The sequence below is a fragment of the Microtus pennsylvanicus genome, chromosome X (assembly GCF_037038515.1).
Source record: "Microtus pennsylvanicus isolate mMicPen1 chromosome X, mMicPen1.hap1, whole genome shotgun sequence".
Taxonomy (NCBI): Eukaryota; Metazoa; Chordata; class Mammalia; order Rodentia; family Cricetidae; genus Microtus; species Microtus pennsylvanicus.
This window is the reverse complement of record NC_134601.1, coordinates 44,905,507-44,977,595: the sequence shown is the minus strand read 5'-3', so window position 1 is coordinate 44,977,595 and position 72,089 is coordinate 44,905,507. Positions and strand designations below refer to the sequence as shown.

At 40.9% G+C, this 72,089-nt stretch overlaps 1 protein-coding gene across 2 annotated transcripts; it reads left to right on the top strand.

Moving 5' to 3' along the window:
* Positions 1 to 12,347: 12,347 nt before the first annotated feature.
* Positions 12,348 to 67,363, top strand: Ocrl (OCRL inositol polyphosphate-5-phosphatase). 2 transcript variants are annotated; one of them, XM_075957273.1, is made up of 23 exons: positions 12,348 to 12,496; positions 15,866 to 15,945; positions 19,128 to 19,166; positions 30,747 to 30,857; positions 31,250 to 31,336; positions 31,956 to 32,076; positions 32,163 to 32,324; positions 33,488 to 33,589; positions 34,973 to 35,087; positions 36,557 to 36,673; positions 36,772 to 36,959; positions 38,785 to 38,896; positions 41,740 to 41,849; positions 43,295 to 43,430; positions 47,162 to 47,272; positions 47,853 to 48,018; positions 48,222 to 48,457; positions 58,125 to 58,148; positions 61,462 to 61,578; positions 62,448 to 62,532; positions 63,136 to 63,263; positions 64,420 to 64,531; positions 64,916 to 67,363. In XM_075957273.1, exons 1-23 carry the CDS (start codon positions 12,417 to 12,419, stop codon positions 65,038 to 65,040), a joined length of 2,664 nt encoding a protein of 887 aa, XP_075813388.1. In that variant the 5' UTR covers positions 12,348 to 12,416; the 3' UTR covers positions 65,041 to 67,363. The 2 variants fall into 2 exon arrangements, with proteins under 2 accessions (XP_075813388.1, XP_075813389.1); XM_075957274.1 differs by lacking the exon at positions 58,125 to 58,148.
* Positions 67,364 to 72,089: the final 4,726 nt, after the last annotated feature.

The window sequence follows — 72,089 nt, the reverse complement described above, 5'->3', positions numbered from 1 at the left end:
TCCAAAGATTGGTTCAAGTTTCATTCTTATATTGCATTTCACCTTGCCTTCCCAAACCTTCTTCTGCTTTTCTTTCACAGGTATTGATCTCTAAAGAAAATTTTGCACACAATACACCATTTATGAATCTTTGCTTCTTATCACTGACAACTAAACCTACCAGGATAATATACCCTCCAGAATGTCATTCATCATTCCTATGGGCATCAGAAAAAAATTAACTATGCAAGAATATTCTTAACAGCATTGGCTTGAAAAAGACAGCTACAAGGCACATTTAATGTCTTTCATCAGGGGGAATGAATTGTAATATAGTCACTATACAATACAATATCCTGTGTTGTAATAAGAGCGTAGGGCTATGTTCCTGGCACCCGGTCGCCCGCACGGCTAGCTTTATACCTGAAATAATTACACGGAAACTGTATTCTTTTAAACACTGCTTGGCCCATTAGTTCCAGCCTCTTGTTGGCTAGCTCTTACGTTTTGATCTAACCCATTTCTAATATTCTGTGTAGCACCATGAGCTGGCTTACCAGGAAAGATCTTAACCTGCGTCTGTCTGGAGTGGGAGAATCATGGCGACTGTCTGACTCGGCTTTCTTTCTCCCAGCATTCTGTTCTGTCTACTCCGCCTACCTAATTTTCTGTTCTATCAGGCCAAGCAGTTTTTTTATTAGTTAACCAATGAAAGCAACAGATAAGATACAAGACCCACCTCCATCAATCCTGTACATCAATGAAAATGTACAACATCTACATACATTCACCACCATGACATGATATTAGACGACATTAACAAAACATGAGTATATACTGCATAAACAAACAGGCAAATATATATAAATAATGTATCACATATTCATGTTATAAAGTAAAAATAAAAAACAAGGAACTAATTATCACAAATGTCAAGATAGTGGCTTGTAGGGCTGGAGAGATGACTCAGAGGTTAAGAGCACTGACTGCTCTTCCAGAGGTCCTGAGTTCAATTCCCAGCAACCACATGGTGGCTCACAACCATTTATAATGAAATCTGGTGCCCTCTTCTGGCATGCAAGCATATATAGAAGGAATGTTGTATACATAATAAATAAATCTTTTATTTAAAAAAAGATAGTGGCTTATATACAGAGGAGATACTAAAATTTTTGTGGTGCTGATCATTAAATCTGCAGCCCTGAATATGCTAAAGAAGCCTGTTACCACTAAGCTCAATCTTCAGATTTTTTGAACAGCCAGTATGATACAAACCTTGATAAACGAAAATAAACAGAAATTTCTATACTTCAGAGAATTATGGCTCAGCAGCTGTTCCAGATTTAATCCTGGGTTGGGGGAGGAATGATGAGAAAGAGATGCTTGCTCTAGAGGTATTGTCCCAAGTGCTAACTGTTTGATTTCCTGTTTCTACCAGGCAGAGTTTACATGTGCATTTGCTTTATAATTATTGTTAAGTGTGTTTATCTATTTTATACACGTTAAAGGAAGGACAAAACAGAAACAGCATAGGAAAATATAAGCAGGTATCTTCCAAGCATTTACTCTAAAACATGTGACCATAAAGTGCTGAGAAATGGTGAGTAGAGATAAGAAGGAACAGAGGCCAGCATGTGCTCCTTCGTTCTGCAACAATATGATACAAAGCAGACCTTGAAGAGTTCCAAGAAGTTCTATAAAAGGTACAAAGAGGCACACTGTTGCTCAGAAGAGGGAGCATTCCTTTACAGCTGAACAGTAATGGGAGAAGAGCTTCAAAGAACAAGGCCCTAAGGTGAGCACTGAAGAATTGAGGGTTCCATTGGGTAATAGCAGAGGAGATGGACGATAGATAGAGCTAAATTAATACTGATATTGAAGTAGGGAATGCGTGCTCAAGAAATGAGACAGCATTTCTGCAATTTGTTTTGATGTTTAACACCCTTAGGAAAATTCCAAGTCATTCATCTTTTTCTGTAAGGATTGTTTAACAGATTCCCATGAAAATACTGTGTGTTTTACAGATGCCAATGGAAATGCTACTGTGTGGGGTACTTAGTGCTGAGTATACTTCCATAAGAAAGAGAGACTAAATTCTGGACTTTCCACTGCGTGTATCTGGACATCATTTCTTTCCGGAGGCACCATCCTTCCTGAGAGCAATGATTAGGTTATCCACATAAAACCCAGTCAATTCATTATTTGGGGACTCTTTCAGTCATTTTCTATTTAGGCTCAATCAAGTTTAGGATTTATCTTCTCCCTCCTTCAGGACTGTCATATTGATTTTGAACTCAAGAGTTTATAAAAATAAGACTGAAATATCATTTGGAGGGGGAGGGGATGAGCCCATTTCTTGAATCTGGCTGTAGCTTTCACAGGTCTTCCTGGAGATGTACAGTTATCCACTAATGCTGCCATCCATTAAGGGATCCATCTTTCTATTATGCCTCTAAGGGCAGGGTCTCTACTGCTGCCCAACACAGTTTCATCTCATCCTTCCCACAAGACCTCCACTCCTAATTTCTCTCCTCTTCCTGCTCATGTTCTTACCACTTTTGGCTTTTGTTTGTTGGAGCTAGAGAGATAGAAGTGAGGATTATAACGTGTATCTTCCAGCAGGAACTCTTCCCAAATCTGTTTATTAACCCCTGGACTGAGATTTAAGATGAAAACCAAGAATACATTCTTCTCTCCCTCTGTGACACCTACATTGGACGTGAGGCCAATGTGCCACACTGTGCCACACTGCCTGCATCAATAAGGGTCATGAGGGTGAGAGTAGGTGCACTCAGGCAATCTTCATAGATCATCTTACTATATCCATCGCAGTGTTGGTTAAATATTACTTGACCTTGAAGCATTCACAAACAGAAAGTGCTTTCAAATTCTGATGTTTAGTGATAACAAAACAGAAGAGAGGGCTGAGCTGGAAAAAGAAGGGAATCAGCTAGTGAGGACACAAGGGAGGGAGGAGAGGGAAGAGGATGAATAAGAACAAAGTATAACAACACATATGCATGAAAATGTCATGTGAAACCTATTATTTTGTATACTAACATAAAAAACTAATAATAAAACATCTGATGTTTATAACTCATAACTAATGTCCCTCAGTGGTGACCTTGGATCGTATATGACCTTATACACTTCACTTTTGTGGGTACTTATCTAGTCACTGGGTTAAATTACTGGCTCAAGTATCTAATGCACCATTACTAAAGAATAAAAATGTAGTAATAATAATGATAATGATGACAAAAGTCTGTCTCTTCCCCTAAACAAATTTGTCTGGAATTATTTAATTCCATGGTTTTAAGAAAACTTGCTCACTTTGATAATTTTTATTTTGTTTGTACATGAAATTAGAGATCTTAACTTTGCAGAAGTGGATGATTTTATTACCAATAAATGAGATACTAATTTGTAATTTAGCCATAACTCTGTTTTTTTTCCTTAGGCTTTCCAAAGCACTCAGGAAAATTTTATATGTAATCTAAGAATGTTGATCAGCTTATGAGTTTGATGAGTATCATCTTGACAAATTGTAGAAGCTTTTATCGATTTTGCGCTCTGTATTTCAACATTGCCATCTCTCATATTCTTTGGAAAGATACTGAGTATTTTATAACCATTTTTGTAACTTAACCTGCTATAAAGGTCAAAATCAAGATGGCAAGCTAGCAGCATTCAAGTGATCCCACCTATCTTGTTGAGTTAAACTCTTGTACATGTTTGATTTCAAAGGCATGATGGCTAGAACATAAAGTCTGTAAAAAGTAGTCCTAAGCAATAACCCTGAAAAGACATATCCAGGGGCTGTAGATGAAGCTCAGTGGTAAAACACTGAATTAGCATGTGCAAGTCCCAAGGTTCTTCCTTATATAACCGAAGGAAAAAAAAACATTCAAAGCCAGGTGAGATGATAAACATCTGTAATCCCAGCAGGTGTTGTTGCTGTGAGGTTGAGGCAGGAGGGTTAAGATTTTGAGAGCTGCCTGCTCTTTATAGTGAGTTCCAAGGCAGCGTGACCTGTAAAATGAAGGATCCTGTCTCCAAAACAAAAGGCAGCTACTGTCAAGTTTGACAGCCTAAATTCAGTCCCTGAGACATACATGCTGGAAGAAAAGATCTGACTCCTTCAAATTGTCCTCAGTTCACCATACATAACACACACACACACACACACACACACAAATAGAATGTTAAAAGTTAAAAGAAAAAAATTAGCCAACCAATGAACAAAAATGTAACATCAACAGATCCTTGGATCCTAGAAAGACAGGTTAATTGCATATTGTGTCAGCTGGATCTCTCTAGCTTCTGAGAGGAGGAGGCAAGTAGGTCCGAGTAATGCCTGACTGTGGCATTCAATATATGGGAAAGAAAAGCCAAAGACAAGCCATAGTCCAAAGACAAGAACAGTGTATGCAGAAAGTGGAGAACTTAGCCAGGAAAGGAGGAAATACCAAATGTGAGTTGAGGCTTAGTGGGAAAGGAGAGTCTGGAGGGCATTCTGTGCTAAAGGAGGCTGGTTGTTTCTGCTTGCTGTGCCTCTTACCATCTCTCTAGAGTGTATGTGACCCCAGGTAATAAATCTTTCTCGGTGCAAATTCTACCCAGAAGGAAAATATATGTAAACAAAGTAAAAATGCCTAACTAGAAATACATCACAGGAATGTAAAACAGAAATATGGAAATAAGAATGAGCTCTTCATGCGGCACTGTAGGGAAAGCAATAGCAGTAGTTGGACCTCTGTGTGTGAAAAGCAAGGCTTTTCAACTAGTGGTAATTTAAAAATTAATGAATCATTTATGCCTCAGTTCTGCCTGCCTTCCAGCCTCTGGCTGCTGACTCACCTACGTGCAATCTTTCCTCCTGGCCGCATCTGTGCCAGGCAGGCCTGTTTTTCCCTTCACAGACCCTAAGTGCTCTTGCTTGTGGAAGCTCCAGCCAGCATCAAATTAAACATATTAAAATGCATCCCCTCTTACATTAAACATTTATATTTTATTATAAATTTTTGAAAGGGCTTTTGCAATTTTGCTTTTGAAATTGTCTGTGCATAACTAATTTAATTTATGATGGCTGTGATCTCTGCAGAATAATTAAGCAGACTTGGGAAGTAGGGAGATCTGACCTGAAAACAAGTTCCAGATATCATGGGCGTCAGGGCGAGGAGCAAACCAAGCACAGATTGAATATGCTGTGGTAGACCATTAAACCAGCACCAGGAAGCCCCAAACAGAACAAGAACAAAATATAATGAGTTTGGGAAAATAATAACAATTGATATACTTGATAGAACATACTATATTGTAGCTACTTGATTATAAATTATTTTCTCTTGTTTACTGGTTTCATTTAGTATTGTATAGCCTTAAGATGTCAATTTTCTTTTCTCAGTACTTAGGAATTGAATCCTGGGTGTCTCATATGCTAGCCAAGAGCTCGGCCCGGGATCTCAAGTTTTCGTTTTGTCTCTGAAAATCCTATGACTCCTAACGGACATTGTGAAATAGATCAAAGATACACATTGAGAATTCAGGCACACTGGGATGCCGGTAAGATTTGGAGATTTGTGTTTCCTTAAAGCTAAAAATACATTGCCTTGCACTTTGTTCCATGACCACTTAACTCTTTATGGGACTCTCTCACCTTCCTAGGCAAACACTCCTCCACTAAGCTATATTTCCAGCCCTTTAATGTCTTTTCTATACAGCCATTATTACCTTATGGAAGACTTAGCTTTTAGAGTCCTTACATTAATATACTTTCGTATCTATGAAAATCTCTTAATTTTTTTTATCCAACAAAGAGTTCCCTCAAAAACCACTATCTGGTAGGCACTATTTTAAGGTTCAAAGACTATAAAGTAGGAAGAAAGAATCTTGTCTTTTCACCAAAGTTGATTCCTCTATCTCCAGGCTGGATCCTTGTCCTTTCCAATTCCTGAGGGTATTTGCATGGGATCTTTGGGTTGGGGAAGAAAGGTTTTATTTGGCTTACACTTCCTTATTACTGTATGTCATTGAAGGAAGTCAGAACAGGGACTCAAGCAAGTCAGGAACCCGGAGGCAGGAGCTGATGCAGAGGCTATGGAGGACTGCTGCTTACTGGCTTGCTCCTCATGATTTTTTTGCATGGGATCTTGCAGCCTACTTAATCTAAGATGTGCTGGCTCCTATCCCTTGGCTTTAATGGGCCTTCGGGCTCCATCGAAAGCCTGTGTTACACTTCTAGCTAAGTTCATTACTTTCTTCCTCTTTGTTTTCAAAGCTCTTCAATATGTGGTGTCTTGTCTCCACTCTCTTAAGTCAGAGCTCCCTCCTTGAATTCTCTGTAATCTTGTTTCTATTCTCACCTCTAATTGAAACCACACATCTGCTGTGCACTAGTGGACTCCTAGCAACAGACAAAGAAAGTCTCTTGGCCTTCATTTTTCCTTGGCCTAATTTTAGCACCTGACGTTGCTCACCCTCTTCTACAGATTGCTCCCTTTTCAGTTTCATTGATTACCAATGATTGCCAATGCAGGAAAAAGTGAACAATAGAAAAATAGACGCACCCAACACCCAGTTCTAACTAATCTTGCAACAGCAACTTTCATTGTGTTTGAAGAAATAAATATTAAAAACTCAGTCTGAGGGCATACACCTGTGATCCTAGTACTTGAAAGGAGGCCAAAAGATCATCACAAGCTAAAGGACAGCCTGGTTTACATAGCATGTTCCAAACCAGCCAAAGCTACATAGACCCTGTCTTTAAAAAAGAAAAAAAAAAAGAGAAAAGATAATAACATTCACATTTGCCCCAGGATCCTTCTCAGACCTTTCCTCCCTTATAATTTTGTGATCATGCCCCTTTGTGACAGTTATGTACTGCATCTATGTAATCAACACACAGCAACTTTCAGAATTTGGATAAATATTATATGATACATTTTTGTTTAACTCCATAGTTCTGAGATTTAATTCTGTTACTACTTAAAGCTCAAATTCATTCATTTTATTCCGAAATCATGAAAACCGAAATTTAACCATTCGCCTTCCAGCAAGCATTTGATATGCTTCCATCTTTGTTACAAATAATGCAAAATAATTTATTTCTTTGTTTAGAAAAATTAGTTTTGCCAGGGTTTCTACCTAGGAATGTATTTCTGGGTTTCTAGGGTTTCCTTCTAGTGCTGTGAAGAGACACCATGACCATGGCACCTCTTCGAAGGAAAACATTTAACTGAGGGTGCTGGCTTCCAGTTTCAGAGGTTCAATCCATTATAATCATGACGGGAAACATAGTGGCAGGCATGCAGGCAGATGTGGTACTGGAGAAATAGCTGAGAGACCTACATCTTGCAGGCAACAGTGTAGTGGTATATTATTTGTATTTTAATAAATAAATCTTGCCTGAAGACCAGAGGCAAAGCTAAAGCCACTAGAGGCCAGGTAATGGTGGCACACACCTTTAACCCCAGAATTTGGGAGGCAGAAGCAGATGGATCTCTGTGAATTCAAGGCCACCCTGGGCTACACAAAATCAATGCAGAAACAAATCCAGGTGGTGGTGCCTCACCTCTGATCCCAGTACTAGGGAGTCCTGACTTTAATCCCAGCACTAGAGGAAATATAAAATGGGAGGAGAGAGAGGCTTAGTTAGTTTGCAGTTGCCCAGCCTCTGCAGAGGCTTCTCTGGTGGCTTGGCTGCCTTGCTTTTCTGGTTTTCAGGTAGAGCCCCAATTTCTGTCTCTGGGTTTTTATTAGTCGTGCCACACAACAGGAAATCAACTGAGACACTGGGTGGTATCCTGAGCATAGGAAACCTCACAGCTGCCCCCACACTGTCACACTTCCTCCAACAAGGCACACCCACTCCAACAAAGCCACACCTCCTAATAGTGCTACTCCCTATGAGATTATGTGGGTCAGTTACATTCAAACTACTACAGGGTGTGTTCTCATTTTTATTGGACATTGTCAATTGTTCTTTACTAACTTAGAATGATAGTACAAATTCTCCCCAAGTTATCTGTGTTCTACACCCTCAAAAACATTTGATGCTGCATCCAAGGGAATGCAGTAAAGGAACTGCCAACAGGACAGCTGCACGGGGGGGGGGGGGGGGGGGGAGGGGGGGTTCTTATTGTTAACAAAACAGAGGCAATATCCAGAGGCATCTGGAAGAGTCCAGAGCAGAGAGAAAAGAAAGCAGACTGGACGTGGCCAGAGCTAGGGAAGTGGGAAAGCAGGAGACAATGGTGGAGATAGTAGGAGATAGGACGCAGTTCGAGAGTGGGGGAGAGCAGCAAATAGAGTCCCAAAACAGTGGGGGGCGGACAAACCAGGCAGATTATAATAAGGTAGCTGGAGGGAGGTATTCATGGAGGGGGGCGGATGGAAAAACCTGTTACACAAGTTCCTGAGGAATGCTGGCTTTTATCTAACCATCAGAAATCCTTTTATTGTCCAGTTTGAAATCATTTCTAGACATATAGAGGGCCAGAGACCTAACAGATGCTACCTAACTTTTCAATGTTTTGCCAAAAAAAAAAGATTGTGAAGCAATATTTCATGATTTTATGTTTTAATTTTCCTGAGTAGTAATAAAGCTGTGCATCCTTTTGTTTTAGCAGTCACCAAGGTATACTTGACAATTAATTATTTATTCATACATTTTATTGTTTTCTACTAGATGGTGTGTGTGTGTGTGTGTGTGTGTGTGTTGTATTGTTAGGTATTAACCCCAAAGCCTGGAACGTGGTAAATAAGCATTTTACCACTAAGATGAGTTTCATCTCCTTGTTTTCCTTGGAATAAGCTCTCATTATATAACTAGTCAGGCTAGCCTCAAACTCCTGAATATCAGGCATGTGTTATCATGCCTTACTCTATTGTCTTAAAAGTATATGCATTTGAAAAGTAGTGTAACAAAAAGTATCATTCTCACTGTATTTTCTTTTTTTTAAAATTTTCATTGTTGATATTTTGTTGGTTTTTTTGTTTCCATTTCTTTGTAATTTTTTTTAGTAAAAATTTCTGCCTCCTCTCCACCTCCCTTTTCCCTCCCCCTCCCCCCACTCCCCATGCCCCACTCCCCTCCCCCTTCCTCTCCAGTCCAAAGAGCAGTCCGGATTCCCTGCCCTGTGGGAAGTCCAAGTTCCTCCCCCCTCCATCCAGGTCCAGGAAGGTGAGCATCCAAACCGGCTAGGCTCCCACAAAGCTAGTTCATGCAGTAGGATCAAAACCCTGTGCCATTGTCCTTGCCTTCTCAGCAGCCCTCATTGTCCACCATATTCAGAGAGTCCGGTTTTATCCCATGCTTTTTCAGTCCCAGTCCAGCTGGCCTTGGTGAGCTCCCAATAGATCTCAGTGGGTGAGTGCCCCCCTCATGGTCTTGACTTCCTTGCTCATGTTCTCCCACCTTCTGTTCCTCACTTGGACCTTGGAAGCTCAGTCTGGTGCTCCAATGTGGGTCTCTGTCTCTATCTCCATCCATCGCCAGATGAAGGTTCTATGGTGATATGGAAGATATTAATTAGTATGGCTATAGGATCGGGCCATTTCAGGTTCTCTCTCCTCAGCTGCCCAAAGACCTAGCTGGGGACATCTCCCTGGACACCTGCGAACCCCTTTAGAGTCAAGTCTCTTGCCAACCCTAAAATGGCTCCCTTAATTAAGATATATACTTCCCTGCTCCCATATCCATCCTTCCATTATTCCAACCATCCCATTCCCCCAAGCTCTCCCAATCCTCCCCTTCTCACTTGTCTTTCCCCATCTCCCCTTTCCCCTATCCCACCCCACCCCCCTGTTCCCAATTTTTGCCCAGCAATCTTGACTAGTTCCATTATCCAGGAGGATAACTATTCGGTGCTGGGGGTTGCAGGGACTTGTGCATACTAAATGTCCGTATTATCACTGGCCCATAGGCCCCACCCCTGCTCTCCCACTTTCTTCTGAAAGTCGCAAAGTTTTGCTTTTCACCACTTGATTTTTAACCTACCTGTCCTAGTTTTCTGTTGCAGTGATAAAACACTGACCAGAACCAACATGAGGAGGAAAGGGGCTAATTTCACCTTCCAGGTTAGAATTTATCATCAACATAAGCCAGAGCAGGAGCTGAAGCAAGGAATCCTAGAGGAATAGTGCCTACTGGCTCGTTTCCCTTGGCCTGCTTAGCTATCTTTCCTATACAGCATGTACAAAAGACCTATCTGCTCAGTGGACTGAACTCTGCCACATCAGTAATCAGAAGAATGCCTTCACAGGCCAATCTGATACTGGCAATTCCCCAGTTGGGATTCCTTCCTCCTGGGTGTGTCTGTGTTTGTGTTGAGCTTACAAACCCTTTGACATTTCACCCTTTGTCAATTCTGACACACAAACACACAATTTTAAACCAAACCTTTTTTATTTCTTTTCTCTGGGATCTCACGTTAATCTCAATATGTTTTAAAGTTTCAGTCTTAGCCGAGCAGTGCTGGTGCATGTCTTTAATCCCAGCACTTGGAAGGCAGAGGCAGATGGATCTCTGTGAGTTCAAAGTCAACCTGGCCTACAGAGTGAGTTCCAGGACAGCCAGGACTTTTAAACAGAGAAAATGAGTCTTGAAAAACAAACAAACAAAAAAATAGTTTTAGTCTTTTACAAATACCAATTACTTTAAAAGCCCATTCTCTTTAAAGATCTAAAGTCTCTTAACTATAGGCTGTTATAAAATCCAAAATAAGTTTCATACCTTCTTATTCCAGAGGGAAGAGCCTGGGCACAGTTAAGATCAGATCAGGTCAAGGCCAAGCAACAATCTAACAGTGTAAAAAGCTTAATGTCCGATATCTGGGACTCATTTGTGATCTTCTGGGCTCTAAAGTGCTTGGTTAACCTCACCTCCCCAGCCCTGACATATAGAGCACGCACAGCTTGTTTCGTGGGCTCAGGCTGACTACTAACTATAATACCTCCAGAAATTGATTTTTCCATCCATGGTGTGAGGTAAGGATCTAACTATATAATTTTCCATGTGGAAAAAAAATCAGTATCCCCAGCGGTATTTAATGAAGAATCTATTCTTTCTTCACTGATATGAAATGGCACATATACTGAGTAATCCATCTTCTATATGTGGATGGCTCTATTTAAGGGCTGTGTATTCTGTTCCATTGGTCTGTGCTCATACTATAGAGTCTTAACTAGCATAGCTTTAAAGTAAGTCTTGATATCTAGTCAAATATAGATTCCGGAGCAAATGAATAACACAACTGAAGTGGTAGTACTTTGGGGCGACTATTAACAGCCTGGAAAAGTTACAGGAATTCTTCAGGTGGGGGAAAGATTCAGTAACCCAGCTCAGATATCACAAAAGCTTGTTTACGTGGCCATTTGAAAGGCGAGAAAACAAGAAATTGGAAAAGTCATTCCAAAGAAAATATGAATAAGGTTTATTTGGATCAAAATGATCATGAGAGACGAAGAAAGCATGTAGCTTTTAAGTTTTCAGGGCAGATGGCTGAGTGGAACGGACTAGGCATGTGTGCTTGAACTTCACAAATTCGGAAGTCACCTGAGGAGGATGAAATGCAGGGGTGGGGGTGGGCCAGAGGGCTAAGCTCTGAGTAATTTCCAAATTTAGGGGATGGAAGAAAAACATGGAAAGAGAAAACACCTTAGAAGATGACTAACAGAGAGCTTCATAAGTTTAAAGGTTTTTTTGTTTTGTTTTGTTTTGCATCATGCTATGGTTCCTATAGGCCCAGCTCATCCGATGTGGCTGTTTCTTTTCTCTGACTGTCTTCAAAGTCCTCAGAACCTTTCTGCTGCTTTGCCTTGTGCTGGACCAGTGGCTACAGAGTCCTCAAGTCCTTCGGGTGTCTGGCTGCAGTTCCCCAGGTTGGTCGCAGGGGGCGAAATCTGCGGCGGCCTGGCAGGCGGGCGGGGGCGGGAGGCGCCGCTCTCTCTCGGGTCAGACACTCTCCTCCCAGCTCCCCAGCTCCCCAGCTCCCCGGCTGCCTCCCAGGCTCCCGGGCTCTCGGGCTTCCCAGCGCCCGTTGGCGCCCGAGCCCTTTCTGTCCGCCTAGCCGAGGCGGGTGGGCGGCAGGCCGCAGGAGGCGGTGTCGTGGAATCCGCTGGCAGTCCGCAGCCCCGCAGAGCCTGGAGGCCGCCCTGATGGAGCCGCAGCTCCCGATCGGAGCTCAGCCCCTGGCCGTATCCGTCTGAGAGAGGGGGAAGGGGAAGGGAGGCCACGGGGGCGGGGGGGCGCGAGCCTGGGTGCCGCACGTGTAAGTCCTGGGGCTGAGCAGAGCAGGGAAAGGGGGCCGGCTCGGGAGGGGACACTGGGGGAACCTAGGAGGGCGGCTGGTGTGTGCCCGACCCCGTGTCACCCCTCCTTGGCTGAGTTTGAAAAAAAAAAAAAAAAGGGAGAGACCCTTGACCAGTGCCTGCATATGGTGGAGGGTTTGGAGATGAAGGGTCCCCTCCGGGATCCCTGCGCCCTGACCCTAGCCCAGAGGAACGGGCAATATGAGTAAGTAACCACCTGACTTCCACGGAGGAGAGCGCCTTCTTCCATAAACCTCCCTGAGTCCGAAACCGCAAGGAGCCAGCCCCCTTGGCCAAGCGGGCAACAGGTTCACAGCCAGGTGTGCAGTGAGCGCTTCCTGAGCAGAGGCCTTCCATCACCAACTTCTAAGTTGCTAGATAACTCCAGGCCCTGTGGCTCAGTGGAAGGGCACAATGGACAGGGAAGCAGGAAGCCTGGGTTCTTTAGTTCCTGCACCCTGTAACTGACATGTGTTGTGTAACCAAGTTAATAAGGTTTTCTGAGTCTTGGTTTCTTTCCTTTTACATTGAATAAAAGCATAAACTGTCTTAGAACTTTTGGAGGTTTAACTGGGGGAATCATAAGTGTAAAAGTGGTTTACAAAGTAAAAGTGCTATGGAAATGCTCTACTGTTAATGTTCCAGACTTGTCTTTTCCCCATTCGACTGGCTCTTCCAGTCCCTGGATCCTCTTTTTCCATTTGCTTGAAGGCATATTCATTAATTCACTAATTTGTTGGCGTAGGGCAGTAACTCTCTCGCTGGACTGGACTGTTGGAAAGAAAAGCTAATGAAATGTACAGAAATAAAGCGATATTTGATGTTTTATCAGTGCAAGTCACTTCCTTGGATGATAGGGGCTCAGTAAATACTGTTGACTGATTGAGCAAAAGATTATTTAGATAAGCTTTCGTGCACAGCTGCTAACCTTGCCCCCTTGCCACTAATGCTTCATCTAAAGTTTCCATGGTTACCATTATACATCACAATACCCTATCCCTGTTAGTGTGGAAGGTACTACCCTTGATTCACTGGTTTCTGGGAATCAATTTTTCTCCCCGTTTAACAATTGTTGAGCACTTAAATCTGAACATCTCTTAACATTAGATTCTGCATGAAAATCCGTTTGTCTTGGGCCCTACTTTTTAATCCTCTGTCTCTAGCTGCACACAGAAGAAAAGTACCATAAGCCTTGCCTTGAGGCTACAGGTGACACTGTAACTGATTTCAGCTAGGTCTTTGAAGTAGCTCTTTCCTAGATCCTGCTTGCTCGGTTGTGCTGATGTGAGACATTCATATTATTTTCCCTAGACTTTATAAAAATCCAGGAAGAGTAGTTTAATAAGAGTGCATTCAATGGAACAGTGAATTGAAAGGTTTGATTTCGCGATCATGTCGAAAGGTGGAAACAGTATGAAGTAGTATAACCTGCACAAACCAGTAGATTCTATGTCTCTTGGTTTCCTCTTCAGTTAAAAAAAAAAGAGCCAAAGTTATAAGAATCAAGTGGAATAGCTACATCATTGTAATGACCACAACACAGGAATCTAACCCCCTGTTTAGTGGGTTTAGAACTCTAAAATGAGAGCCCGTAGCTGGTCTTAGGATAAGGAATTTGTCTTGTCTAATCTCTTGTACTAGAAAAGCTTTTAAACTTGGCAAGGGGAGTACTCTTGACTATTTCCCCACAGAGAAATCAAATCCCTGTGGTGTGAGTGCATATAAATGCTAAGGGTATAGCAACTACTACTGCATGGTGACTTGATGGTAGCTCTAAGTGCTTATCATGCCCTTTATAGATAGAGAAAGGGAGACTAGGTTCCTTGTTCAGTTATAACATTGCATAGCTGAGATCTAAACCTATGCAGTATAATCCAGAATTCACAGAGAAAAGGTTTGTTTTGTTTTCTAGACAGGGTATCTCTGTAACCCTGGGCTGTCCTGGAACTCATTCTGTAGACCAGGCTGGTCTTGAACTCAGAGATCTGCCTGTCTGTTTCCCCAAGTGCTGGGATTAAAGGTGTGGCTGTGAAATTTCTTTTTGAAGACATTCACTGCAGACAGCTAAAACTATAATACCATCTGTACGCCTCAAAGGTTTTTTTTCCTCTTAATGTCTTCTCTGACCTAGGTGTCCAGAACTTTTTACTTTTGGACTTTTTCTGTCTTAGGACTTGAAGCCTAGCTCCACATTTAGCTCTGTGGTTCTGAATATGGAAGAGCTTCGCTTGAGAGACCAAAATGAAAAATAAACATATAGGGTTTTTCAGGGAAAACAATGAAATGTTAAAAATATTTATTTCTTCAGGGAGTTTCATTTGGAAATTAACCTCTGCTTATAGTGTAATTAAAGTTGTTCACCTATTTAACCAGTAGTGATTGAGTATCTGCTAGACTGTAGACCGATCTGAATAGGGTCATTGCTCTGAAGGAGCTCCACTCGAGGGGAAATTAATGTAACTGCTGTTTAAGTGTTCTGTTGGAAGGCCAGGCTAGGGGGAGAAGATTGCTGGTTCTGCTTGGAACTGTTTAGAAAAGGCTTCACAGAAGAGAGCGGATTTGAAGTGGGGCTCAGGAAGAAAAGAGATATTCTTGAACAAAACTGAAGAGTGCTTGATGAAGGAAGCAGTTGATGTTTAGAACAGCTGTTTCCTAATTAGGTTATACTTGGATTCTGTGCCACTCAGAATAAGTGATTTTTAAAAAGTGAGCCCAACGTGGTGGCATGCATCTACAGTCCCTGCAACGTTGGAGGCTGAGCAGAAAGATCATGGGTTTGAGATCAGCCTGAGCTATATACTGGGTTATAGGCCAGCCTGAACTGCAGTAAAACCCTGCCTCAACAATGTAAGGAGTAAGAATACATGAATTTAGAAGTCTTGCACTTCATACTTGGAAGCCAAATTCATTCGTGCTTGCAAAAAAAAAAAAAATACCAGCCTGAAGTTAGAAACCAGAGAACATACACAAAGGGGGTGAAGGCAACCCACTTATGGTGTGGGCTACCTCTTTGCTGTTATTTTACTGGTCCAGGAATAATTCTTCTTATTCTTCCAGCAACCTACATGCATGTGCGAAAGAGAAAGAACCCTTCTTTGGTCAAAGACATGAATCCGAACGGGAAAAACTAAAGACCAGGTTGTCTGGTTCATTGATTCAGTGCACCTGAGTGTCTGTGATATGCCAGTCTCTAACCTAAGCACTAGAAATACTATGACCAAAAAGATAGCCATGGTCCCTGCCATCAGTGAGTTCCCTTAAAGTTATAGGTTCTCCAGTCTGATGTTTATACAATGAACTTGTGTAACTTGGGATGCATGCTCTTAAGACTGTTTTTAAGACATAAACATATACATTCTTTATGCATGTAAGCCAGTTTGAATGTTCAGATATTGATCACCACTCTTAGCCCTTGAGCAGCATTTACTAATTATGATACTCAGATCGAATGGACTAAATCCAACAAGTCCAATAAACATATACAATTTTTGTGTAGCAAGACAGCAAGGTGTTTTGTTGCTAAAGATTTGGCATTTTCAGTAACTATTCATTAATACATTCTTCTGTCTTCTAGGTTAATAATCCAGTTGCATGGGAAGGAGCAGCATGTTCAAGATATCGTTCCTATAAATAGCCACTTCAAATGTGTTCAAGGTACTTGCTTTAATGACTTAGCTAATTTTATAAGGCTTTGCCTTGGTCATTAATGCAGTGTATAATGCCATACATATTCAAATTTGTCACTGCATGTAAAATGAAATATATTACTCTTCGCAGAAAAAGTTAACACTTCTAACCGGCCATTGAAAAGATAAGTGTTATGTTTAAAATGCTGAATGTATTTAGCACCTGCTTCACTGAGTAGGGTTGGAGATATGTATAACTAATCTTTTATGCCGACTGACATATATGTGGATTTAAATGACGACCTTGGGCTTAACCAACGTTCTGTCCATTGTAAAGGATTCCCATATTCGGCACTTTGGATTTAAGTCACCTTGGCAACATGAGGTATCTTGACTGTCATGCCTCATACTCAGTTCTATCGATTCTCAAGCCTTGACATTGGTGAATCATAACTCTGGGGAGGGAACACTTGGCTTTCTACCCTCACATTTGAGGACTGAACATAGAAAAATCTTGGTTCGTTTTCTGCAACGAAACTCAAAAGCTGGGAGAGCTGTGTAGGAGGTATTGCTTCTGTAACTTCCCATTGCTCTAGAAAGGAAGCAGGTTACTAGAGAACAAATGTCTTATGCCTCCCAAAGGTCCAGTGCTTCTTTCAGGGAGAAGCATTCTGTACCCAGTGGAGGATCTTGAGAGCTTGAGTCCCACCTTGCTCAGGTGCTTTCTACATTGAACTTTGATCTTTTCACAACAGTAACATGCATTCTGTAAAAGGGTTGGAAAGAGCAGCAATGCACGAAGAAAATAAGTCACCTAAAGCGTCCTTTAGAGATACCTAATATCTATTTTTTTCTCTGTGCACACAACACATCATTAAGCAGGATTCATCCTATACAACATTTTTCTCTCATTCACTTGCTACTATATTACGAGTGTTGTCCCATGCTGTCAATGGCTATACGCTGTTCCATTTTATGGATAGCTCATAATCTAATTATTCCCTCTGGTTGACATTTGGACTACTGTTCACTGGTATAAATAGGAATGGGGCAAACATCTCTGCACATAAATCTCCCTGCATATTTATTACTTGTTCAGGACTTATCCCTGTAAGTGAATGTAGTCAGTGTGTATGACTTTTAAAACAGTGCGCTGAAAAGAAAACACAGTGTGATTAAGAACTCAAAAATACTCAGCTGGCCATAGTGGCTCATACCTATATCCCAGAAGGAGGCTAAAGCAGGAGGGTTGCAAATTAGAGGCCAAGGAAGAGTTCCAGGCTAGACTTGGCCATGTAGGGAGACCCTGCCTGCAACAACAACAACAAAAAGCAAAAGGAACAAGGAGAGGAGAAGATAGGGGAAAGGAGCAAGAGAAAGAGGGGGGAGTAAATTGAAATACATACAGCAGTAGCGTCTAAGGTGTGTCGAAAAGCAAGCCAGTTGTTGAACCTGCCCTGCGCCGGAGACATTGTAAACAAGGCTCCTACATGCTGTAATAGGGTTGCTACACTCACAAAAGAGCCAAAGGTTTTGGTGTCCGAGCATGATTTGGGCCTTTCCTACTACCCCTAGGGTCTCATTTCCATTATTTTTAGTAAGAAGTAGATGGCCAGTTGCTGTATTGCAGTGGAAGATGTATGCCATTTCCCCCCATGACAAATTGAAATGATATGCCCTTGAGTTTTCACTTCCTTTCCATTTCCTGACTTGCATATCTATTTGGGAAACTAGTCACTCAGAGTTTTGTGGAACTAAAGGGCATTGCAGAGCATTGCGTCTTTATTTCCTACTTACGTCAACCTGCAATGGAGAGCAGGGGGACTACACTCTGCTATTGAACAACTTTGTGCCTTACTAATCACTGCTCTTTGCACCTGAATAGTAGAACCTGGTGTTGAATTGAGTGCAGTGAGGGAGCTGGAAAAGTGTGCGGCTTCCCATCTGATCAACAGAGGTCGTGGTTGATTCCAGCTCAGAACCAAGTGTCAGCTGTGAGACAGTAGCCTGTGCTCAAATCTAGGGAAGTCAGATAGTCTAGGCAAAAAAAGGAAGTCCAGGAAAACCAACGAGAGAAAAGAGAACTCTAAACTTGCAAACAGCTTGTGCTATCTTCTCTCCCTGCTCTCATTGACACATAATACTTGTGCATATTAGGGAGCACAGTGTAACAATCTGAAATATGCAATGATCAAATTGAAATAATAGCATTTCATTGTATTAGGAACTGTCAAAGACATCTAGTTTTTCTAAGATCTGTAGAAATGTGTGATCTACTGTTATTACCCTGCTATGCTGTAGAATACTAGACCTTAGTCCTCCTATCTAACTGTACTTTGCTATCCCATATTTACTCTCTCTGGATCCCTTTACCCACTACTTGACCCCAGTCTCTAGTCCTACTCTATGCTTCTACGAGATCATATTTTAGCTTCCATGTGTAAGTGAAAATATGCAATATTTATCCTTCTGTGATGGTTTATTTCACTTAACGTAATGTCCTCCGGTTCCATCCAGTGGCCAAAAGGTCTGAATTTCATTCTCTCTGTCCTTAAACAGTATTCCACTGTGTGTTATACACTGGATCTTCTTTATTCATCTGTCTGGGTCATCATGTCTCATGTGAATCATGCTCCAATTAAGATGGCATTGTGTCTGAAACTTCTTATTGGATATGATATCTTTTAGACACACAGATATTCACTAAAGCCTAAGAGAAAAAAACTTTTAAGTATGCTCTACTCTTCAACAGGGCAAAAGCAGAGATGAGATCATTGACAAATTTTCAGAGACTATGTCTGAGTTGAGAGAATAATTCTGTGAGAAGAATTCTCTGAGGCTTTTAGTCACTTTTCTCTGGCTTCCTATAAGATTGAAAGAACACAGAGAGCTAAACTGGCCTTCACTTGCATAAACATGTTTTCATGTTCCCTTCTATTAATTCACCATCCCTTGATTTTCTTTGAGGAGTTCCAGTTGGGTCCTTGATCAACTCATCTTTTTAAGTTGAATTGTACATAGTCTTTATAACCTGGGGCTATAAAAATTATTTTAAAAAATATTCCAAACAAAAGCAGTCAAAGAATTTTTTAATGTATTCTGAGACTCGGGAGGGGTGACTGAGTGATTGTTTAGTTATGAAATAGTGCTTTAGTGGTAATGAGTAGTGTTCTCCTCTCTGATTCCATTGTGTTTTTCTCCTCCCCGCAGAAGCAGAGGAAACTCTTTTGATTGATATTGCTTCAAACAGTGAGTATCTTTCTGAATGGAGTTGATTTTCATTTTACAAATATTGACTTTATCACTCTATATTTAAGAAACTTTTGGGGGCCACATGGTAGTGGTACACACCTTTAATCCCAGCACTCAGGGGGCAGAGGCAGACAGAACTCTATGAGTTTGAGGCCACCCTGGTCTACAGAGCGAGTTCCAGGACAGGCTCCAAAGCTACAGGGAGAAACCCTGTCTCGAAAATCAAAAACAAACACAGAGAGAGAGAGAGAAAATGAGAGAGAGAGACAGAGAGAGAGAGAAAAAAAAATTCTCAGGGGTGCATCTTGCTTGTATTTAGCCATCTCATTTTGTGGTCACCATTTTCTTAATGCTGCCCTACAAATTATCCTCATCTCTCAAAGCCATTCCATCTGAGCCTGAGAAAACACAGATAGCTGCTAAGAATCTTTAAAAACCTGAAATGTGATCAGCTCTTCTGCTGAGGAGCTTTAAGCCACCTGAAGCTGCAAATTATTGTCACTACCAATCGCATCACCGCTGTGGAACTGATTGATTATAAAGAGCTAGGAAAATGCTTAAACACTTGAGGTTTCCAGATCACGTTTGTGTGTGTGTGTGTTTATGTTAGTACATATGCAGATAAGCATGCAGTGTGTGTGTACATGTACACATCTGTGCATTTGTGTCGAGGCCTTGGGTCAGTAACAATAAGTAGCATTTTTAGGTGTTGTTCACCTTTGTTTTTGAGACAGGGATTCACCAGCTTGGCGTTCCCCAATTAAGCTTGGCTGGTTGGCCAGTAAGCACTAGGAGTTTACCTATTTTTGCTTCCCCAGCACAGATTACAAATATGCTCCACTATTTCGAGCTTTCTTACATAGGTTCTGAAGATCAAACTCAGGTCCTCATGCTTAAATGCCAAACACCTTACTGATAAAGCTATCTACCCAGCCATATTAGCTTTTTGTGTGTGTGTGTGTGTGTGTGTGTGTATTTAAAAGAAAAATATAATTACATTCTTTTCCTTCTTCCCTATCCTTCCCCCAGCCCCTCTAAAGTCCCCTCCTTCCAGTTTCTTCCATGTCCCCCCACTTTCAAATTGATAACTTCATTATTATTATTATTAGTTACATATGTGTGTGCATTCATGTATGCATAAATATATAAATACAACCTGCTAAATAAGTTTCTGTTATTTGTGTGTATATGGCTTCAGAGTATTGAATAACAAATTAGGGGCTCATCCCTGGGTAAGGCTGATTCTTCCTCTCTGGATAGTCATTAGTTGCCTTTTCTTTTGTTGTTATTGTTGTTAGCATACAAAGTAATAGATGTCATCACGGCATTTTCGAACACACTTTGGCTTTATTGATTTTCTTCCCACAGCAGCCTACCTCTTTCCTCCTAAATCCTTTCTTCACCTCATTGGTCCTCCTTCTGCCTGCATGTCACATATATTCTTTGACCCTGTTTTCTTCTCCCCAACATTCCCTTAGGATAAGACCTTTTCCTCCCTCATGATCCCCTTTCCAGACTTCTAGCCCATACCCACCACACAGATGCACCTGGATACATATTAAAATTTAGGCTCTGCGTGTGAGGGAAAACATGCAGTATTTGTTTTTCTGAGTCTGAGACACGTTGTTTAATATCGTCATTGTAATTTGTTACACCTATTTTCCTGCAAAAGTCACGACTCTATTTTTCTTTGTGGCTGAATCTTTTGACTGCTATTATACTGTAGACTTTTCTCCCACCTTCTCTTGATGTTTTTGTGTAAGCTCACGATGTTTTCACCTATTCCTTATATTATGTTGAAAGGCTTAAAGTCCATGAAATTACTTGTTCAAGCATTCTCTTTTCCTCGATTCATCAGAGGGAACATGGTCTTCTTTTCGCTGTTTCTGTGCTTTTATTTTTATCAGTTTGATGCAAATCACTGACTTTCTATGCAAGATGTTCTTTATCATCTAATTGTGCTGTGCTCTGGAGAGGAGAAAATGGGCACTTGATTGCTACTGTGACTACTGTGTGGTTGCTATGGAAAGTGTATCTGACCACACGAATTGAAATCAGATAGTTTGCCTTATCTCTTGCTTGAGTCCTTGGATAAGCAGAACTTGCCATTTAGCTTGAGGCTACAGGTTGGTTGCACATTAATTTTGTTTGGAGATGGTCTCTGCCCTTGGCCCTACTAATTTGTACTGGATGGTTTTCTGGTTTGGGTTTATTATTCTTTTCTTTAATCGTCGAATATGGAAGTCTTAAAGGCTGGTCCTAACATGCTATGTAAAACTAGCTGCTAGTTTCCGTTGCAGGTATCCAAGAGAGAAAGTAACTCAGAATCTGTGTTTTATTTTGACTAGACAAGACAAAAAGCAGCACCAGGTTGGAGATGTAGCTCAGTTGATAGAGTGTTTGCCTAGCATACAAAATGTCCTGGTTCCATCCCAGCACGACATAAACTGGGGATAGTGGCGTCCATCTGTAACCTCAATGATTGAAGTGCAGGAAGGAGGATGAGGAATTCAAGTCTATCCTTGGTTACATAGTGATTCCAAGCTAGCCTGGGCTACATGGAACTCTCCCTGTTTCCAAACCTGAGGTGTTGTTGTTGTTGTTGTTAATAGGGTCAGGGAGAAGTCTCAGTGAGTAAAAGCACTTGCTGTACAAGACTGATGTTCTGAGTTCAACCCCTAGAAAATAGAACCCTTTCTTAATGGGCAAGACTGATTTTGGTGTAAATATGTATTGTTTAGATACCAGTAGTAAACATCTTGAAAACAGTTTTTCTGGTTATAAAGTTAATGCAATTAATTATAATTTGTGATCATCAAAAAGTTTCGAAGTATCAAATTAAACTTTTGGGTAGAATGGAAGAGGTGGCTCAGCAATTAAGAGCCAGTATCTCTCTTGCAGAGGACCCAAGTTCAGTTTCCAGCACCCACTTAAGGTGGCTCACAACTGCCTGTAAGTCCAACTCCAGGGGATCCAATGCCCTCTTCTAGACTCCACAGACACCTGCACTTCCATCTGCACAAACATACACACATAATTAAAACTAAAGTCTTTGAGCATTGCTATATAACCATGAAGTTATACTACAGCTAACATTATATATATATATATATGTATATATATATATATATATATATATCTCCTACTGCTTTAGATTATATTTCCACATAATTAGAATCCTTCTACATAGTTTTTGTGGAGAGAGTTTTAATGATGAGCTTTGACCCCAGAGGTCTGGTGCATGGTAAACATATGCTCTATGACTGAGCTATACCCCTGCTCCTTTATTGACAGTTTTTAATCATGGATTTTTACTTAACACTTTACCATGACATTTTCCCTATGATATTTAAAATCATTTAAAACATACTTTTGTTGTTGTTATTGTTCTTTGTTTGAGAAATAATTCTATCTATTCTAGGCTAGCCTCAAATTCCTTATGTAGTCAAGGATGACATTGATCCTTTCCTCCTCAGTGCTGGAATTAATGCCTTATTCCACCTTGCTGGGTTGTTTAAACACTGTTTCTAATAACCAGTATCTCACCATAGCTATTTTGTCAGTTTTATTAAATTAGTTTATAAAATTAAATCATTTTGCGGGAACACAATGCATCTCTTTATAACTCTTAGTAAAATTTTGTGGTTTCTTTATGTACATCAGATATTTAGGTTAAGAATTTCATTATGATTTGTTGCTGGTGTTGGGGGGGGGTTCTGTTATCTTCTGATTGTTTATCACTAGCATATGAACAACTAATGAATCATGGATATTTTATCTGGCCACTTCACCTAATTTATTTTTAGTATTTTTCTATTTTTTTCCATTTTGGTAGATGGATAACCTTAATTATGTTCAAATAGCTACTCTGCCCCATTTCTCATAGCTATAGCCATTGCTGTGTTTCATGTCTTACTGTACCGATGAGAATTTGGGGATCAATGTTAACTAATGGTGTTAATCCTTGTGTGGGTCTGGGTTTCAGTGAGGATGCCTCAAGTGGCATTTCCCAGTTAAAGACATTCTGGCCTGATTACTTGCTGGTCCTTAAAAAAAAAGTAAGAAACTGCATTTAAACCAGACATGGCATGTGCCAGTAGTCAGAATACTTGGAAGGCTTAAGTAAAATAATCATGAATTCAAGGCTAGGGCTATATAGCAAGTTCAAGACAGAGAAAGCAATTATGGCTTGCAAGTAGTCACTGGGCACACTGCATCAGCAAACTCCCAGCAACAAGTTCTACTTTCCTTGCCTCTAGTCATCTTCCTATGTACAGTCTCTATGTAGAAAAAAAATAAGAGAAAATCAGAAAGGAGTTATAGTACCATATTTAAATTTTTTCAATGTAGATTTCCAATTTTAGTTAAGGAGGATGGGTAAAATTTAAACCCTGGAAGAACTTGAAATACAGGGCCTGCATAGGTTTCAGCCAGAATTGTTCCCAACTATGAGGGTGGGCAAAGTGGACACAAGCTCCTATTGCTAATGGAGAAATTATCTCCAACTGATATCTGCTTTCAAAGAGAAAAAGTAGTTTTCTTCAATGGAGTCTCACTGATTGTATTAACCACACTTAAGGCTAGGCTCCATGTGCAGCAGTAGATAAACAACACAAAATAAACTCAATGGTATCACTATGTTTGGCCTTTTCCTTATATATTATGGTTTCTATTTTTTTATTTTTTTTTATGACTTTTGTGTGTGTGTTGTATGGGTATGTGCTTCTTGTGATTTTTTTCTTTGTTTCTTCTTTTAAAGACATTCTGTTTTTTTGTTGTCTTATTTTCTATTTTGTTTTCTAAAGAGAGAAAGAAAGGTCTGGAATTGGGAAGATTTGGAAATGGGGAGAATCTGGGAGAAATTTGGGTGTTTGATCAGAATATATTGACTGAAAGAAAATTATATGTATTATATTATGTATAAATTATACATATTATACTAATTATATTATAAAGAATTATACTAGTTACCTAGAAAGAAAATAAATAATATTTGATTTTGTAAAGGTGACATTGAGAAATAGAACATGAAATCTACTATTATATGAAAAAAACAAGCTATGTAATATGTCATTGTATTCAGATCTTTCAATAAAATTCTTGCAAACAAGAAAAAAAAACCAGCCTCAGTCACATAGCAAAACTCCGTCACTTACCAAAAAAACCAAACTAACAGCAAAATAAATGTATTTAAGTTTTTGCTGTTCTTTAACATTGTGAATATATACTAAATTTTATTCAATTTTCTCCCTCTTATTCATGGAGATGAATATGATTTCTCCTTTTGGTTTTTTTGTATCTTTATGACCTTTAGATGAACTCTATTATGCTAATTTTTAATTATTACCCTACCTAGTTTACTCATTATTCTATAAATATTTGTTCAGTGCCTTCTGTTTGTCAGACCTGGTTGTAAATCCCACAAAATCATCAGAGCACAGCAGATTGCTTTGGTTTTACCTTCCGTGATTTTTTTGTTGCTAGAGCCACAGAGATACCTATAATTCATGCATGTATTCAATAAATATTTGAGTAATTTTGGGTGCTATGCACTGTGCAAGGCTCTAAAACTACAAGAGAAAGCAACACTCTTGGTAGTTCATGTATTTTAATATAGAAAAGTGACTTTCAGCAGGTTTAGACACTTACATGCTTGTGGATTTGGTAAATAAAAGAAAAATTGGAAAGAATTTACAAGAAGAGTTATTCATTGGTCATTGTAGTTAGGCAAGGAATTTACAAAGAGACATTTAAAACCACATGGTGGCTCACAGCCATCTGTAGTGAGATCTGGTGCCCTCTTTTAGCCAGCAAGCATACATACAGACAGAACACTGTATATATAATAAATAAATAAATCTTAAAAAAATAAATGTTTAAAAAAAAACCAAAGAAACATTTAAATTGGGAACAGAGGGCCTAAGAGACAGGCAACAAATGGAGGAGAGAAAGAGTATTCCAGATCAAGGGCACATGAGACTCTAAATTTAAAAGTACCCTGATGCTTTCTGGGAAATGAAAGGCTAGGGTGCCTAGAATAGGGCTTGAGCACTGAGGCAAGAGAGGCTATGGCCAGATCCAGTGAAATCTTGTAAGCCACAGTGTTGAATCTGTCTTTTTAGATCTTAAAATGAGAAGTTAAGGATTTTATGCTGATATAGCATCATTTGCCTGGAAGCAGAAAGACCACTTAGGAGACTGCTTTGGTTGTATATGCTAGAGAGTATGGTGGTGATAGAAATGGACAGACGTGAGCAGGTTTGATAGATGAATTTAGAGGTAAGATCAAGAAGAATTGGCTTGGGTGTGGGGAGTGGGAGGAAGAAAAGTGTCGAGGATAAATACAGGGTTTCTAACCTGAACTGAGATGATGATGCCCATTTGCACAACTACATTGAAGGTGGAATGAGTTTTCCTTTGAGAAGACTGTTATTTGTTTGAGAATTTTATATAATACGTTTTGATTGTTTTTACCTATTCCTGGGCATGGAGTCGTCCATTGACCTACCAGTAACCACATCCTTAAAGAAAACTGACTCTCCCTCCCCTTGAAGCCACCAGCTGTCCGTAGCTCTTCAGTTAGGAGTAAGGGTTCATTAACCCCTTTCCACTTGATGCTAGAATGTTGATTGACTGATTTTGTGCAGGTGCTGTGCACATACCCACCGCTGCTCTCAGCTCAAGTGCAGTGTGGGTCTGTCATGTCAAGAAGACAGTTTTGTTTCAATCTTCCCCTAAGCCTTGGGAAAGGAGTGTGATATGAAGTCCCATTTGTGGCTGAGCCTGCCACTGACACTTACACTTTGTATTTTGCCAAGCTGTGAGTTTCTTCCTTAACCACTACCCACTGCACAAACTTTTGGATAAAGACTGAGGGCTTTGAGGGCAGGTTGATACTGTGTCTGTTTAGCAGAGTAATAGCAGTAGGCTTACCCTTGGGGCTTTTGAGTGATCCAACCCTGGGTTTGTGGCTGGATTTACAGTTCCAGTGAATGCAGTTTTAACCATGTTTAATTGAGATTTCTTTGGGACACGTGTGAGTGGATGACTAATTGACAGTCAAGCCGAGGCCACTTAGAAGCAAAGTCAAAACCACTAGCATGTGAATGATAATATAAATAATGTGATTATGTCGAGAGCTGTGCTGTTTCACACAGTGCTGTCTGATGCACATGTATTGCATGAATTAGAAGTAAAATTCAAAATTCAGCCATCCATTTCAGTAATCCGTTTTCAAGAGCTCACTAGCCAGATGTGTCCATACTGGACGGTCCAGCTATAGAGCTTGCACAAGATCCCAGAAAATTTGGGACAGTGCTGTATAGAATGAGAAAATAATTTGTGTTAGTTCAAAGAATTCTGTCTGTTTCTTTAAAGTCACATATAGGAGGAGCCACTTCAAAAAGCAGTAACAACTAATATCCATAGTAGACAAACTGGATGAGTACTTTTGTAAATCTGGAATGAGGAGCATCTACCCAAAGAATAGCAGGAAGCATGATTCCTGAGAGGACTGGGGGATGTGTGAGGACAGATTGGGATCATAATAGAAGGGATCTTCTTTGAATGGGGTCGTAAAAGAGATGAGTACAAACAGGTAGGCTTCCATTCTCTGAAGTATAGGTTAAGCAACCTGCTGAGTGGGAGGACATGAGAAGGAGCTGGTCCACAATCTGAGAGTACATGAGAAGATGTGAAGGTTATTCCAGGTAATATTAGGAAACTAGTTAACTGTAGGACACAATTGCTTTCTAGGCTAAAGGTTGGTGATCTAAATTTTATTATGCTAGCAAATCCGAATATATATGTGTCATAGTTCATGTTTCTATTGTTTCAGTGAAACACCATAAGCAAAAAGCAAGTTTTGGAAGGAAAATGGTTTACTTGGCTTATGTTTTCATGTTACTGTTCATCGTTGAAGGAAGTCGGGACAGGAACTCAAACAAGGCAGGAACTTGGAGTCTGCAGAGGCCATGGAGGGGTGTTGCTTGTTCCTCATGGCTTGCTCCCCCTTCAATCACTAATTAAGAAAATGCTCTGCAGGCTTGCCTCCAGTCGGATCTTATGGAGGCATTTTCTCCGTCAATGTTTTCTCCTCAGACGACTGTAGTTCTTTCCAAGTTGACATAGATCTAGCCAGCACAATACATCCGTGTACATGGTGCTTGTTTCCTCTGGTTGCTCTGGTGGAAGTACTGAGAAGGCAATTAGTTGGACTTTTGTGGGTTGGAATATAGCCAAATAGGTGTTGTGGGAGACCAGAGGTAAGGCAATTGTGGATTTTTGCAACAGACTATGGTGATGACATCTGTTTGAGAAAAGGGGAAGTAAAAGGGTTCCATGGATAGAAAGTGAAGGGATTAATGGGCTGAGGTTCTGTGAGGCCCAAAACAATTCCAGTAAAGATAAGCAGGTAAATTGGGAGGAAGAGTAGGTCACAGTGAGACATTTGATTTGGAGTGTGTTAGGTGATGGTGTTTCCATGATGGAAAATATAGGATATTATTGAGAGAGTTACTGTAGGGAGTGAGGAAATGGTGGCTGAGGTGGAATGGGAAGGTCATTGGGTGAAGGAGTTGAAGGTGTTAACTGGGTTTTCTGCACCAGTTTTCAAACAAGGTGGAGGTGAAGTCTTATGTATCAGGCATCGGATCCTGAATTCTGGGTCTTATAGAGAGTGGCGCTCTCACAGAGGAAGAAAGAGAAAGCAGTACAGCCCTCTGGATGAGCCTCAGGAGAGAGCGGGTTCCTGAAAGACATGGAGATGGAGGAGGTGGTATTGGATTGCATCATGTTTAAGCCAGGCATGATAGTACCTGTCTATAGTCTTAGCTACATGAAAAACTGAGGGAGAATCACTTGAGAGCAGGAGATTAAAGCCAGTCTGTGGAGGGGTAACCCACTTGAAAACCAGGCAGTTTGTGTTTGCATCTGATTTTTAATGGAGTTGGATGTTGAAATCCCTTGCAAGTATTTTGCTTAAAACTACCAGTAGAGTCAAATGTAGTGACAGGTACCTAGAATTCTAGCACTTGGGAGCCAAGTCAATGAAAGACCCTGTGTGTTTTTCAAAAGATAAAGTGAATGGCTCCTGAGGCCTAATAACAGAGTTTAACCTCTGTCTTCCACCTGTTTGTGCACATCCGTGTAGGTACACACACATGCACACAAATAAATAAACCTCTGGAATGTAATGCAACTATGATTGAGAACTACCAAGCGATACAAAGACTGTTCAGAGGAAGTGAAAGATACAGGAATATTTGCTGCCCACAGAAGGCTGAGAATTGGGGCAGGGTGGGAGAAAGGAGAAGAGAAGGTTGGGTCATGAAATAATTTGTTATATTTTCTAAGCATTTTGGTAAAAGAGCATTTGGTGATAATTTTCAAACAGTTTCTGGAATCTTTTGGCCATTAAATAGGTCTATTTTATATTTGCTAAATTCTGTTTTTCAAGAATTGTAGGAAAGGGATTAAATGTTCTTGTACTAAATCTGCATCAGATAGAGATTGCTCTGTTTTACCTATTCTGATTGTAACTGACATGAGAAATGGAGGAGTCGGGTCCTGAAGCTTTTCCCAGTAGCTTTAAGGCTGTTCCTAAATGACACTTGTCTACCTGCCTTTGTTCTCCTCTGCGCAGTGCATCCCCCCAGTAAGTATCTTATCTGTGGCCCTCTTGGTTGTCTTTCATTCCTCCATTTTCATCCTTTTTATTCTTCTGACCAGTAATTTTATTTTAAAAACATCACTGAGTCCTATGAAGATGGAAACAAATGAGATTTTAAAAAGAAGACAAAAACAGAACCAAAGGCAAGAACTAGATTACCAACATAAGAAACTAGGATATGAATTCCATTTCTCCTTTCTTTATTATTTATAAGTGTAGAAAAGTCCTCTTCCACAGCTATTTGTTGAATGCCTTCTAGCTCTGAATCTGCTATCATTGCCACCAGGAGAGTGACCAGCTAACTCGGGACTTTGTCCATCCTAATAATCTGAAAAGTCTTGAAGCACATATGGGAAGCCCTTAAGTTTCAGACGACTCTGAAACTGTTGGAAAGCATTGGATGATGTGGATATGTGTCCTGCCTCCTGACTAAGGAATGTGTAGCGTTAGGAACACAGGAAAGCAATATGTGTAATCCTTTAGAATAAGAATATAAACAAATACATAGGCTCCCTGGATCATAAAATCTGAATAGTTGAGTCAGATGGTAATTTTAGGGCACAAGAAAACAGGTGAGAGTATGCTGTACCCTTAAGAAGTCTAAGCCTGAGTCTGGAGAGATAGCTCAGCTGCCCATCCTGAGGACCTGGGTTCAATTCTCAGAATCCTCATGATAACTCGCAACTGTCTGTAACTCCAGTTCTAGAGGGACACACTGCCTCTTCTGACCTGCAAGGGTCAGACACATAACACAGACATACATGTAAGCAGAAATACTCATACATATAAAATAAAAATAATAGTTTTAATAATTAAAGAACTCTGAGACCTTTGTAAATTTACTTTTTTTTTTTTGGTTTTTCAAGAGAGGGTTTCTCTGTAGCTTTGGATCCTGTCCTGGAACTAGCTCTTATAGACCAAGCTGGCCTTGAACTCAAAGAGATCTGCCAAGTGCTGGGATTAAAGGAGTGTGCCACCACAGCCCGGCTGTAAATTTACTTTTTAAGTATTACTGTTCGTAATGTTTAGAGATGTTTTGCATGCATGTATGTATTGCACCATGTGCATATTTGGTGCCTGCAGAGACTAGAAAAGGACATTGGATCCCCTAGAACTGAAGTTACTGAAGGTTGTGGTTTAACATGTGGGTGTTGGGAATTGAACCCAAGTCATCAGCAAGAGCATCAAATGCCCTCAACTGCTGAGCCGTCTCTACAGCCCCAGTAAATTTGCTTCAAATTCTACTCTTTCTCAAATGGTTCTTCTTAACCAACCCACTCTTGGAGTAGATCTTTATATTGCATTTGCAAGATTATTCAAAATCCTCATTTTTACTTGAGGTATTTTTCACTTGTGTTAGAGGTATAAGTACATCTTTCCAGAACACTTTAAATCAGTCCCGCTATTTTTAAGTTAGCTTGTAAATTGAATTTACTCTGAACCTAACCATGTTACTTCCTATATTACCTTCATGCTTTAGAATACTTTATGAGCTGGACTTGAAATGGTGGGGATTTCCAATGTGGAGAGAGGAAGAGGATGATTGATGAGTTTATTATCTTTTGCTAGAACTTAGAAATCCCTACACTGACATCTGAGAGATCAGGACATAGGAAGCTATGAGTTAGCTTATTATAATCTTGAGTGTCTGTTGCTAGATCAGTCTGCTTATTGACACAGTCCATGAGCACTGTGCATACTGTGAGTACTTCCCATAGGGTTTCCTCTCTGTTTCAGCCCCTCAACCACTGCAATACCGAGCCCTTGCTCTTGGATGTACACTCCTTATTGAAGGTCTAGAATATTTGTAATCTGGACCTCCTACTGACCAAAAAATTTCAGAATACTGTCTCAATAAAGCAGTGTATCACACATCTAGGTATCTGTGGATTTAATTCTTTTTAAAGGTGGCTGCAAAATTCGGGTGCAAGGAGACTGGACCAGAGAACGCCACTTTGAAATTCCTGATGAAGAGCTCTGCTTAAAGTTCCTCTCAGAAGTCTTTGCAGCACAGGAAGGTAACTCAAGACTCAGCAAGTTTCTTTCCACTATTTCAGTGGGAGTAAAATACTGATGTGCTGATTCAGAGTAACGGAGCCTTTAACAAAGCCCCCTGCCCCTTGAGCCCTGTTGGCTGATTTTTTTTTCTCCAGGAATGAACCCAGGATAGATTAAGGAACAAGTCTACCCAGCTCTAAAAAGAAAGTTGATGGCATGGCATGCAGTTCCCTGCAGCCTGTAATCCCCCTCCTTTTGCCCCCAAGATGACTCAGAGGTGTCGGTATTTCCTTAGTCTCTTCCATTCCATTCCAGAATTGTGCTGACCATGTATTTACTCGGGGAGTTTAAATAAATGAGTAGCTTTGCGTTTGTAGTTTCCCAGTTTCTGACCTAAATCTTGTCTTTCCAGCTCAGTCACAGCTTCTTGTTCCAGAACAGAAAGAATCATCTAGCTGGTATCAGAAATTAGACACTAAGGATAAACCTACTTATTCAGGTATTAGACTCTTTTATCTCTGGTTGCTATGATCATTTTAGAGTCGATAGATTGTATTAGTTCAGATTTATTGGTTGTATAGAGTGGTTTTATTAAACCCATGACCATGGACCAATGTTTCACTCTATGGTATACTAGCTCTTTACAGGCCAACTGGAAAAAAAGGTTAAAAAGTACAAACTCCACAGCCAGACAGCCTAGGTTTGAATATCAAGTCAGTAAAATACCGACATGAAGCTTACAGATTATGTCATCATGTTTGAGTGACTCAAAAACCCTGAACTTCTGTTTCCTTCTCTACAGTGTGGGAAGAGTTTTCATTAAAAATACTTTATGAGGTTATTGTAATGTAAGAAAGACAAACGATATATAATCCCTTCTGTAAATGTCAGCTTACATTATTCAAAATCCAGATCAGTATAAATTTTCTATCATTACAGTTAGCATATCAGTGCTTCTTGGATGAATACGAGTCTTATCATAATTTAAGTGATTACGACCACTGTGGTGCCCTTCTGTTTAGCAACATTGCTGATGTTGCGCATAAAAGCCTTGTCTATCCTGGCTATGTTGAGGATCTCTGTTTCTTCACTTTCACTTTGAATCTTGTATCCTTCAGGACTGCTTGGATTTGAGGATAATTTTTCATCTATGAATTTAGATAAAACAATGAACACACCAAACTACCCCACAGCGATTCATCGGGAACCACCCCCTCCACCTGCTTCAGTAAACAGAATGTAAGTCCTGTGTCACAGCATACTTCCCCCTATAATAGGCTTGTATGTTAGCCTGTTTTACTTTTGAATCCTGCTTGATGTGCTAGGCCTCTACGTGAAAAGGAAACTTCAAACAAAGAACAGCCCAAAGTGACCAACACCATGCGGAAGCTATTTGTACCAAATACCCAGTCTGGGCAGCGAGAGGGTCTCATCAAACATCTCCTTGCAAAGCGAGAAAAAGACTATGTCAACCTCCAGTCTTTCAGGTTTGTCTGTCTTCTACTCGCTGAGTCTAAAACTTTAGGTATAACAGTCTTTTTATTTGTAAAAATATTAGCTTCATTAAGAATCAAAGCATGCTATAAGGCAATGTTCATCTGACTCAGACTTCTGTCTCTGCTGGCCAAAAACATATATATCTAAGATCAAGCAATACTTTTAATTTCCTAACTGCTAATAATACCATGTCTACTAATATTTCTACCCACACTTAGAGGAACAAATCAAACTCACATATAATAGAAAATTGTCCTCTCACGCCTTCTATGAACAAGTATGTGTCTCATCTGGCCTACTGAATCTTTGTCCAGCCAGTACTGGAAAACTAAAGTCCACCATTACTGCCATGTATTTACTGCTTTGATAAATTAACTAAAGTTTCACCCAGTCATCTTGATTGGAAGATCTATCCTGAATCCTTTCCTATTAGTTTTCATCTCACCTTGGCTCATTAACATCTCATTTTCTGGACCCTGGTATATGTGGTATAAAGGAGAGGTGATGGGGTATGGCATGTATCCTCAGTGTGCTATTCATGGGCAGAATATGCCTTTCTAATCCAAGACTCCAGTCCCGTCTTCTAGCCTAACATGCGTCATTTCCTCAAATCCAGTCACAACTGCAGTTCCTCCTATTCTATACAGCACTTATATGTGAACAATTAGGACAGTCATGAGTCATCCCTTCTGCCTTTCTGCTTAGTGTACTATCTGCCTCATCAAAATTTTCCAAAGAGTTATCCTCATGATCCTCAAGAAGGGAGGTTTTTTTCAGTTTAGCTATAGCTCCTTACAGAACAGTTGTCCTTATTTGCCTGTCTCCAGTGCAAAAACAGCTCTTTCCATTCTAACCTAAAGCTCTCCCTTAATGAATGTGGATAAAGTTTGAGTGGACATTTGTCAAGAGATTTAAGTGTGTCTGTTTAAAATACAGACCTAGCTCCTTTTTGGTGATTCACTTGATGTAAAATGTAGAGAAAATAAACCCAGGGCTTTGTATTCTATGAGCAAAATTTTTCTTATGTAGCTGGCAAAACACTTTGAAGCGTTATGTTGATCAATATACCCTTTCATAGAAATGTTAAAAGTAGTCTTATGTTTGTTAATGCTTTATCTTTGTTTTCAAATTAATTTTTGTTGTACTGTATTAGATTTTTTGTTGGAACTTGGAATGTGAATGGCCAGTCTCCAGATAGCAGCTTAGAACCTTGGCTGAACTGTGATCCAAATCCTCCTGATATTTACTGCATTGGGTAAAGACCACTTCTGGACCTTCCTTTTCCTCTATTTGGTATTAATGTAACATGGCTTTGGCCTCTCTCTCACCTTTGTTTGTGTATGTGTTTGTGTATGTAATGTGTTAGCATTACATTGGGTGTCTCCCACGATCGGTCTCCATCTCACCTTCTTTGCATTTTTTTATTCTTTAACCATTTCATTCTTATATATAATAAATTTTAGTTGTTTCCACCCCTATGACCTTCTCTCTCTCCTGCTGAAACCTTTCTTCCCATCCAGTCTACCTCCTACATCCATGTCTTCTTTATATACATGACCCATTGTGTTTAATTGGAGTTTCTCGTGTGAACATGAATGGGAGGTTTTTTACTGGAGCATGAGCAACTTATCAGTGGCTATACCCCAAAAGAAAGTGACAGCCTTTCCACCAGCAACCATTAACTACCCATTGTCCCTCAGGGAGGGGTAGAGCCTCATGGGCCCCTCCCCTATCCATGATGAAATGTTGATGGGTCCAATTTGCAAAGGTTTTATGCAGACAACCACAACTGGAGTGAGTTCAAGGGGAGCAATGATTATGTCATCAGGAAGACGTCCTTTTGCTGTACATGTCACCGTCTTCTGGCTCTTACATTCTTTCCATACCCTCTTCCACATGTTCCCTGAGCCTTGCAATGTGTGATGTAGCTGCCCCACGGTGACAGGGCCCTCCACCATCACTAATTCTCAGCATTTTGGCCAATTACAAGTTCCTGCATTAACTGCCACCCACTTCTATGTTAAAGCCTACCTTATATCTACCTTATTTTTTGAGAGACTCTCCACTGAACCAGGAGCTTGCCTCGAGAACCTCCTGTCTCTTTCTCCCCAGTGCTGGGATTGCAGGTATATGCTACACCCCCAGCTTTGTTTTCCATGGATGCTGAGGACTGACCTCATGTCCTCACACTTGGACAGCAAGCACTTTATTGGCGGAGCCGTTTCCCCAGCCTTCATCTTCCTATTTTTTCTAAAACTCGTTTGGTTAAAAACTTGATGTGAACTATATGTGAGGGTTAATTTGTGGGTCAAAAGAAAGCATGAATGAAACCCATAGGAAATTGCTCATCATAGAAACAGATGAAATCAATTCTCACAGTGATTATTCAAAGGTTGTAAAAGAAAAGTTTCACTACTATCCCTATGAGAGTTTTGATTGTTATTGTTTGGTTTTAGTATAACCTATGAATATAGTGGTGGGGATTCTTTAAAAAAAAACTACATGTCTTTTATAAAATTTATCTTGCATTCTTTTTTTCCCTTTACTCTAATGTCTCAGAAAATGGAAAAGGAGGCAGTCACTAAGTTATGGGCTGTGTATACCATAGCTATAGCCTCTGCCCCCATTTTTCCCTCAGATTCCAAGAGCTGGATTTGAGCACAGAAGCCTTTTTCTACTTTGAGTCTGTAAAAGAGCAAGAATGGTCCATGGCCGTGGAAAGGGGTCTGCCTTCAAAGGCCAAGTATAAAAAAGTAAGCTACACTGGATTATCTCTTTCAGTCTATAACTAAGTAGACCTCACTGGGAGTTAGTCCATTAGCTGAACCTCTTTCAAAAAGCTTGTTAAATAATTGAATTCTTCCTCAGATGAAATACTGTGCTATAGGAGCCTAATCTACCATAGTTTCTTCTGGGGGGAGCATAAGTTTTCTGTTCATAATTTTTTATCACTTGGGTAGCCTTTAGAAGAAAACAGTTTACTGTTTTTGCATTAATAATTAAGTCAAAATAATTACATATAAGCTAATTGATCTGTCTGTGCAATAAAAGTACAACTGTCTTCCAACATGGCCAAAATAAAATGCCTACCAGAAAAGCAGATTGAAGCTTATGGGGTACATAAAGTGTGCTTTAGATTCAGAACAAGAACAGCAGTGTTGTGGTATTTAAACAAATTCTAGACTTCTTTGTAGGTGAAGAATAAAGTTGAGGGGCTGAAGAGATGGCTCAACAGTTAAGAGCACTGGCTGCTCTTCCAGAAGACCTGGGTTCAATCCCCAGCATTGACATGGCAGCAAACAACTTTCTCTAACTCCAAGATCTGACACCCTCACACAGACACACATTCAGGCAAAGCACGAATGCACATAAAATAAAAATAAATAGTTTTTAAAAGGTGTATGCAACAACACTCAGCTATTTGTTAAATAATAATAACAATAAAGTTGACTTTAGCAAGGTAGTCAAGTTTGTTCGTCTTTAGAAGATATTTGGTATAGGCATTTAGCTACTAGGAGAAATATTTTCATTTCAAGGCGACAATCCTAATCTCAGAAGGAGTAATCTAATGTTCTTCTTTGCTTTTGAACAGTTTATGTAGGTGGCATAAATCGTGAAGATATTACAGCTCTCTGGCTCATTTAGACTAAAAATAATCAAAATTCAAAGGATCACTGTTTGTAGATTTAAATATCTTAGACAACATGAAATCAGAGTCTAGGAAGGAGAAGGAAGAACTTGCTGGGATAATGGCTTGTTTTTTACTATTTGAATTTTTAATGTACTGTCAGTAGGGTACAAAGTGGTTTACAAAGAGAGCTAAAACTGAGCATGTGAGTTAGTGATAGAGTGCCTGCCTGCATAGCATGCTCAGGGTTCTTCATTTGATCCTCAGCACTGACAAATAGAAACACACAGGGGTGGGGGGACAGAGAGCAGAGAGCAGAGAGAGAGAGAGAGAGAGAGAGAGAGAGAGAGAGAGAGAGAGAGAGAGAGAGAGAGAGTTCTACATTATTTTCTACATAATCTTTTGTTAGTCAAATTGAGACTAGAGCTTCCACAGAGAACCTTAGTTTCCAATTTATGGGGTCCAATAGGAAATTAGAGGATGCAGATACAGATGTGGACATCAGTAATCACTTTGTTGGTCATTCTAAGAAGGTAGCTATGTAGCAGAAAGTGATACTCACATTAGCTGTTTGTAACTCCCTGAAACTCATAGGTGCAACTAGTCCGCCTTGTGGGGATGATGCTTCTTATATTTGCCAGAAAAGATCAGTGTCGGTATATACGTGATATTGCTACAGAAACTGTGGGAACTGGAATCATGGGGAAAATGGTGAGTTACTTTGGCAATTAATTTGATTATTGTTGATATCTATGTGAAATTTGGTTGCACCCCGTGTTTCCTAACTTTATAATTGCCTTTGCTACCAGGGAAACAAAGGAGGAGTCGCTGTGAGGTTTGTATTTCATAACACCACCTTCTGCATCGTCAATTCCCACCTGGCTGCCCATGTGGAAGAGTTTGAAAGAAGGAATCAGGATTATAAGGACATATGTGCAAGAATGAGTTTTACAGTCCCCAATCAGGCTCTCCCACAGCTGAACATCATGAAACATGAGTAAGTGGCCTCTCCATGGCCTTTGCGTGGAGATGTAGCAGTAGTTAGATAGGGTGAGAAGCTATGGAGCTGTGAAAAGGGAGGGATTACCATTTGGGGATTTGGACCACAAAGAAGAGAATATGTTATTTAGAACTAGATTCACTGAGGCAGAGAAATTAGATTTGGCATTAGGGGGAGAAAGGTTTGTATTAGTGTAACTTCTAAAATAATGCTGAAGGAGTCTACACATTAGTGTCATTTTAAATAATGAAATAGAAATGGTCACTGTAAGTGTGATAATAAAAGATAAAATGAATAAACATGGTTTAAAATCCTTTACTTACCTCCTCTTCTCCCCAGCCAGTCCCTCTCTCCATAGGAGACTGTATTTAACATTTGAATGTAGACCTTTCTAGATGTGCACTGTCTAATATGATAGCCAGCATCTGGCTGTTGGTATTTGAAAGTCATTCGTCAAACTGAAAGGTCTGTGAGCAAAAGCTATATTGGATTTTGAAGATTGCTTGGGGGAAATGTGGGATACCTTAATTTGCAAAATATTAATCACATCTTAATGATTTGGGTGTATTAAGTTAAATAAAAGTTGTTATTTTTACTTTTATATTTTAAGTGCAGCTACTAGAGAAAATATAAGGATATGGAGGCATGCATCATTTCATCCAACAGTCTCTTCTAGACTCTTCTCCATACATGTACAGACACACATACTTGTTGTATGAGAAAATTGCCCTATTCATCTTTCCAACGTTGTGTCTGCAGATCTACATTATTCTTCTTAACGGTTGTGATTATTAAAAATGGGTGGCAGGGATAGGTCTGCGAAGACGGGGATTTCATAAGGACAGGAGCGGAAGTCCATTGAGGAATGGGTTAGGTGGTGTAGCAAAGAATCAGCTGTGGAGAAATTCTTTGAAACTCTGAGACGGTGATTTGGAAGGAATAGCGCAAGGCGGGAACTGTAGTAAATCAAAAGATAATTTAGGATTATGAGAAGCAGTGGATATTAGGGGAATTAAGGAAGGAACAGGGCAAGGTGGTAATATTGGAATATGTCCTTACTGTCTCAACAGTTGGGGGAATATAGAATTGGGTTTCACAACGACAAAGTCAAGGCCTTGAAATTTATGTTCATGAAGCCCCCAGAAATTCCATAAATTTAATCCTAAGAGTCCAAACTTTCCTGTTGCCTTTGAGAACTTGAGGTGACTCAAAAGGGACCCATTTTGATGTGGTAATTTCAGGGTCTTGGCACATCTCAAGTCCTGGTGCTGTGGTTGAGAAGTAAGGTGCCAGTATCCTTCTTTGGGGGAACTTGAACTTCAGATCTGAAACAGATTTTGTCAGGTTGACTACACTGGAGGGTCGGGCTCAATTTTCCTAGTGGGCTGTCAGTCCTTCCCACCATCCAAACCGTGACAGAGCACCTACAGAACCTCAGGGCTCTGGGAGGCAAAAAGCATTAAGATTCTCTTTGCCTAGAGACCTGGCAGGCGGCCAGACAAAATTTTGAAGCTAATCCAGCAAATAAACTGCATGCTTCTCAGTCCATTAACTCCTTGGCTTCCAAATCCCATATGTATACTATATGGCCCCACTTTCATTCAGTTTTATGTGGCGTGCCTATTTTCCCAGCTATTTTATAGTCTATTGGCTTTCTCCGGGATTGGCAGTACTTGCCCCTAAAGAATTGATGGCAGCTTTAAACCCCTTGTCAGCGATAAATAGATCCTTATAAGTAGTCTACCCATTTTCTTCTCTCAGTTCTCCTCTGATTGACTTTAATGTTAATTAGTGCTATTCTAATCTATTTCTTGGTCTTCAGTGTTGTCATTTGGTTGGGAGACTTGAACTACAGACTTTGCATGCCTGACGCCAATGAGGTGAAAAGTCTTATTAATAAAAATGACCTTCAGAAGCTCTTGAAATTCGACCAGGTAAGTGAAGTTTCAATGGCAGAGATGGTGAGGATTATGAGATAGACATGGCAGGCATGGCTTATGCTGGGAAGAGATGCAAGTTTTACTATCTTGCAAGACATTGTACCTGGAGATATATAGATTTGGAGTGCCTTGATTAAGTACTAAGATTCAAGGGAGATAATGTTGGTGACAAAAAGCCAATGTAAAATTCATTTAGTAAGTCATTATCAGGCAGAGATTTTGGAGATTTGTCTATATTGGCTACAGAATACATGAGGTTAGTTGGAGAATACTTCCTAGAGGAGAATGGCCTTCTGCTGTGTTAATGTGGTTTAGCAGATGGAATGGGGAAAATTGTTCTGTGATTATTTGGCAGACTGAGCAACAGCTTGGAGATCAAACAGAGGGGCAGGCCCTATGAAAGAGATTGGGAAGCTAATAAAAAAAGGTTTTTGGGGGATGACCAGCATAAGCTATAGTCAAATAGGAACTGGTTGATAAGTTGGTGATGACTGATATTTAGCTGTTGATGTTAAAACCAGTGGAAGGGGCTGAGAAGGTAGCTCAGTGGATAAAGTGTTTGTTCTACAAGGATCTGTACTTGAGTTAGGATCCTCAGCACCCATGTAAATGCCAGGCACAGTAGCATGCATCTGTAATCCCCGTTCTGAGGGAGACAGGTGTATATCCCAAGGGCTTACTGGTCAGTCAGCCTAGTCCAAACAGTGAGCTCCTGGTTCAGTGAGAGAGCCTGGTCTCAAAATATAAGGTAGAGAAGTGATTGAAGAAAGCATCCTGATAGCACCCTCTGACTTCTGCACATCCCTACATGGACGCCTACCCACATATAAACAAACAAGAACAACCAAAGTACTTGTGGGGAAATTATTGATTATGGAGCGCTCAGACAAAACATGATATTCAGTAAACCAGTCTGTGACTATAAGCCTCTGTGTTGGTGTGTAAAGCTGGTAAATGAGTTGAATTTTTATTTTTATACATCCTTTTTTTATTTTTGTGCTTGAGCATAACTATAAAGCCTGTCCTAGCCTGGAACTAGTTGTATAGCCTAGGGCTGACCTTGAACTTGCGCTTCTTCTACCTCTGCTTCCTAAGTGCTGCTGTTACAGACATAGGCCAAAACACCTTGATCATAAGAATAATTTTTTTGGAATATAGGTAGTGATCCATGAAAATGAATATTCCTTCATGTCATTTCATATTTGATTAGTACATATTAATTGTACACAGTCATTGTGTTTCTTTGATGTATCAGCATGTAGAGTTGGAGTAGAGTAATCAAATCCAGCCTCTGGGATCTGGGGATGTAGCTCAGTGGTCAAACACTTGCATAATCTATGTTAGGCTGTGAGGACAATCTAGAGCACCATAAAAATCACCTCGTTATTTTTATATGACCTCTCCTCACATTCCACTTTCTGATTATCACTATTCTACATTCAGGCTGACTTCTTTTGGCTTTCATGCCTGAGAGCTAAATTGTAACATTTGTCTTTCTGTGTCAGATTTATTTCATTTAACAATAATTACGTCTAGCTCATCCATTTTGCTGCAAATGACAGTGCTTCATTGATTATGACTGAATAATATATGTGTGTCACATTTTCTTTATCTAGTCTGTATTCACAGGCACTTTTCTTGGTTCCTTATTTTTGGCTATATAACTAATGCCACAGTAAACATATGTGAACACTTATCTCTTTGGTATGCTGGTTTTACTTTCTTATTATGTACCCAGCACATCGTGGTACAGGAGTGAAAGTAAATGCTTCTTAATGAGAAAAGACAAAGTTTTAACTTGATTCAAATGTCTTTAAATCCCTATGAGAGCCTTTTGACCTTTAGACACAGTAAAAATTCAAGTGTTGTGCAGTACAATAGTTTTTATAGTGAGTCTTCCTTAGCTATCTGCCTTTACACTGAAGTTGAATTGCTAATTTGTATTCCTTCCTCTTTCTTGCTTCTAGAAAGGGTACAGTTGGGATAATTGCTGAATCTTGTGTAACTTTGGTAAAATATCTGAGTGAGGATAACTTTCTACAAGAATGGGTTATAGGGCTGGAGAAATGAGTACTTGCCTTGCCAGCATGATGGCCTGAATTTGGATTCCAACATCCATAAAAAAGCCAAGTATGGAAACATGGACCTGTAACCCCAGCACTAACAGGGAGAGGTGGAGACAGGAGGGTCAGTGTGTGTGTGTGTGTGTGTGTGTGTGTGAGAGAGAGAGAGAGAGAGAGAGAGAGAGAGAGAGAGAGAGAGAGAGAGAGAGAGAGAATGGGTTAGAGCATGTACGTGCAGTGCCCATGGAGACCAGAATAAGTCTGTGGATCCCTTAGAGCCGAAGTTACAGGTAGCTGTGAGCCATCCAACAAATTTGGGTCCCCTGGAAGAGCAGTGTGCTCTCTTAACCACCGGGCCCTCTCTATTGCAACAATTCACCCACTTTTTTAAAAAAAGAAAAAACATTAGCTAGTCATTGAAATTGGTTTCAGGAATTATCCTTTTAAGGTCTGCATGGTTTTGGTGGTGATGGTGGTGTTGTAATTATGATTATGCTAGGTTGTGCATGTCCAGTTCTAAACAATGTAGGACTATTCCAAGTTCTTGTTTCCACAGTTTTGTCCTGACCACAGTTGGCAATAAAATGGCAATGTACTAATAACAAGTGTTGTCATTGAATCCGAAAGATTAGCAGTCTTATCTGTGTATTTTTCCACACTTGAAAAGGCTCTGGAACTGGATCCCTACAAAGAGAACAGTGACAAACCAGCCTGATTATCACCTCTGCTAATGTAGTATTGTTGTGCTTACATGGTGTTTCTTTCTGGCTGCAGTTAAACATTCAGCGCACACAGAAAAAAGCCTTTGTGGATTTCAATGAAGGGGAAATCAAGTTTATTCCCACTTACAAGTATGATTCTAAAACTGACAGATGGGATTCCAGGTAAAGTGATAAGAACCTTCTCGCAGACGAGGTTAAGGCTTGATCTTTCCTGTGCCTTTCCATGTCCCTCCTGACAGGCTAGGATTTTTTTATATCATTCCGTATGCAGAGAGGGAAATCTAATGGCTTAGTGTTATTACAGAAGAGTATTTCAAACTGAGCTTATATTAGGAAAGTATTAATTAGATATCAGGGCTGGTGACATTTTATGAGCTGCCTCTGGTACCTTGTTTCTGTCACCTCTGCAAACTTGTTTAGATTTTTTTTGTGTTCCCTAGTCTTACCTTTCTTTCTCACCTAAGGCTCTTAGCCTCCTCCCCTAATGCTTACCTAATGCTCTTAGCCAAACTACTTCTCTGCTACTGACTCTGGATACTCTGAGAACCAAGAGTCATAAGCAGTTCTCCAAGCAGAGTCATTCTTGGTCCTGAGAACACATTAGAATCCACTGGTAAGGGCCTGGAGAGATTGCTCAGTGGCTAGAATACTTGGTGTTCTAGCAGAGGACCTAAGTTCAGGAACTCCAGCTCCAAGGGATCTGACATCCTTCTCTGACCTTTGAGGACATCTGCATATATATACATATATATATATATATATATATATATACACACACACACACACACACACATTAATGAAAAAAACAAAAATAATCCTCTTAGACATCCTGAAATCTGGACCCATACTTCTTAGAAGAGAAAGCTCTAGTCTTCTCCAGAGGTTAAACCTGGCCTAGAAATAGAGAATGGCGGTTTTCAAGTCCATTAGTTGTCTATCATGGAGTACCATTGCAGTCAGGTGGAGCAAAGGAAGAGAAAATATTAAGGATGGGATCCTGACCTGAGAAGGCTATTTTTTAATTAATTAATTTATTTATTAAAAATTTCCACCTCCTCCCCTCCTCCCATTTCACTCCCACTCCTCCCACTCCCTCTCCCCCTCCCTCTCCAGTCCTAAAAGCAGTCAGGGTTCCCTGCCCTGTGGGAAGTCCAAGGTCCTCCCCACTCCATCCAGGTCTATCTAGGAAGGGGAGCATCCAAACAGACTAGTCTCCCACAAGGCTAGTCCATGCAGTAGAATCAAAACTCAGTGCCATTGTCCTTGGCTCTGAGAAGGCTATTTTAAGGAGGTGCTGTTCCATCCTTCCCTGTGGTGACATTTACGATGCAGACCTAAATTTAGGGAAACCATCCCTCCATTAGTTGACACTAGGCACGTTGTACTTTGTACTGGGCAGTAGTGCTAGGAGTTTAGTGGCTGACAAGCATACACAGGCCCTTATCGGTGCTTGCAATGTAGAGAAGATGATAGGGACTCCCTGGGAAGGAGAAGTATGTGCTTCATTGGAAGCATATTAGAAGAGGCCTAATGTGATTCTAAACCAGGGTGTGTTACTACATCCTAGTGCCGTATACTCTGTTTGTGACTCATTCCTTTATTTACAGTGGGAAATGCCGCGTTCCAGCCTGGTGTGACCGAATTCTTTGGAGAGGAATAAATATTAATCAACTTCATTACCGGAGTCACATGGAACTCAAAACTAGTGACCACAAGCCTGTTAGCGCCCTGTTCCATATTGGGGTAAATAGTTAATTGCTCATTCATTTGTTTACGTGTTAAGTAGCTACTTCCAGAGCATTATGGAGATAGAGTAAATTCGTACTCCAGCGTGCCATAAATGTTCTCTAAGCAAATAATCATTCTCAGAGTTGAGTGGTTAGCACCCCTCAACCCTCCCAAATGCTAGCCTTCTATTTCTTCATGATCCCGTCTTTTTACTGATATGCAGATATTTTATTCCATGTAGGCACAGACTGATCAGAACAGAACCAGATCTACTCATTCAAGAGAGTCCTGTCCACTGCAGTGGCACGTTCCTCTCAAACAGCATAGCTATTATGTTGTTTTGTACTTGGTTGCATCTTAGGCTGAATTGATAACCTGTTTCGCCTCTAATGTGAATGCATTTTCCCATTTTTAACTGTGTTATGAGTGTGGAAATTATCTTATAAGCTTGATGGTTGATATTTTGATTACTTCTTTTGTATTTTCCACATATGTGGTCATGTAACCTGTCAGGATATAACTCTTGTGAGTCTCACTAGGATGAATTAGGTAGTCTACTGCTTGGTTTTACATTCCAGGCCAACCACTTTGTAATTGTGAAGAATATGGACAATTTATTGAGCATCCTTATGTGTCTATCTACTCTACATAGTATGGTGGTAATGGGACTTACTCATGAGGATTAATGAGTTCAGCCATGCGAAGGGCATAGTGAGACAGGTCACTTTTGTTTATGTCAGTTTCAGGGACTGCTGTCATAGGTGTTACCCATGTGTCTTTTTTTTTAAAAAAAAAAGATTTATTTGTTTCTATTTTATGTACGTTAGCATTTTTGCCTGCATGCATGTCTATGTGAGGGAGTCTGATCTTCTGGAACAGGAGTTACAGACAGTTGTGAGCAGCCATGTGGGTGCTGGGAATTGAAGCCGGGTCCTCTGGAAGAGCGGCCAGTGTTTGTGACCACTGAGTCATCTCTCCACTCCCACCTCCACCCTCAAGTCCTCTTTTAAAGAAGAATGACTTTAGGGCATTTCCCTGAGAAACAAAATTAGTTCTTGGTCTTAGAGTATATTAAAATTTTCAAGACAACCAACAACTTTATTTTTTTCCACTTTTGGGCTGCACTTGTTTTTGTTTCTTATTATATTTTGGCTGGGGAGGCACATGCTGTGTGCTGTGTAAAGGTAAGAAGACAGTTTGGGTAGGAGTTGTTTCTCGCCTTCCAGTATCCACAGTTGTTTTTAATTTGATGCTAGGAATCAGACACGGGCTTTTGTGCCTTCTAAACACCTGCCAGATCACTGAGCTATGCACCCCCACCCCTTCCCTTCCATTCCAACATACAGCAGCTAGTATCTGTGGGCCCAAAATGGCTTTAGGGAATTTTTGCACGTCAGTTACTTCCCACAACAGTGCTCACTTAAATATTTTCCACTTCACAGATGAGCAGATAAAAACTCAGGGAGTTCCAGCATGACTTCCTTGAGAGTGAGACAACACTTGCATGAGCCCTTTGTGGGGCTGGCAAGGTGTCTCAGTGGGTAAAGGTACCTGTCAGCAAGCCTGATGGCCCGAGTTTGATTCCTGGGATCCACACGGTGGAAAGAGAGAATCAGACAACTTCTGAAAGTAGTTCTCTGACCTCCACATGTGTGGCGTGCCATATGTACACACATGCATGCACACACAAAGAAGAAAATTTAATTTGTCTTTTTGTTAAAATAGAGACCTAAGCCGAATTTACACAAAAGACTGAGACTCTTTAGTAACTGTCATCTCCCACTTGAGACTTTTCATAAATCCCTACTTCCTAGCCAGGCCAACACCATGTATGAGTGTTTGTCTTCCTAGATGTGTGTCATCATTGGTGCTTTCTGTAATGGTGGAAATGTCTCATATCTATGCTAGACTTCTGCATATGTCTTTCTGTTTAAAAGTTTTGTGTATATGTGTGTGTGTTGTAAATGGTCTTATACTATGTGCTGATGTGAATTTTGTTTGTGATATATAGTATATCTCTCTGGGTCATTTTGTTAAGATCTAGCTCATACTGAATTCCTAATTTGTTGGGGATTTCCTTTTCTGAAATGAATGTATCCCGTGGTAAGATTCTTCCCACCACCGTCTGTTATCCTAGATGCACCATTAAGTAGTGCTAATCCATAGAGAATAGGTTTGCTTTTATTGAGTAACTACTTCATACTTTAGAACCTTGTGCTAACTATTATTAGAGACTTTAAAAACTATATTACACATTGGGGCACCACCACAGGCCCCAGGGACTTTTAGCAAAGGAGTCAAGTGTTCTGTTGTCAGTTTCTAAAGACTTGCTGTGGACTGTTTGAGACAGTGTTCTACCCTGCACTGGGTTCTGTGATCTGCTGTGATGGCTCTCAGATTTTAGGGAAAATGCCCATTGCTCAGAGAACTTTGTAAGAAGAAAAAAGGATGGAGCCATGAACCCCTCACCTCAACAATGTGAGAATAGTCCCAGGCCCCTGTGTTTTTAAACCTCAGCCAGGTGGAATCTGTTTCTTACCTCGTCTTTCTGAAAGAATCTGCATAGTATTCCAGATCTTGCCAGGGAGCCAGTTATGTGAACTGCTCAAATCTTAGAATAGCCCTTGCTTCTGTGGTCTTGAAAGTTCAAACAATATTTTTTAAGAAAGAAAAAGTTACATTTTTTTAAAAAAATTTAAGATTTAACTTAACCTAACGCTTACATACTGTGGGGTTAAAGTGATCAACCCTCAGTTCCTCAGTTCTCTAAGTTATGGCAGCAATGTATTTTTTTTAAAAAAAAAAAAACCTCCCTAGTCCATTTAGTTCCGCTGTTTCCCACATCTGCCTCAGAACTTTGCTGTATACATGAATCTTTTTAAGATGGATTTTTGTGATTTTATACTTTATGTAAAAGGGAAACTGATGTCTCAAATATGACAGTGATGTTACATTACTTATGCCAAGTGGTAACATTAGTTTGTTTGAACTTTTAATATTTACAAAAATACAGCTGTGTCAGGAAGCTGGAAATGCTGTGTCATCTAGAAACTTTATTGACCCATTACTCCAAATGATTTGTCTGTTGTCATGGTTTTACTCCAGGACATGTTGTGGTGGCCCTTTTCTAAAATGGTCACTGGCTCCGTTTCCTAACACCACAGCTTTCCTGTTAGTAATCTGAGCAATTACCTGATTCCTGTCAACGGGCATAGCAACTAATGGACTTAAATGCTTTGAGCATTATTTTGTACAGTTTCACAATTTTTGCTTGTTAAAAATAGCAGTGGATGTGTTTTAGCACTGCAAGAAATCATTTTTATTACAAGTTCTCATTTTCTCCACTCTCAGATAATTAACAATGGAGCAAGGAAAAATATATACCATATACCCAGACATATACCATTATCAGACGTCTTAGAGATTTTACTTTTCCAGAAATTTAGCCATTTGACTTTATCTTTCCCATAAAGTGGATTTTATAATGCTTATTAATTTATTTTAGTGGCTTTTAGAATTTATTAGAACTTCTTAGAGAAGTTGAGATTACATGAGACTAAATAAAAATCTGTTTCCTTTGAGGTGAAGGTTATGGATGAAGCAGGATATTAAAGCTTTGAAGGGTGTTGATTGTACTACAGTTTATCTTAAAGGTGTCCCCGTAATGCCCAGTTTGAAATTATTACTCTTCGAGGAGATGAGCTAGGAGTGTGTAGAGCTGAAAATGGTTCCTTCTTTCCCGTTAGGTGAAGGTTGTGGATGAACGAAGGTATCGGAAGGTCTTTGAAGATATCGTACGCATTATGGACAGAATGGAAAATGACTTCCTTCCTTCATTAGAACTTAGCAGGAGAGAGGTGAGCAAAACTAGACAGCTTCCTGTCTACTATCCATTATTAGTTAACCCAGAGGGAACCGTGTCACTTCAAAGGGCATCAAGGATAACATCTCCACTGGTGTCAGACTGTCTCTGTTCTGGTGTCAGCTTTGCAGTTCGGTAGCTAGAGGAGCACAAAAAGCCTCAGAGATGCAGCTCCCTTTCCTGGATTACATGAGTTAATACATGAGAAGTTCTTAAAACCGCACCTAGCAGCTTGGAAGTCCTCATATTAGTTACTCTTGTTTGGTGCTCAGTTCATATGTTTGAGGGAACAGAGCCTAGTCACAGAATAAGCACCCTGGACCACAATTGTGTTCATCTCAGGATCCCTGGAAGAATCAGAGTAGCCTTGAACAGGGTCAAAAGTTACCTAGCACCTTCTTTGCTGGTGTTAGCTAAATAATGTAGGAAAGCCAATGCTAGGAAGTCGTCTCGGTCTGTGAATACATGTGGTAGGTATGATTAATAATTACCTTACTCTTGATTCATATTGTCTATGAATAATCCAACTTACTTCCCCTACTAGTGATGCATGGTTGTGTCTGTCTGTTCCCCAGTTTATGTTTGAGAATGTGAAGTTTCGGCAGCTGCAAAAGGAGAAGTTCCAGATCAGCAACAATGGACAGGTTCCCTGCCATTTTTCTTTCATCCCTAAACTTAATGACAGCCAATACTGCAAGCCATGGCTTCGAGCTGAACCTTTTGAGGGCTACTTGGAGCCAAGTGAGTTTCCCCTTTACCACTGCCTCTGCTTGCCACCACCTTGGCTTAACTTCTAGTTCTCTAAGCGCTTGTCTCTCGCTTCACTGTCTTTATATTTGTGTGTCCCATCCTTTCCCCATTGTTGTTTTGTTCTTGTTTTTGAGGACAGCTGATTTTTCCACCAGAAAGCTCTGGGCTACAATGCACCATCTCTTTCATTTCAGATGAGACAGTGGACATTTCTCTTGATGTCTACGTCAGCAAAGACTCTGTAACCATCCTGAACTCTGGTGAAGATAAGATTGAGGATATTCTCGTCCTTCATTTGGATCGAGGCAAAGATTACTTCTTGACCATCGGCGGGAATTACCTTCCGAGTTGCTTTGGTACATCCTTAGAGGCTTTGTGTCGAATGAAAAGGCCAATCCGAGAAGTTCCTGTTACCAAACTCATAGACTTGGTGAGAAGCATTCTAAAACATAAATCGTCTTCACATTTAATTTGCATGTTTTTGTCCCCATTATTTCTGTGCCTTCTCTCTTCTTGGGGTCAGGGGAACTGACAAATGATACAGAAGAATGTCACTTTATCTTAGCACTACTTAAATTAAATAAAGCCTAAGAGGGAAAAGAAGAGGCTAATCTGTCGTTAACTCTTGTTGTGACTATAGTAGGTAGTATACTTCCAAAATAAGATTAAAGGCTCTCTCAAAGCTATAATGCTTGTTAGGTTTATCACACTCTTTCACATAAATTGGCATGTATGTGAGGTGTGGCAAGGGCACCATGCGGTATTATCTTCATTGTGCTGGCAAGAACACTGAGGTCCAGAGGCATTCAGTTGCCCATAGTCAACTAAGTTAGTGACAGATCTCTCGCCCAGATTGTCTGACTTCCTCTCCAGTATCCCTCCCTACATTATATCAAATCAGACTTGGCTGCTGATGATAACACAGGCTGTTAGGAAAGCTTAAAGAACCTGCATCATTGTCTTAGGGGTGCTTACTCTACGTAGAGGTTCCTATCCCCATTCACCAGTGGTAACAGAATTTTTAGATATGAAGCCTGAGTCTACATTTTACTAATATTCTAGAAGCTTTTTTCTTTGGTAGCCGAAGCTGGAGTTGAATTTCCTGTTCAAATGAAAATGACTTTAAACTTCTGATCTCCCTGTCTCCCTCCACCTCCCCAGTGTGGGATCACAGGTATACGCCCCAAGCCTGGTTTATGCAGTGTTGGGGATCAAAGCCAGGGCTTCATGCGTGCTAGGCAGGCACTCTGCCAACTGAGATGCAAACTCAGTCCATAGATGGGTATAATGCACACTGAGGCTTGTTCACTTAATGTGACTCAAAAAAGGAAAAGAGAATTATTTCCTCCCCTTTCCCAAACCAAGTTATTATAGAATATCTATAGTCTTAAGAGGAGAAAGTATATTATTTTCAGTAAAAAAAACATGACTTAATAGCAAATTCATCCTATTAAAAACTTTTCTGATAAATGAAACTATTGTTGGATGTGTGTACAGGTTGGCACTACAAGTTTATTCTTAGCTTTTTTATCAAATATAATGAAGTAAAGAGCCAAATGTTACCATGTGTATAAAATCACATTGGTGTTTAGGCCTGGGCAGAGCTAGTGATTGTAATATCCCACAAAAGGGTTAGAGGAGGAGCAGCAGCCTGCTGACTTGTATCTGTGCTGTTGCCATGGAATTGTTGCACCTGTGACTCAGAGCAAATTACAGCACTGGAATTCTATTTGTTTCCATAGAGCTCTCATGATGGAAGGCTTTACCTGTGTTTGAAAGAAACCCATTTTCTACAGAAATTCATATCCTGCCAGTCTGATATTTCTCGTAATTGTTTTTCTTCTACCACCATATTCCCTTTTTTTTTTGGTTTTTTTTTTTTTTTTTGGTTTTTCGAGATAGGGTTTCTCTGTGGCTTTGGAGGCTGTCCTGGAACTAGCTCTGTAGACCAGGCTGGTCTCGAACTCACAGAGATCCGCCTACCTCTGCCTCCCGAGTGCTGGGATTAAAGGCGTGCGCCACCATCACCCGGCCATATTCCCTTTTTGTATCAAAAAAAAAAAAACTATACAATATAGTCTGATCACAGATCCCCTCCCTCAGCTCCTCCCAGAGCCTTCCCACCCCACCCAACCAACTCCACACTCTTTCTTCTCTGACTTTAGAAAGCAGACAAAGAGGCAAACAAAAGACTAGAATTCTTTTAAAAGGCAAAAAAAATCATAAGAAATGCACGTGCATGTGCGTACAAACAAAAACTATAAAAACAAAAGATAGGAAGCCTTGCAAAAGACAAGTGGGACAAAAAAAAAATGCCCAGACAAAGCAAGATGAGACAAAATGTTTACCAGAATGGATGGGTTCATTTTGTGTTGGCCATCTCCTGTTTGGCATGAGGCCTGCCACCATAGTCTTAGTTTTCAAATTTTGCATTTCACCTGTTAGAATAGATTCTGCATGATTTTTTCTACTTCATCCCAAACCCTATTTCCTAGCTTTCTTTGTTCCTGCTTTTGCCTCTCTCCCTCCCTCCCTCTCTCTCTCTCTCTCTCTCTCTCTCTCTCTCTCTCTCTCTCTCTGTGTGTGTGTGTGTGTGTGTGTGTGTGTGTGTGTGTGTGTGTGTGTACCATATGCATTCCATGCCTACCAACAGAGGTTAGGAAAGGGTGTCGGATTCCTCTGGAACTATGCCATTGTGAGCCTCTGTCTGGTTAATGGGAACCAATCTGAGGTTCTCTGCAAGAGAAACTAGTGCTCTTAACTGCTGAGCTATCTCTCTAGCCCCGATCCTTCAATTTATGAAAAATGTCAAATGTGTAAGAAAAAAACAGAATAATACCGTGAACTCCCACAACTTACAAACACACACACACAGATATTTTTCTGTAACATTTAAAATTAAGTGCCACTATGTCATCTTGACACTAAGTACTTCAGCCTGTATCTCTTAAGAAAAAGGACAAACTTTTACATGCACACACTATTATCATATTTCAGAAAGCTAACAGTAATCCACAATACCGTCTAGCATTTGGTTTATATTCATATTTTTCCAATTATTCTAGCAATTTCTTTTATAGCTTTTTAAAAACCAAAATGCAATCTCGGTTTATGCGGTATAGCATGTGTGTATGTATATGTATGTGTGTATATACATATATTCATATATATGCTAATATTTCTGTAGTACCTTTCATGTAGTATATAGCATGTGTGTATGTATATGTGTATATGCATATATTCATATATATGCTAAGGTTTCTTTAGTACCTTTCATGTAGTATATAGCATGTGTGTATGTATATGTGTATATGCATATATTCATATATATGCTAAGGTTTCTTTAGTACCTTTCATGTAGTATATAGCATGTGTATATGTATACCCTTCACAGTAGAGCAAGTCTCTATTTTTTCTTTATTGTCATTTGCCTTTTAAGAGTCTAGTTTAGTTGTCCAGGCAATGGTCTCTTAATTCCTAAATTTAGCCATTTCTTCTTTGGTATTTTTAACTTATCCTTGTATACCCTCTCTTTACTCTTGTTTTCCTATCAATTAGACCATGGCTTATTTTATCAAAGTCAGTGGCAGCATTATAGTACCTGACCATAATTTTTTTCATATTCTGGAAGTGACTAGGAGGTTCAGCAAGCTTTAAAAGGTCTTACTGTATAGAAAGGATATTATCAGGCAATTTGACCACATCCATAAGTAGAAAGTAGACAAAATCATTAGATTAATCAGCATCTCTGTAAGGGGCCCTCTTTGCTCTTTCAGGACATTATTGACTCAGGGTTAAAGAAATAGAACCTTAGTCATTTGTAATTACATAATGACTTTTTATTAAATTATACATCCATGATCATCATTTGTTCTTTGTGAAAGTTCTTATTTTGTAGGCTTTAGGGCTCTCATCCTTTCCACAGGTTATTGCATTTCAGTATTATTAAATTACTGTATCTCATCAATAAGGAAGTTCTCCATCTTTGTGAGGCAGTAAACAGGAATCTAAACTCACCACTTCCCTCTCTGAACACCTTTCCGCCTACTTTGACTCTGAAATACTTCTTTAGGTCTCATGTTCACTCATGCTTTTCTGGACCCAGCGGGATATTTCAAACCCATGAGACAGTACCCTTAATACTGGTACATGTCCTGTATTGTATTGTGTGCTATAAATTCACAGGAAAGCCAAAAATGAGTTCAGCGCATGTGATTTGTTTACATGTACAGTTTCAGGGAGATACTTATGTTACTTTATTCTTCCAACCATATTCAATATTAGAGATTCTACAACTCCTAGGATAGTTGGGATTAAGTAAAGAGGAAACAGATGAGAATTATTTGCTGTTGTAATTATTTTTATTCTTTCTCAAAACAAAGATCCATTTTTCTAATTTATTAACTAACTTGTTAACCTGCAAATAATCATCAATATTTGTTACATGCTGGCTGTAAAGTAGTATGGAGATTATGTGAGTTTCTGTAATTTAGTGGTCATGAAAGTATCTTGCATGCAAAATATAGCTAAATCCTAAGTCATGGTTAGTAGATAGTTTTGTTGGAGATAATTTGAACATTAGTAGTCCATACTGGCTACTGTTCACTCTGTTTGGGTAAGTCGACACTTTGGGAAATGATATAAAGTGAATGTTATGGAGGTTGTAATTTGTATTCACTGTAGATTCCTTTTCTACACAGTTGCTCAAGCCCTTGTGTGCTATAAAAGCTTATCGATTCACCAGGAAATCTCTGCAAAATCAATCTCAGAATCGGCCTATTTTTGTCTTAATGGATATTTGATGCTTGTAACATTAACATGATCTAGAAATAGGTTCAGTACATATGAATAACGTACATTAGAAAAGTGATTTGAAGTTGACCACAGACATATTTCCACTCAAATCCGAGCACTTAAGAAACAAACATGTGGGGGCTGGAGAGATGGCTCAGAGGTTAGAGCACTGCCTCCTCAGCCAGAGGACCTGGGTTCAATTCCCAGCACCGACATAGAGGCTCACAATTGTCTGAAACTCCAAGCCTAACAACCTCATACATACATGCAGGTAAAAACACCAATGCACATTAAATAAATAAAAAGAAAAGAACAAACCCCTGTCTGTGAAAAGGTACCTCATAGCCTAGTTGAGAAGCAAACATGTATTTAGGTATAAGCTGAATAGACTGTTCTAGAAGTAAGGAGCACCTTGAATAAAGGATGCAAAGTAAGAGAAGAGTGACCATGAGTGGGAAATACTAAGATTTCCCTGGAGGGTGAAGGGTCAGATTATGATACATGAAACTGGTTCTGTAGAATAGGCGTAGGCAATGGTCCCAAAATCAAGAGATGCACTTATGCTTGAGCCAGAGATTATCTCGAACCTTCTTCAGGAGACTTTGAGGACTAGTACAAGGTTGAAAATTGACATATTGGAAGGAACCTTTTGGTATTGCATATAGAATGAGCTAATGGAAAGAAGGCCAGGCTTGATGTGCCAGAACTGGTTAAGAGTTTTGGTTGCAAGTACAGACACGAAAAAGATGAAAGATGGGTGGAGAACATACCAGTGAGGAGAAGAATAAAAAGTCTGAGATAGGAGCTTGGTGATTTGTTCAGGACCTGTATTCTCTTCACCCTGGGTTTGCTTTATCTTGCTGATCTAATTGCTCCTTTCTTGTCCTGTTACTTGTATGACTGGTTTCTTCTATATATTTCATATGAACTATTTCTTTGAGAACTTCAGTTTCCATTTAGTTATTCTTAAATTGAAACCTTCTAGTTGAGCCTGGTGGCACACACCCTTTATCCAGTCGCTTGGAAGACTGGAGGCAGGAGGATCACAAGATCAAGGCTAGCTTGAGAAATTTAACAGGCCTTGTCTCCACGTAAGGAGTTAAAAGTGGGTGAGGGAGCTGGAGATGTGGCTTAGTGGAGATGCAATACTTTCCTAACATTCCACAGGCCCTGGATTCAATCCCCAGTACTGTCAGTCTGAATCTTCAATTTGCAAAACAAAAACAGAAACTCTCTTTTATATTGTTTTAGCTACATTCACTACCGAGAACGTTCTTCTTAGGGTAAATGTTGGACTTAGGAATGATTTGCATTGCATTGGTTACGTGTCATGCCACCCCAGGGAAACAAATCCTGAAGTGGGCTCCTGTTCAGAATGAGATCAACAGAGCCTTTACCAAAGAGAATATTTGTGCCCTTTCAAGTCCACTGAACTACAGAATGAGTGACCTTTTATTAGTAGAGGTTAACTGATGTTTCTAGTTTCAAAATTCAGGCTAGTGTTGGATTAAGTGTAATTTACATTTGTTGTCTTTATGCCTACACCCAGAGAAGTAAACTCACTATTTTCCTTTTCACACTTTCAAGTGTGTGTGATATGCACTGTGTATATGCATATTCAGGTGTGTGCATGTGTGTACTCATGCATGTGAAGCCCCTAGCTTGATGTTGGGGATCATTCTCCATCTGTCTCACACCTTATTTGTGGAGGCAAAGTTTCTCAGTCAAACCCAGATCTCAATGATTTAGCTAGTCTTTCTAGCCAGCTTCTGAAGATCTCACATCTCCCCTAGACTAGGATTACAGGTGGGCCACCACACCCACCTGGCATTTGAGTGGGTTCTGGGGGGGCCAAACTCCATCACACTTATATAGCAGATGCTCTAACCACTGAGCCACCATCCTAGCTACCACAGAAATCAACTTTTCATGTAAATTTGCTGCCTCTTTAGTTGCATTTTATCAATCAGTTTTATTCTTTTAGAGTTTTCTCTTTTATCCATTCCTCATGTTTGTGGTATTGTGGTATTCATGCTAGATAATCGTTCTACCACTAAGAAACACTGCCTGGCCACTATTTTAAAATATATTTTTTTCTATTCTAGTTTTTTGTTAATAAATTTCTCTCTCTCTGTCTCTGTCTCTCTGTTTCTCTCTGTCTCTCTCTGTCTCTCTTTGTCTGTGTGTGTGTGTGTGTACGTGTACTTGGACAGACATGCATGTGCCACAGCACATGTGTGTTGAACAGGACAGCTCTTGGGAGCTGGTTCTCTCCTGGCTTGTAGGATCCAGTATACTTGCACCTCCATCAAGTGAGCCTTCTCCTAGGCCCCATATTAGTAAATAAGTTGATTCACTGACTGATTTAGCTTGTGTTTTCACTCCAAGGCACACTTGTAGAGGTCAGAGGACAGTGTTGTGGAGCTGCTTTCTTTTCTTCTCCCGTGTGAGTTCCAGAGATTTAAGTCATCAAGCTTAGTGGAAAACACCATTATGTGCTGAGCTTTCATGGGCCCCCATATTAGTGTTTGTTTGTTTGGTTGGTTGGTTTGGTTTGGCTTTTTGAGAAAGAGTTTCTCTGTGTAGCCTTGCCTGTCCTGGAACTCTCTCTGTAGACCAAGTTGGCCTCAAACTCACAGACATTCACCTGCCTCTACCTCTCAAGTGCTGGGACTGAAGGTGTCTACCACCACTGCCTGCCCCCCTGTTAGTTTTAAGGTGTTTCTTTTCTCCCTCTTGGCCTATGCTAATAGTCATTTAATGTTTCCTTTTGTTCCTGCACTTCATGTTTTCCCATTCAGGTCTACCAGACTGAACGTTCTGTAATACTACTCCCGCTGGGGGCAATGGTTTTCCTTGCCCAAAGGTAGTGAGTGGCTCCCTCATGCCTGTTAGAGACAATCCAGATTCGTTAAGCTGTCATTCAGTGTCACCTTTTGGTTTTTGACATTTTTTTCAACATTGTCTAGTTAGGTTATGCTCCCTACAAACAAGATGAATAAGTTCTTCTTAGTTACCTTGTCATTTAACTTTTCTGTGCATTTGTTTCTTTCTGCCTCTTCCACCTTTTCTTAAAGCATGGATCTTGCTATGTTTTTCAGACTGGCCCTGAACTCCTGTGTCCATATGAACTTCTTTAGTAACCGTCATAACAGGCCTACACCACTGGGCCTGGCTTACTTCCACATTAGTTCCCTTCATCCAAATCCTGTGACTTAAGGGCTTAGATGTGGCTCAGTAGGAGAAAGTTTCTACAGCATGTACACAGCTCTGGGTCCTAACACCAGCTGACAAAAAAAAAACATCCTGGGTTTATTATTTTTTTTAAAGAACAAGTGGCCATGTATTGCGAACTTGTACATATGAGTTATAAGAATATTAGTTGTAAATTATGAGACTAAGGAGGACTGGTCAGAATTGGAAAGCAGGGACCAACCACATCTTTCTCTTCTCTGTGTCCTTACTTGTTACTGTCCTCCTTAGAAGGTATTTCACATAGCCCTTTATACTGACAGATGCTCACCACTCAAAGGGAACTACTTTCAGGGCCTACAGTGACACAAAATCCTTGCTTCATTTTGCTTGGTATATCGTGTGTCACGTCAGATTTGTTTGTCAGATTTATTAACGAGTGTTTCTAAACTTAATATTAGAGTACAAATTTTTGTTAAATTGGATGGCTGACACTGAGAATCAACTTCACATTTAGAAATATCATAATGATAGAACAATATGGACCTTATAAGTACTATTATTAGGACTCTGACTACTTTATTTCACATGATATTTAAAAGTTTAGGTAAATGCAGAAAAGCATGTTAAATTCAAAAGTATCTAACAATATCTAACAATATTAAGACCCCTAATTGCCATATTAACAACTCAGGATAATAGGTTCAGGATTATCACTTGCAATCTCCAGGAAATAAATGCTCACTCCCGCTCCAGACACCTTTGCTTCTCTGACAGCAAGTCTTAGATTTCTCGTTACACCCACCAGACCTGAGATGTGATTTACCCTTGATTTTCTCCATGGTCTACAATGGGATCAGGAAGAATCCAGTTGAGAGTCTCTGGGGCAGTGTACCCCATTTCCTCCTAACTTTAAACTGCTTCACTATCCCTATGTAGAAAATACTTTACCTGCTTCAGAGATGAAGGCACTGAGACAAGATGAAGTGTGGTAAATTGCCTGAGCAATCAGTAGGAGGCAGAAGGAAGATTTGTACCAAGGCCTGTCTCACATCTGGGCTGATACTCTTTGCATTAACGTTGCTGCCTTGCGAATAGCATTTATCACTATTCTTAGCTGATTCTAGAAATATTCCCACAGGTTTCCCCTGCCTCTCTATCTGGGAAGCGCTTGTGTTGTCCTTTCTGAATTGTCTACCTGAGTAGGGTGATAATGAATGGGGTTAGTCAGACCTGGGTTCCAATCTTGACTCTGTCACTTATTACCTGTGTGTGACCTTGGGCAAATAATTTAACCTCCAAAGCCTCAGTTTCTTTATCTGTAAAACAGGAATAATGTTTCATAATGATGTGCAGATAAAGTGACATCATATATAAACCCTTGGCATGGCTGCTGGTACCTGGTAGATATTCCTTAAGTGGTGGTGATCATTGCTGCTGCTCTCGCTTCCATTGGGTTGTAGTGAGTGCAGAAATAACAAGGAAGAGAAAAGGTGCTGTTTCCTCTGCTTCTTGTCTTTTATGTCCACTAGGAAAATCGAGGAACTGATGGATACTCTGATCCACAAAGCTCTGAGATAAAATCCATGTACATTTTAGTAGGCCCTTCAAATCTGGGGAGTCTATAGGCCTTTGAGGAGGCGGGTGGGTACCAGAGAAGGTAAAAACTCTTGGAGACTCCAGGCACTAGATGAGATGAGAAGAGCGATAGAAAGGAATAGCTCATCACCTGCTTCTGAGTGTCTGCTCTCAGACCAGCATTAGGATGAGGTAAGAACTGCACATGACAACAGATGAACAGGAAGCCGCAGCACCAGGCTTGACTCGACTCTCAGGCAGCTTCCCGGGGTCAGAAAAGTCAAGGCTTGTAGAAGGATGGTTTTTGAATGATCATCCCAGGGAACTGTATAATAATATACTATGCATGACAAAGAACTTTGCATGTGGAAAACGTGTTCTATTTTCAGTGCTTGTCATTTGAAGGGTTCAGAGCTTTTAAAAGCCCATGTCTAGCAAGCTAGCAAGATCTAATACTGAGCTGTTTCTAATGCTGTGAATTAACTCTAATCATTGTCTATCTGCCAATGACTTTTCTCCTGCTCTGCTCTCAGGAAGAAGACAGCTTCCTAGAAAAGGTAATTCAATTCATTGGTGGTAATGAAGGCTTCCTTGGGCTTGATTAACACTTAACTGTGGTCCCTGGAACTTGCCCCTAAGCATTCTCATATCAGAGGCCTCTGACTTGGTGAGAATTCCCTAATAAGCCCTGATGTCCCGCCACGTGTCTTGAAGTACACTCAAAATTCAGGAATGATATTTATCCATCTGACAGGTTGTTGATACTGTTTATAAAAGGAATAAAACTCAAGATATAGATTTTATTGAGACGGGCTCTCATGTATTACAGGCTAGCCTCAAGCTCATCATGTAGCAAAAGTGACCTTGCTGTTTGATCCTCCTGCCTCCACCTCCCCAGTGCTGGTTTTATGCAGTCCTGAGACTCAAACTTGGGCCTTATAGTAGATGGTAGATAAGCATTGAACTGAGCTACGCTCTAGGCACCTAGTGCCTTACATATGCTACACAAATGTACCACCATTGAGCTCTACCCCAGCTGCACTTGCATTTCTTAATTTCCAGACAAGTGCTGGACCATGAAGCTATATCTCTAGCCCAGATTTCCAGATTTGTCTCTGAAATATCTTATCTGAAAACTCATGAGTTGGAGGGTACTGTTTAGCTGCTCCTGCTTCCAATAATAGTAACACCAACAAATGTTATTCCTGTAGCATTAATAGTGATTTGGAAGCTGGGGAGATAGCCCTGTCAATAAAGTACTTGTCGTTAGGCAACCGTGAGGGCCCAAGTTCAGACTTCCAACACCTGTATAAACAGAAGAGCTAGGTACAGCAGCACACATCTGTGATGCCAGTGCTAGGGAACAGATACCAGGTAGGTCCCTGACGCTCACTAGCCAGCCTGTCTAATAGCATCTGTGAGCTCCATGTTCAGTGAGAGAACCCGTCTCAAAAAAAAAAAAAAATAGGATGGAAACAGACTGAGGAAGACAAGTGGTGTGAACCTCTGGCCTACATACACACATATACCCAGGCATACACATGGACCATACGCACAACAGAGGAGTGATTTGGGAGTTCTTGGTAATAATGGTTAATTACTTTCAGAGAATACCCAGATATAGTCAAGAAATAGAGCATAAAGTAGAATTGTGAAACTAAATCATAAATCATCTAATCTAGCCATCTGTATTTAACCAAAGAAAGATATTTTCTATGTTCTAGCAGACATGGCCCAAGGTCCAGAAAAGTAGAAAAGGCTATTAAAAGGTCCCACTGCCTCTGAGCACCAGAGTGCCAGGTGTGGGTGCTGTTTCCTAACTGTCTAGTGGCATGCCCCTTCTGCAGTGCCTCGCAGCCTCTTCCATCATCAACTGGAGATGCCAGGCTCCCCTCAGGGCTGCCAAACACGGGCAGGAGCTCCACATTCCACAGCATGCTCATAGAGTGTTTGAGGGACTTCTCCACTGGGTGGAATTGAATGCATTGTGAAGGTGGAGCATCTTTAACCACTAGCACTAAGTGTAGGCTAAGAAGGCAAATAGGGGGTCTTGTTGAAAGAAGCAGAGTGTCTTGGTTCCTCTTGGAACATCAGAGTTCACAATAATGTGCAGAACATTTTTTGTAACTATTCATGCCCCATTTTCTTATTGTATCCTTTTCTAGGCCTCAGAGCTACAAGTGTAACATTTCCTATTATCACACATGAATTTGGAAGTGGATAGTAGATGCTGTATATAACCTACTGACATTTTATTAACCTTTTAAACCACTAAGGCTTGAGATATCTTTGCTTCTTAGATCTTCTCTGTTAAGGGCAGTCCATGTTCTGTCTATACAGTTAGACTGTGCCTTGTGTTGTCTTAATGCCTCAGGACAGGAATAACCTTTAGTTGGATGTCAGATTTTTCTTCGAAAATATATGAATCAATGATGAATAATTTATACTTGTTAAGTTGGGCAACATCTGCTAAAGAGTCTGCACATGTGTCCTGTTTGATTCAAAAAGTTAGTAGCATGCATTGTGAAATGTTTGGGCTCCAATAGCAGGTGGATACCTGCATGTAATACATACAACTAGAATGAAGTTAGTAGGCGAGTCACCAATAGGAGTTATAGCAACCACATAAAGTATGAATATCAAGACATAGCATTCCAGGGAAAGAGAGGAAGGAAATGTGATGGTAGCTAACAATCCCTACTCCCTCCTCTCCCTGAAAGTTTATTGGTGCTTATTAAAGAGCACCCTGTTAAGAAAATACCTGGGTGCTGCTGTAGTATATGTGGTCCCTGTGAGCATAGTGATAGGTTTTTTTTTTATTTCCCTTAAAGCTATATGGCTGGAGGTTATAGGTAGTACAGTGTCAGACAACAAGCTGAAAATTGACAATATATAATGCATGACTTAGAGTTAGCAAAAGGAAGAGGATGCTAAAAGCCGAACATGGCTTTCTCCACTGGGGTTCTTCTGAAGGCTGCCTTCAGATGCCTTTTAGCCTAGTTTGAATATGTTTTTCATATGCTTTCTATTTGAATCTATAAATGTAAGCTAAATTAACATTTATTTTTGAGTGTTGGGAGATAATTGAGTTTATTTTGCCCTTTGAATTTAGTTATTTGTCTGATATATGTCACTTCTGGATTTTTGTCTTCTATCTTTCAGAAGACTCTAACAATAGAAAACTAGGTAAAACAAATAATAGCCCCTAGAAATCTTTCTGAGCTATTAACATAAATTAAATTTCTGGAAGTTTTCACGGTATTCTAGCTCCTCGGTTGCTATATTCCAGGTTATTACTTTTGGATTTTGGACCTTATGATTAGAAATTTGGATCAAGCCTGAAGAATCCATATTTGTGCATCTAATGAGCAGAATTATCTTTAATTTCTCAGAACCAAGTCAATCAGTTAAAGAAACAATACATACAACTCCCAGGAGTATTTGTCGTGAGACTTCAAGGGAGAGTTCGTGTAGAATAAACCGAAACCTAAATGTAAACATTGCCTTTTGGGGTGCCATACTAACAACTGTGATTTCAAGGTCCAGCTACTGGTCATGTGTAGATTCCACTGTGACTGTATTATATTCTTGTCGTGCTGGGTCTTACTTCAGAGTATGGAATGCATCCAGGGGATGCACACCCCAAGTACAAATGAAATGCTTGCTGATTGAATGAAGCACTTTGGAAGGCGATTGGTTAAGTGCCAGAATCACTACTGAGTGTCTCCCAAGCATGGATGTCCCTTCTGAGAAGAAAATGCACAAGCATAAGAGACAAAGATCACACTGTGCTTATTTGTGCAGATTTTGAAAGAGATTTATCTCTTTATTCTGAGACCCCTTTGACTTTCATCCCTTTTCATCTGTTAGGAGAAATCCCTTCTCCAGATGGTCCCCTTGGAGGAAGGTGCTAGTGAGCGACCCCTTCAGGTCCCCAAGGAGATCTGGCTTCTAGTAGATCACTTATTCAGATATGCCCGTCACCAGGTAAGTGTGAGAAAAGTTTCTATGAAACTATACAGTGTGTGTGAATCCTGTAGGAAATTCCAGTGCTTCACATCAATGTAGTGCGTTTCACCCATCCAAGCAACCTCCATGCAGCTGTGCTGTCGGACCTCTAAAGCATACAAGCTGAGAAGGCGCCTGAGACCACACTCTGAGTCTGACGGCAGAGCCATGGCCAGAACTGAGAATGCCCAAGGCTTGTGTATGCACTTTGCCCTGAACGACTGAGTGCCCCAGTCCAATGCCTGTTTTTAGCTGCCCTGTAGCCAAGTACGAATTTTAAAATTAAAACAAACTTCACACCCATTTCCTTCACATAGCACTGAGTTTTCTTTTAAATCTTATACTGAAACACTAGCCATGCCCGACTCATTCCCTAAAAGAAAGAACTTTCTTTGACCAAATTGAAGGTAATGCTTCTCAGACCTACTGAGACTAATATAACTTGGAAACCAAGTTTTGTCGTGAATGTGCCATTTCCTCCTTTCTTGGCATCCAATTCTGTTCATATTTGATATGGCTGTGATTATGCAGGGTCCACTCTGCCTTGTTTTCCAGAGCCTCAGTGGACTGTCTGGCTTCCTGATCTGGCCATCTAGTCCCTTGCCCTATCAGATAGAGGCTGACATGTCATTTTTGGACAGGTCATTTTCTTGCTTGAAATAAACGTTGACATGGATTACAGCAACACTAAAGGAAGACGATGTTACATCCATACCTCCTTCCCTACCCGTTAATGCTTGTGCCCCCTTCACATTTCTTCCTGATGCTCTCCCAGTTCCTGGGCAAGCTTCAGAACTTAAGTGGATGGAGAGCTTGCCTAGGTCCCTTCATTCTGACTTCTTTGGTAGGAGGACCTGTTCCAAACCCCTGGAATGCAGGAGGAGTTACAGCAGATCATTGATTGTCTGGATACCAGCATTCCTGAGACAATCCGTATCCTTTCTGCCCAAGGCTCGGGAAGCTGGACAGATGTGTGGCCAAAGTCTTTTCCCGCCTGCGTTTGATTTTGTGTTTCTATATCGACTTTTGTCATTGTCTTATTACAAGATAGTCACTGACTATCTTGTTATTTTCTCAAGACCTGTCGAGATCTGTTAGTCTCTCTGTGTGGCCTAAGAGGAATCGAGGGGTGGACAACAAGGAGCATGGGACGGGGGATCCACAGCACCAATACTGCTCTCCTTCAGCCAGCTGGTCATTCCTGTTAGCCTTCCCATTCAAGTGCTAGCATAGGGCGGGAGGAAGAATAAGAAAAACACTGACATCCAGTTTATATCCCATCCACTGGGCCCTATCATTGTGCAGGCTGTGCTCCCTGAGTCTCTAGTTTAGTGAAGGGACTCCCAAGGGGCTTTGGGCAATTCTCTACCTACTTGGCTGCAAAATACCTGGACTATTATCAAACTCCAGTCAGGAGCAGGATGTCCTAAAAGAGAAGAAAACAATCATCCCTCTTAGAGACTTGAGGAAAGGAGCCAGTCACATGTCTGTCTTGCTTTTCTCTGGGTCCCTCTGCCCTTGACTATGGTAATTCAGCTGGCAGTAACCACTCTGTGGCTGAGGCACTACTTATTTTCCTGGAAGCGCTACCAGAACCCGTCATCTGTTATGAGCTGTATCAGCGATGTCTTGACTCTGCTCATGATCCTCGTATCTGCAGACAGGTGAGTTCCGCTGCTCTGGGGATATGCCCAGTGCAGGTTTTCCCATAGAGGAGTCTTCAGTTTTACAAAGCTATATGATAGAATGGGCCTGCGTCTGTTCTTCATGACAGGATACCATCATTAAAAGTTAAGACCCTTTTCCAGGCACAGTGGCACATGCCTTAATCCCAGCATTCAGGAGGCAGAAGCGGGCAGATATCAGTGACTTCAAGACCAGCCTGGTCTACAAAGCCAGTTCTAGGAAAGCCAGGGCTACACAGAGAAACTCTGTCTTGAAAAGCCAAAAAAAAAAAAAAAAGACTGGGAGAGCCAGTGAGATTGTTTGATGGGTCAAGGTGCTTGCCACAAAGCCTGGTGACCTAAGTTTGATCCCCAGAACCAAGAGTGATGATAACAAAGAACCAATTCCCATTAGTTATTCTCTGATCTGTGCAATCACCTTGCCCCTGACACACACTATAAATGAAGGAAGTTGAAACCCTTGAATTTAGGTACTAGCATTTTCTATTATATTGGAATGTTTTCTAGTTGACCTATTTCTGTTAACAGAAAAACTTAGTGGGGTGGTGGTTACTTGAACCCAAGGGTTGTTTGGCAAATAATTATAAGGGCAGTTCTAGCTGTCATTACCAGGAAAAGTTCGTAGCAATTGGGAGCCTTTCTTTTTCCTCTTTTCCCTTTCCTTCCTTCCCCTTCTTTCCTTCTTGGTGTGTTTTTCATCTTGAGAATATTTTGGTTCACAATGGCTGAGACCAGCTATGAATCACTTCAGTGAGTGCTGGTAGGAGGGACCCATCATTGCCAAGTAAAATTGTAGAGAAAAAACACTTAAGTTGACAGATGCCTTTGCTGTTGGGGGAAAAGGAGAAAAGGAACAGATGAACACTTACCTTCTTACGGTAAGGCACTGTGTGAATGGGACTCCGAGGTGAGTGCATGACCTGGACATTAAATAGAGAGAAACCAAACCATACCCACTTCAGAGTTCTAATTCGTCAGGTAATAAATCTACTACTGGTCATGAGTAAGTAATGGAGGGTAGTGACAGGCAAATGGGGCCGCGAAGAGTTAGATTCCAAATTGTTCTTATGGCAGCTCTAAATGCTTATGCCCCTTAAGCTTTTTACCTCACTCCACGCTCCTCTTTAACAAACAGGTCATTTCCCAGCTTCCAAGATGTCATAGAAACGTTTTCCGCTACTTGATGGCATTCCTTCGCGAACTCTTAAAATTCTCTGACTACAACAACGTCAGTGCCAACATGATCGGTAAGGGGACTACATGAGCAAGTCTGTGCGAGTGTTTGCCAAGAATCATCTGGGAGCATCATGCGTAATCTCTACTGTATTTGATGTTCGGGAACGGGGCAGTCACTTCCCTCTTACTGTTCTTTTTTTTTTTTTTTGTGGTTTTTTCGACACAGGGTTTTTCTGTGGTTTTGGAGCCTGTCCTGGAACTAGCTCTTGTAGACCAGGCTGGTCTCGAACTCACAGAGATCCACCTGCCTCTGCCTCCCGAGTGCTGGGATTAAAGGCGTGCGCCACCACCACCCGGCCTTCTTACTGTTCTTGTTCCCTGCACCTTGAACCTTCAGGTTTTGCTTAGGTCAAGTCTGACAATGGGTTTCCCCTTTTCTTTCTCCTACCCTCCAGCTACTCTCTTCACGAGCCTTCTCCTAAGGCCTCCACCAAACCTCATGGCAAGACAGACCCCAAGTGACCGCCAGCGTGCCATCCAGTTCCTTCTGGTCTTCCTGCTCGGGAGTGAGGAAGACTAAGTCTTTTCCTATGTGAGATTCTAGAGGAGGAAGATCTTGGGCTCCTCGAATTTCAGAATGATTTGAAGAGTCATGACACCAAAAGGGTCTACTGTAGGATCTTAAGTTCTGGTAATAGTACAAAGGAAAGCGTTTCTTCACCCGTCCTCACCATATCCTACACAGCAAAATCCTTTTAGACATATATTGCCAAGCCAAAGTTACCATATTTTGGTGTTTTGTGTTTACTCTTTGTAAAGCAAAGAGGCCTGTATTTATACTCCTTTACCTAGGGGTGTGCTTCCTGCCCTGTTTCCCAGGCATCACGATTATCTTTAATGCCCCAAGGCCTAGATTTTGAGGCATACATTCTAGGCCGACAAGCACTACTTGCTATAACTCAGTCTTGTCTCATAACGCACTTTGGACCCACCGTCTCCCCATGTCACTACTTCGCACTCTGAAGGACACCTAGATGAGACTAGTGACTCCATGGGTGTCCTCAACCATGAAGCTCACTGTCTACATGTGATTGGTGCATACACTGGTGCATTTCTACTACAAGGGTGTCTATGTGTCACTGTACCATTGGCCTTCTCGTGGATCCACACTTGGTGGAACCATATTCCCTTGTCTCGGGTCATGTTTAGTTACATAGTTTTATGGACCATGGAGATGGCATCCCACTGATGTGAGAAAATTACACGAGTGAGGAAAGCCCTGTGAGTACTTGAGGAGTGAAACTGTCCATGCTTGACAGGTCCTGCTTCCTAATTCCCTTTGCTGATTAGTATTGAAACTTGACATGAGGCGTACGTAATCCTGGATGTTTGGGAACCCATCTTCCACTAGAAACCCACTTCCAGAATGTTTGCATCACAGTCAAACAAGGAGTCCGTGTACCTCAAGTGGGGCCCCATGGACCTTTCTTCCTCCCCTAGACTTATTGAGGGTAACCCTCAGAACCCTTTCTCCTATCTTCTGACATATCAAGGGAATACATTGCCCTCTCTCAGCAGGGCTGACTCTGGGCTCCTTATCTGACTCCTTCACATCAAGGATCGAAAGCCTGCCCTTGGTGCCTAGTCACTATATCCAGTGCTGTGTAAGAGAGGCTGGTCAGTGGGGCCAGCCACACACTTTACCTCTCCCACCTAAAACAACTCTGGGCTTTTCATTTTATTCAAGGCATTGTGGTGTGGACAGACTTTTTTAAGAACTAATATATTGGCTGGCAAACAAGCCACCACCAGCTACTAACTGCAAACCGCCTGGTAAAATTGGCTTGCTTGGTTCTCTTTCATCAAAACCAATGCAAGTTATCTCATTCTTGCCTCTTACCATTGGGCATACCGAGCTTGCAGAAGGCTGTGTGTATGATCTTGGGTGCTGATTCCATGACTCTTGTAGCATCCGAGGAGAGGGCCAGGGAAACATCCAACATCCAGTGGTTTTCCAGTTCTCTTGTCTCCTCAAAATTGAGCTCTTTGGAGAACAAAAGGTGTGTATCCTGCAGTAGACCGCTTAAGCCCTTCCCCAAATGGGAGTTGAGAAAAAGAACTCAAAGTATTGTTGCCAGCAAACTGAAGATCTTACCTGGGTCAATAGTTGGTTAGTGGAAGACTCAGAACTAGGAGTTTTGTTGTATCGATTAGGCCAGAAAGTAATCACCTAAAAAGCAGATGATAGGAGCTGGGGCAAGGCAAAGTGGTCCACAGGGAAATGCCTCTCCTGTGCCCATTTTGTAATATTTTGCCAACCTTGGGTCTTTGGGTGACCAAGAATATGGTTAGTAGGGGCTCTGTGGAGCATGCATGTAATGTCCTTCCTTCCTCAGGCCAAAGCACCAAGTTGCTTCACTGCCTCCACCTTTTGTCCAGCTTGGCCTAGGATGTATATACAGTTGAGGCTTTTAGACAATCTCCAGGTAGGGGATACAAAACAGATCAGATGGAAGAAACTCGCTTCCCTACCCTGCCTCTCCAGAACCTCAACCTCATAGTTCCTCTGAATTAAGGATTTTATATCCAACTGGTAGGGAGGAATCCCTAATTCCTCTAAGGTACTATTTCATAGTTCTTCCAAATTAAGGATTTCATATCCAATTGGTAGGGAGAAACTCAGCACCTCGTGTCTTCAGGAAGAAATTATTCAAATCTATTGGATGCTATTACATTAGTTCTTTCACTGCTTTCTGATTCTTAATCTGAAGTTCTTTGTTATATTTCACAAAATGTCTCAGTCACTAAGCAAAGCTGCTAGTGGGAGTCTGTATTTTGTGTCATCTTTTTTATTATAATTTATTGCAATTTTTCTGAATAAATATATGTTGTGTGAAAAATCATTGGGACATTAGTGAGAAAGAACTGAAGAGAGAAGATTTGTGTCACTTGGTCTCACTTGGTTTTTTTGGAGTCCCCATCAACTAACTATACCTGTACGTGTCACCACCTAGCTTACAGAGAAATACCATTTAAAATTTCCACACTGGGTCTATTAACTCTCGTTTAAAGTGCTTACTTACCGTGCACAAGGCCTTGCGTTTCATCCTTAGCACCAGGACTACAAAACGGTGGTGGCACACACCTTTAATCCCAGCACTCGGGAGGCAGAGACAGATGGATCTCTGTGAGTTCGAGGCCAGCCTGATCTACAGAGTGAGTTCCAGGACAGCCAGGACTACACAGAGAAACCCTGTCTCGAAAAAAGCTGATTCCATGGATGAAGGTACTTGCCATCAATCCTGATGCCCTGAGTTCATTTCCCAGGAACTACAATGGTAGAAAGAAGGAGCTGACTCCTGAAAATTGTCCTGGGGCCCCTACACATGTTGTGGCATAGCCACATAAATAAAATTGGAGCTAGAGAGATGTCTCAACAGTTGAGGGCACTTACTGCTCTCGTGGTGGACCCAGGTTTGGTTCCTAGCACCCTGACAGCTCACAACTGCTATAACTCCATCTCCAGGGATCTAACAGCCTCTGCAGGCACCTGCACACATATGGTACATGTACACATGCACACAAATAAATAAAGAATAAATTTTTTAATGAAAAACTTAAAAAGATGTATTTTCCGTAAGAGATGAGAAACCATGTATTTTCAGACACTGATGAAGTCCTGTACTTTTGGGGCCAGCAAATATCCTTATTTTGACCCTAAGGATTCAGGCAACAGTGAATTCATCTGTTCCATGACACATCCCACCCCACCCCCTGGGATGGCATGTGCAATGGAATCTCACTATATTGCTGAGGCTGAACTAGACTCACTCAGCCCTCCTGACAGCCTCCCTTGTAGCTAGGGCTATAGTTACACACCATCTTGCCTGGTTGGATGTTGATTCTTAATCCTGTAAATGTTACCGCAAGGTCACATCCATGATCCCACCAGCTCCAGAAGTAGGGCAAGTCCGAACACCCACATTTCAGAGGAGCCCAGTTGCCCTTGGAGCCAGCCTAGGTGGATTAGATGGGCCTCCCAAAGAGCCTGCCTTCACATAATCCATGTTAGAGCTTCCGAAAAGCAGTGTATTACTTAGGGTAATGAGGTGCATAGATTTACAAACACTTTGGGGAGGCTCTGGTATGAGCTCTGTGGCACTTGGAGAGGATGCTCGTCAGCTCAACAGGACACTACTGTGCCCTGGTCCATCCACAGCATGAAGTTGTGGCTTCTGACTTCATTACCCTGGAGACTGGAGAAGCTTCAGCTGGAGGTTTCTTCTCAGCCAGGGCCTTTTTCCAGTTCCCTCCCTCTGTGAGCGTGCCAGATTCATGTGCTGATTCAGTGTTGTTAGGAACCCTTGGTGTGGGGGGGTGTTCTAGCTCCACCCAAAGGCTTGGCAGAAGAAGGTGTCCTCTTCTGTGAATGGAGACTGACAGCCAGCAGTTTCTATGTAGCAGGGGGCAACGTGGCATAGCAGGCGTCATAGCTGTCCTTGTCAGAAGTCAGAGCAAATCTGCATCCCCCACCTTCCCTGCTGCTCGCTTGTTATAGGGGCCCTGCTAGAGTCTTTTTGTTGCAAGGCAAGTTGAACATGCTCTTGGTGTGGTTTAATAATCCATAGCCACCTAGTGTAACTGTAAAAACCCCAGAATGTTAAGGAGAAATACTTAGTAAATGATTTAATTCATTGTCATTGTTCAAATAGAGCGTTTAGGAGGGGACAATGATTGACGTCCTGTAGTATGGTGGAAAGAAAAGGCTTAAGCTTCACAGTTTAATGTGGGTCAATGAACACCCTACATAGCCTTAACTTATACCCATCAGTTAGCATTTCACCCCAGTTGCCTTATCTTGAGTCTCCTGTTCAATCCAGCTTCTGCCACTTCTTTATTGTGAGTGACTTTGGACTAGTTACCCTATAGTTTTCTTGCCTGTAAAATGAAACAAGTGTAATATTGACCTATGTGATATAATCGCATCAGTCTCATCACCTCCTTGTTAAAAAAAAAACTGAACAATTACCTGGCACATTTAGAACAATGTCCCAACTTTCTCATGGTCTTCGAGGTCTGGCATTGTTAAATGGAAAGTACATTAATAAGTGCCAGCAATATTGCGTGCCACATAGAAGTGCTCTATAGATTTCCCACTCCCAGATTTCTGTTTCTATCACACTGACTGTACCTAAGGCTTTAGATTTCTCACTTAATGCTAATAACCTTGTCAGCTAGGCAAGAACCAGCTTGTACTTAGTCTATTTCACTCTCCGTCATCTGACCCTGAGACATGCCAGCCCAGCACAGCTATGCCTCTGTGTCTCAGACCTTATCAGTAGCCCATTTTCAAATGATAATTATTATTTTTAGTGTGTGGTGTGTGTGTGTGAGAGAGAGAGACAGAGAGAGAATAGGGCAGGGAACAACTTCCAGGATTCAGTTCTCTCCTTATACTGGGATTCAGGGATTAAATTCAGATTGTCCAGCTTGTGTGACAAGTTCTTGTCACTCACTGGCCCATCTGGGTGGCCCCCATAAACCTTTTGCAAAGTGGGCTTGGGATATAACAAATATGGTGGTATACATCTGTAAACCCAGTGTTTGCTTAGGAGGCCAAACCAATTAAGAAGCCAGCCTGGGTTATATGCTGGGATCAAGGTTAGTCTTAGCTGTGTAACAAGGCCCTGTCTTGATTGATTGGGGTAGTTTGTTTCTTTGTGTGTGTGTGTGTGTGTGTGTGTGTGTGTGTGTGTGTGTGTGTGTGTGCTTGTGCACTATGGTTCTAGGTAGTTGTAAGTTAATTGATATAAGTGCTAAGAACAGAGCTCAGATCCTTGGGATAGTATGTGCTTTTAGCTCCTGAGCCATCTCTTTGGCCACACCCACTCAAATTAAACAAAAAAGAATGAATAGCAAGCCCACCCATGTGAAACACCTGGCTGCTGTCCAACTTTGGGAGCCACACTGGCTACTCTGCCCATTCCTCCCTACTGCCTCTTGCCTTTTAAGGAGCTTTGCCTTATCCTGTGTGCCTGACTTCTACCTCTTCCTGCTTGGTGAGTAAATGCCTTGTTTTGACCTTTGCTGCCTAGACCACTGCTAACTCCTTACCTGAATTTATTCTTAGCCCACAGTGCTACTTTCTATCTCTGTCCTGGGAAAGCTATACCTATTCCCCTGACCACCTTAGTAAAGAAAAGGAGTTTGCCTGTTCCTGAATCGTGCTTCGAAGACATTTCTCTGGACTGTTGACTTCCTCATCTACAATGTAGGTGAGTGGTTCTTAATCCTGGCCTTCATTGCCATCATCTACAGCTATGGTTCTCAAAATGTGGTCCCCAAGGACAGCAGCATCAGCAACACCTGGAAACTGCTCTAATTTTACGCAGCATGTAAAAATGACCACTGCCATAGCTCCACTTAAAACCCTTGAATGAGATTGCCCTCTCAAGTCTTAGGCATAAAAAAAAGCTCTTGAGAGCTTCCTAGGTCATTGGTCCTCACATTATACAGAGTCACCCGAGGGCTTAAGAACTACCAGGAAAACTGGAAGTCACCTCCAAATTGCAGAGTAGGTCTGGGGTGGATATCTTATTTCATGTTCCGTTGCTATAATAAAATACTCGAGGACTGGATAATATCGATGGGATCAGGAATGATCGTAGTGCCGTGGCCATAGACAAGACAAGGTAATTTAAGAGGCATAGATATTTATTTTGACTGACAAGTATGGAGGTTGAAGATCTCAGGAGCATGGGGCATCTGCTTGGCTTCTGCTGTGGGCTTCCTGGTTCTTCAACTCTTAGCAGGAAATAGAAGGAGGAGACATTTAGGAATGACAAAGGACTGAATTCGTTATATGTAACCCATTCCCACAAGAAAAGCATTAATTTCAATTATTAAAGGCTCTGTCCTTATGACCCCCATCCCTCCCATTAGATCCTACCTTTTGACACTGATATGACTGGGAAGTGAGCCCCAACATTAATTTTTTTTTCCTGAGGACAAGTATGTTTAAAGCCTAGCAGGGGAAATGGCAAGCATTTGTATTTCTGACAAGTTCTTGGGTGTTCTAGTTTCATTTCTGTTGCTGTGATATAATATCCTGACAAAAAGCAACTTAAGGGATAAAGGGCTTCTTTTTAAGGGAGAAAGGGTTTATTTTAACCCACAATTCAGGCTGGAGAGATGGCTCAGAGGTTAAGAGCACTGGTTGCTCTTCCAGAAGGGCCCGAGTTCAATTGCCAGCAACCACATTGTGGCTCACAACCATCTCTAATGAGGTCCGGTGCCTTCTTCTGGCCTGCAGGGATACATGGAGGCAGAATACCATATACATGATAAATAAACATCATTTATTAACCCACAATTCTAGCTTCCAGCCCACCACTAACAGGAAGTCACAGTGGCAGGAGCCTGAGACAGTTGGTCACATGACATCCCTAGTCAAAAGCAGAGAGAATCTAATGCATACATACTTGCATGCATGCTTGTGCTCAGCTCCATTTCTACTCTGTTACAGTTCCAGATCCCCTGCCTGGTGAATGGTGCTGCCCACAGTGGGCAAGGTCTTTCCACATCAATAATCAGGCACTCACCTAAGCCATGTCCACAGTCCAACCCAAT

Coding starts and splice junctions, on each gene's coding strand:
- Ocrl (XM_075957273.1), top strand. CDS start 12,417: ATGGTGGAGGGTTTGGAGATGAAGGGTCCCCTCCGGGATCCCTGCGCC. Junction 61,579..62,447: donor TCAGATATGCCCGTCACCAG/GTAAGTGTGAGA, acceptor CTTCTTTGGTAG/GAGGACCTGTTCCAAACCCC. Junction 62,533..63,135: donor CAGCATTCCTGAGACAATCC/GTATCCTTTCTG, acceptor ATGGTAATTCAG/CTGGCAGTAACCACTCTGTG.